The sequence below is a fragment of the Dipodomys spectabilis genome, unplaced genomic scaffold (assembly GCF_019054845.1).
Source record: "Dipodomys spectabilis isolate Male_0828 unplaced genomic scaffold, ASM1905484v1 ptg000085l, whole genome shotgun sequence".
Lineage (NCBI taxonomy): Eukaryota > Metazoa > Chordata > Mammalia > Rodentia > Heteromyidae > Dipodomys > Dipodomys spectabilis.
This window is the reverse complement of record NW_024870762.1, coordinates 8486768-8547715: the sequence shown is the minus strand read 5'-3', so window position 1 is coordinate 8547715 and position 60948 is coordinate 8486768. Positions and strand designations below refer to the sequence as shown.

At 37.1% G+C, this 60948-nt stretch overlaps 5 protein-coding genes across 5 annotated transcripts; 1 reads left to right on the top strand and 4 right to left on the bottom strand.

Moving 5' to 3' along the window:
• Nucleotides 1-1601: 1601 nt before the first annotated feature.
• LOC122111264 (putative vomeronasal receptor-like protein 4) lies at nt 1602-3049 on the bottom strand. The gene is made up of 2 exons (XM_042683983.1): nt 3009-3049; nt 1602-2556 (listed from the first exon to the last, which is right to left on the bottom strand). Exons 1-2 carry the CDS (start codon nt 3047-3049, stop codon nt 1602-1604), a joined length of 996 nt encoding a protein of 331 aa, XP_042539917.1.
• Nucleotides 3050-12541: 9492 nt separating this feature from the next.
• On the bottom strand, nt 12542-25824 carry LOC122111263 (putative vomeronasal receptor-like protein 4). The gene is made up of 2 exons (XM_042683982.1): nt 25789-25824; nt 12542-13498 (listed from the first exon to the last, which is right to left on the bottom strand). The coding sequence occupies exons 1-2, from the start codon at nt 25822-25824 to the stop codon at nt 12542-12544; spliced, it is 993 nt and encodes a 330-aa protein (XP_042539916.1).
• Nucleotides 25825-28314: 2490 nt separating this feature from the next.
• Nucleotides 28315-29097, bottom strand: LOC122111525 (vomeronasal type-1 receptor 3-like). The gene has a single exon (XM_042684391.1). It carries the CDS (start codon nt 29095-29097, stop codon nt 28315-28317), a length of 783 nt encoding a protein of 260 aa, XP_042540325.1.
• Nucleotides 29098-37074: 7977 nt separating this feature from the next.
• On the bottom strand, nt 37075-38019 carry LOC122111262 (vomeronasal type-1 receptor 4-like). Its single transcript, XM_042683980.1, has one exon. The coding sequence runs from the start codon at nt 38017-38019 to the stop codon at nt 37075-37077; it is 945 nt and encodes a 314-aa protein (XP_042539914.1).
• A 10588-nt stretch (nt 38020-48607) lies between these two features.
• On the top strand, nt 48608-49507 carry LOC122111261 (putative vomeronasal receptor-like protein 4). Its single transcript, XM_042683979.1, has one exon. The coding sequence runs from the start codon at nt 48608-48610 to the stop codon at nt 49505-49507; it is 900 nt and encodes a 299-aa protein (XP_042539913.1).
• Nucleotides 49508-60948: the final 11441 nt, after the last annotated feature.

Below are 60948 nucleotides of genomic sequence, written 5' to 3'. Positions count from 1 at the left end.
TGGGAACCAACTTGGGCCAATCAATTGCCCCCTGAATCTCTTGTACTATAGTGAATTACTTTCTCTCATTAATCATCTTTACTTTGTCTTAAAAGCCAATCTCAGAAAAAGGATATCTCTGGACAGTCTTTTTTTATTTTTATTTTGCTCTTAGATTTTTGTTCTTAGTTTTATTATTCTTTGGAGAGCTCAATGAACACATGTAGCATATACTAATTAATTTCCCATAGAAAATGAGCAGTATAATCTATTTTAAGGAATACACAGGGGTAAATAGTAAGGGGCTCTGGCTTGATTAAGATTTCTTGTTTAAGTTATGGAAAGAGCCTGGTTGCCCTATATTAGATGAGGGGATCAAAAAATGTGGTATCTATATACAATAAAATTTTACACAGCTATTAGAAAGAATAATACTATGTCATTTGCCGGAAAATGGGTGGACCTAGAACAAATCATGATAAGCAAAGTAGGCCAAACCCAGACACAATCAGCACATGCTTTCTCTCATATACAGAAGCTAGATCTAAAATCCAGTGAGGCATGATAAGTTATACAAGACTCTAAGCAGTCACACATAGTAAGACCAAAGGAGGATACTCATAGGGGAGAAACACAAAGGCATGAAGCCTATGTGCATCTGATCATATACAATAGTATTTATCAAAATGAGCTGCAGGAAATAGAAACAAGATTTTTTATTTGTTGTTGTTTTTGTTTTCTTTTTGTCTTTAGAAGGGTAAGGGGGCACAGAAATGGGGGGACAAAGGATAAACAAATGCAGCCATGGAACTCAATAGATACTATGTTGAAAATGAACTCTACAACTTGTGTGTGGAGACTGGAGGGTAAAATTGGAAAAGAGATGGAAAGGGTGGCATTGTCCACAAAGATATGTGGACATATTTAACTATAACCAGATCTTAGTACATCACCTTTATAATAACAATAAAAAAAGCAATCAAGAAAAAAAAGAAAAAGAAGGCATTATCAGGTAACCAGAAACTGCTCTCACTAGATGTATAACTTGCCAGCACCTTGATTGTGGATTTCCTATGCTACAGAACAATCAAAAGTAAATATTTATTGTTTATAAGCTAAAAAGTTCTGACTTAAGGAAACAATAAAATACTAATAATTGGAAAGTTTTTTTTTCTATTTTTTCCCCAGTGTAAACAAGAAGCTAGGCAAGATACTGATTTTTCCAATTAATAAATTACTAGGCAGGCACTGGTGGCTCACATCTTAGCTACTCAGGAGGCTGAGATCTGAAGATCGTGGTTCAAAGCTAGCCCAGGCAGGAAAGTCCATGACTCTTATCTCCAATTAACCACCAGAAAACCTGAAGTGGAACTGTGGTTCAAGTGGTAGAGCACTAGCCTTGAGCTGAAGAGTTGAGGGACAGTGCCCAACCCCAGAGTTCAAGCTGCAAGACCAGAAAAAAAAAGAACTGCTAGACCAGATTTAGATTGCTTAAGAAATGATTAATGAAAAAGATTGATCTGTTGTTTTAAACCTTGATTAATGTTTTGAGATACTAGAACAACAGGGCATAGAAATTCCTAATACATGCACCTTGAATTTATCGAAGAATGAGTGTAACATTAGAAGCATATATTTCTGTACTTCTCAGTGACCCTCCAGGATTTAGCAATATGGACATGCCGGTTGATCAGGACCAAGGGACTGAGAATAGCATATCCAAGTTCTAGAAATGTTTTAATGTTTAGTGTTATGAAATCACTTCTCAAGGTAGAACCTGCATATAAGGAGAACATGAAATCTGCCCAATAAAAGACAAGGAAACAGGTCATAAGAATGAGAGTACTTAGAGTGGCTCTGATTTCTGGGCTGGAATTTTTTGCAAACTTGGAGCTATGAAGGTAGAGGACTCGCTTGTGATGTTTATACAGATGGAAAGCCATGTACCCACTGCTCCAGCCCATGAGACTCTGAAAGATCACATCCCGGAGAGTCATGAGGGAGAGGAAAAGCCATCTATCCTCTTGTCTAGATGGTAGCATATAACAATACCCAATGTACATTCCAAACCCAGATCCATTCATGTTATTGACTGCTGTGATGTAGTGTAGCAGGTTTGAGCTTATCAGAGAATTAGAGATCCAAAAGAGGAGGAGATAGGGAAGAACTTGCCATGCAGTCTGTGGTTTGAGTTTTCTCCACAGGGTGGTCCTGGGACTGATGGTGATGGCCTGGACCACACTGAGGAGACAGGTGGTGCAGATGGAGAGCCCCCGAGCCATCCTCCTCAGATAAACCATATGTTTACAACTATGATCATCTAGCAAATTTCTGAAATAAGCAATGATTGCTATTTCTCTTATGCCTATGCTACAAATAATTATCATATTTGAAAAAGCCAAGTGGACAAGTATAAGATTTATGGTTTTTTTGTCAGGTTCCATGACAAAAGTACATACATGTAACACAAATATAAAGATGTTCCCCACCATTCCAGGTCCGGTGAGAGAAAAGAAGACTATTTTCTGGATGACTTTATTCCAAACCTCTTCAGACTTCATCTTCAGAACTAGAAAATTCAGTTTAACCAACACAAATATCAATTTCATATTTCAGAGGATGTATTTCTCCATCGATAAGGAAAAGAATAGTTTCTAAAATATCTAAATATATATAGTTCTTTCTCAGCACATCTCATTGTTTTCCTTTTTTACTCTTTTACCTGCTTTCTCTAACACAGAAGTGATGATAAATACAGTTTGGAAATATATTCCATGGTCATATATTCACTTACCTTTATAAAAGTCCTTCTTTGTATCCTGCATGTTTACAATATAGATGACTACTTTCTTACAGACAGAAGCTAAACAAAGGACAACATCACTCAATTACTAATCCAAGTGATTAGCTTAGATGAGTCATTCCTTTTTATTATTTACAGACAATAAACCACCTTATGTTATTGTATTGTATTGGGGTTCCACTGGGAGTCTCATTACTACTTTCCCTAAACTTCTGCATGGATCTTAACTGTGTCTGAAACACAAGGGACAATAGAAGGGCCCGACATACTAGCCTTAGGGTCGGACTAGCACTGTATATTCCCATTATTCTGCATGGTAGAATCATTGAAATGATTTTCTCCATTACTTTGTTTCTAATCCAGGAGAAGCTATCAAAATGTCAGAAAAACAGTTTACTTCTGTAGCTGTTGTGCTGTGGATTCCAACTGAAGAAAGACACTAGCTCTGTGTTTTAGAGCTTGTCAAATCAAATTATTTTTCTCCATCAAAAATGTCCCCTCCCAGTGAATTACAATGCGAGTGATGAAGACTATCTTTAGAGATTACTCTTAAGTTATGGTTAATTTTCTTTTGCCACATCTCTCTACTGATTTATTTATGGTTAGGTTATCTTTTCAGTAGACCTGTCTTTTCAAATAATCTATGAACAGATTTTGGGATAAGGAACATGTCCCATCTTCTCTAATGAGTGTTGTTCCTGGATTGAAAAGCATACACTATATCTACTCTGGGAGGTACTTGCAGAAAACATTTATGTTTGTATTTGAACAAGATTCCACCTTCGCAAAGATAACCAAAATGCAGTGTTTGTGAATCATGTAGCAATGTTCAATGTAAATTGTTGGGGGTGGGGGTAGAGCATATATATGCCTAAGAAATATCACTAACTTGAGAAGTATAAAGTTCAGGATTTCTAAGAGGAAGTTTTGCAAACAACCACTCTAGATTACATATATTGGCTTTCTAAATCCTTATATGTATGAGTTTGAACATGTTAGATCACTTGTCTAAGACCCAGTCATTTGTACAATCCAGGTGAATTGTGTGGATTCAATGAGCTGAGATATATAGTGCTTATATTAGTGAGAAGTATTAAAGAATCATTTTTCAGCCAGGTGCCAGTGGCTCATGCCTGTAATCTAAGCTACTCAGGAGGCTGAGATCTGAGGATCACCGTTCAAAGCCGGCCTGGGCAGGAAAAGTCTGTGAGACTCTTATCTCCAATAAACCACTCAGAAAACTGGAAGTGGCGCTGTGGCTCAAGTGGTAGAGCTAATTAGCCTGGAGCTGAAGAGCTGAGGGACAGCACCCAGGCCCAGTGTTCAAGCTCCATGACTGACCAAAAAAAAAAAAGGGAATAATTTTCTAAAAGTAATTGTTAGTGTTATTATGTGTCCTCATAGCTATCTATCCCTTCAAAAACCTGTAATTATACATAGTTATATTTTGGACTAAGATAAGGGGAATTCAGAATAAATAAAATCATCATAAAGAAGCCAAGAATGCTGCAAGTTGAAAAGTCTAAACAACACCAGAAATATGATACAAGCTTAAGTAAAAATTTCACTTAATTGAAGGAAAAATGAATAAAGACTGAGGGGGGTGGATTGTAGAGAATATGTCTTTAAAATGCTATTGGGCCTCAGTGTCTCCATACTCCTTGACCTGTGTTAAAAGAACAGTTTTATTCACAGTACATGTATGCATGTGTTACATTTCTGAACAAGTCTGCCCTCATAGACCAAAAAAACAGGTTTCTGGATGGTGTTATAACATCAAATTAAATATGTTCCACTCCATTTTAAGCCCCTTTACTGTGTTGTTGCTTCTGGTTGATTAAAATGAAACCTTTTATGTCATTCCAAATGAACTGAAATTGAACTTACTTGTTTGTTTGTTTGTTTATTTGCCAGACCATGGGCTTGAACTCAGGACCTGCACACTGTTCCTGAGCTTCTTTGTGCTCAAGGCTAGTGCTCTATCACTTGGGCCACAGCACCGTTTCCAGCTTTTTCTGAGTAGTTTATTGGAGATAAGAGTCTCACAGTTTTTTCTGCCCACATTTTAGCGACATTTCAGCTTCTGCTTCATCTTAAATTCTGTTCACTTTTCCTTTCTATGTTTCCTTTTGAAGAATAACCATTTTCAGGTTTGGCTTTTACTTTCAATTTTCGTAAATTTCTTACCTAATCTTAATATTTCTGAGATATAGTTGAAGTTCAACTGATTCTGTAATTTAAGATGGCATATTGTAGGCCACAATATCAAGTTATATAAGGTAGTCATTCTAGTTAGGTTCCAACAATTAGACTTGAATCATTGCAAGATACTCAGGAAGATGACTCCAGTATGAAACATAGGGAGAATTAAATGGTTTCAGTCAGAGAAGGTGCTTTAGAGGAAACTTGGAATATTTCCTAGGAAGTGTGGGGAGAGGCCTGAATATTAATTGAGTAATCTCAGGGGCATTTGAGGGAAACCAAAAACAGTTATACATATAAAGACACTTTTAAAAGTTGATTAGGAGAGGGAGAATGACTAGGTGTAGGTTCTGTTACAAGATGAGGGAAGTTTATCAAGTATGAAGAAGGAATTGGCAGTAATAGTTTTCTGGAAGAAAGTAGATTGGAGCATCATTGATATGAAAAGAGATCTTTCAAGTGTTGTATATTTTGGAGAGAATCAATGATTTCTGATAAAATTTCAGCCTGTTTTACTGTTTCTTCCCCTTCTCCCCCGGCCTAATTAACAGTGGGGTTACTGTGATCTTTTACTAATCTGAGCTTATTTTGTGGCTGCAGGCCTGAATAGGATTTTACTCTTTCATATCCAGGAGTTCCAATCATGTATCTCACCTAAAAATTTAAGTTAAGCAGGGCGCCAGTGGCTCATGCCTGTAATCTTAGCCGGAGGCTAAGGAGGCTGAAATTTGAGGATCATAATTCAAAGCTTGTCCAGGCAGGAGAGTCCATGAAACTCCTCTCTCCAATTAACCACCAAGAAGCCAGAAGTGGTGCTGTGGCTCAAAGGGCTAGAGCACTCGCCTTGAGCTGGAGAGTGGAGTGACAGTGCCCAGGCCCAGAGTTCAAGCCCCACAGCTGAGAACTTTGTTACACTACGGACAGTTTTTCCTCAATAAATGAAACTTCCCCAGAATGTGCATATAGTCTGCATGCTTCTAATGCAATTCTACAAACCTGTCTCCTCTACATGGGTAAGCATGTATGCTGGTTCTGGGGCTCAAACTCAGGTCCTGGGAGCTGTCTCTGAGGGTTTTTGCTCAAGGCTATGTAACCTTGAACTGCAGCTACAACACTTCAGGGTTTTTTTTTTTTTTTTTTTTTTTTTACTGATTAATTGGAGATAAGAGTCTCACAGACTTTTCTGCCTGGGACTAGCTTTGAACTACAATACTCAGATCTCAGCCTCCTGAGTACCTAGGATTACTGGTGTAAGCCTGTAATCTGGCTTCCTCTACTTTCTACTAATTATTAAATGTTTGCTTTAGACCTCTCTAGTTCTTGTCTACATAACTATGTGAATATAGGATTATATGCAGGTTTACCAAGAAGCATTATGTATGACTTTAGGAATATCAGATAGTGCCTTTCAACATGTGCTTCCTCCCCTTACATATGAAATTAATGAATGCCTTAAAAGTGTTAAAAGGCGACACATACAATCCTAAATGTCTGCTATAAATGGATTATGCTACAAGCTTTAATGATGAGTATAGCAATGTTAATTAATAAAGCATGAATACAAAGTGATCCAGCTTTTTGTCAGAGGTTGGAAGCTCTTAAGAATGACTGTTCTTGGGCTGGTGTATGGCTCAAGTGGTAGAATACTTGTCTACCAATACAACGACCTGAGTCTAAAACTCAAGTGTCATTAAATAACTGAACAAAAGTGAGTGTACTTACAGAGCATGGGGTGACATGCTTTTATTCTCAGTACTTGGGAGGCAGGACAATCATGAATGGTGCCATCCTAGATTAGATTAGATTTTTGTATCAAATTTTGTATCATAATTAGATTTTTGTATCAAATAAATAAATAAAACAATGAAAACAAACAAAAATGACTATAAGCCCAAACAAATACCGTGATAGACTTTCATAAAAGAATCAAGAACTAGAGAAACCTAATGTATGAACCTGATAATACAGTGACCTAATGCTAGCAGGTGAAATTGAAGGTTGATGAGTATTTCCTAACTTCTGGAAGAGTATAATGTGAGACCTTTTGGAAAACTCAACCTACAGCTCTGTGATAACATCACACTACAGACAGAGATGTTCAAGTGCTTTTAGAGAGACATCTGCTGGACTGGTGACCTCTCTCCTTCAAGGTATATTCCTCCAGATATTAGAAAAATGACATAGACCTTCTCATCAAACCCCTGGTTTAGTCAAAGAGAGATGAGTGTTTATCTCTCTATGAGAATTTTATGAAAACATGTGAGTAAATCAAAGAATTATCAGGTCTGGTTACCTTGGTAGCTGTGGTGTAGTCCAACTCTGGGTTAATTCTGTTCAGATGAGGCTTTTCAAGCCAGATTTATACCTTCAGCAATTGTGAGTCTCTTGGTTCCCACCCAGTGTAAGGATGATTTCAGTTTTCACAGTTGTCTCATTGTCAGGGAGAAGGAAACTTTTGCAGAATCTCAGTCCCTGAAGTACAACTTTCCCTCTCCCTACACAATTATCATGTAAGATGGACTCAGAAGTAGCTCAGGCTTAATTAGGGTTTATTTCTAGAAGACTGTGAAATGAGAAAGTGAACAACAAACCAAAGTTCTGTAGGTAGTTTTTATTATCCATTAGCTACCAGTTTTACTAGCTAATAAGTAGACCTATATTCTCCTTCTCAAAGTTGCAAGTTGTGAAGTAGCATGGAGGTGAGCTCTGATGCAGAGATTGTCACTTTAATTCTCGTCTTACTTTAGACAATGAAACACAATAAATGATAGCCAATCACAGAAACTCTGCTTTATGTGCAACTAAATACTTGAACAGAACTATCACTACCTTGATGTATCTGTGCCCAGTGGTACTAAAAGTTCTTTATCATAAGTAATTATATTCCTTGCTTAAACAAATGGTGCTGAGAAACCTGGATATTGGTAGAACTGATCCTCTCCATCTTTCTAGTTCCAGATATCTAAAGGTCCAGGTCATAAGCTCCTTTCAGTAGGTCCTAAGGATCAGAGATGCTCTATGTCTTCCTTTGACTAATCACAGAAAGATTAACACTTATTCTTCTCAGGAAATTACATGATACATGCGAAGCGCATCAAAGAATTCGCAAGTTTACTCACCTTGATAGCTGTGGTGCAGGCAAGATCTGGGTTAGTTCTTCTGTCAAGAAGAGACTTTCCAGGTCATATTTGTACCTTCAGGATTTGTAGCACCCTTGGCTCTCAAAAAGTACCAAGGAGACGTCAATTTCCACAGATGTCACCTGTCAGGGTTATGAATCCCTGAAGTAAAACTTTCCCTCTGCCCTCACAATTACTACATGAATTTGACTCAGAAGTTATCTCAGACTCAATTAGGGTTTAATTAGTAGAAGGATGTGAAGTGAGAAAGTGAACAACAAAGCCGGTTTCCACATGTAGAGTTTCCCATGTCTCCAGACTTGTCTTTGCCTTTCCAGAGTTCCAAGCTATGAATTATCATGGAGATCAGACTCTGAAATACCGAGTAAGATTTATCATGGAAGCATATCATCTTTTTGGTCTTATGTCACAATGTAGTTGACCTAGGTCCTACTCAAGTGTCTTCTACTATCACAGTAGTTCATATCATTGATGATTGTATGATGAAATGGGTGAAATCTAACCATTAGATAGGAGGATAATAGGGGAAGAATGACTTGGTATTCCCCATTTGACCCTTATTCTGACATTCAGTTTAGTGAGGGCCTCATTTTTGATATGTTAGGAATTCATTCTGTGTGTCAAAGTCTCTTGGGGGTTTCCTGTTCTGTTTGTTTCTGTATATGTTTATTTTTGGCCTGTTTGAGACTTGAATTGAAGGCTTGGGTGCTGCTCATTAGCTTTTTCACTGAGCTAGCATTTTACCACTTGAGCTAGAGCTCCACTTCTGGCTTATTGGTGATTAATTAGAAATAAGCCTCATGGATTTTGCTGTCTGGGCTTTGAATCACAATCCTCAGATCTTACCCTTTTGAGCAGCTAAGATTACAGGCCTGAGCCACTGGTACCAAGATCTTTCAAGCTTCCTTGGGATATGAGTAACCTAAGGCCTAAGATTATGCCTGAGTGGCACATGGAAGCTCAAGTAGAACAGCATGAATTTGTGATAGAATTGCATTATTTTAAGAGCGTTGCTCTTTATTCCCATGGTCGTATTGCATAATTTAAGCACTCAACAATAATTATCAATTTGTTAATATGGAGATTCTATACAACTGGGTGGTTTTTCCAATGCAGTATCTTTTATGAGTTTTGAATATTCTCTTTAACTTTCTTGATGATAGCTGATAAATGCCCTTCTATGTGTGATAATAGAAGCCCATTATAATGTTTTAATACTGTTACTTTCAGAAATACTATAAAATCACTATGCTGATGATGTTATGGTTTGGAAAAGTAATATGACACTAAATAAAATAAGAAGAAAATTTTCTCCCTTCACATATTTTGATAATGGTTTAAAAAAAAACAAAACAGGGCATTTTTGGAAATTTCATCAATCTCACTATATTTACCTGAAAGTTGTCACACATTTTGAGATTTGATGATAATTTTTTAACAATAGATTAAAGTTGCTGAATTTTCTTCTTCTTACTTGTTATGTGTTTACTTATGAGTTCTGTCTGTTGTTCTATATGTGTATTAATGAACAAAATAAAATTAATGTTTGATGTTCTCTATTTTTAGTCTCTCTCACTTTCAACTTGTGTTTCATCGAAACTATTACATATTGTAATTTCATAGTATAATTGATATGTTTTATATATATATATATACACATAGTTTTCCTTATACTTCCCTTTTACAGAGCATTTGACATTTTCTTCAATAAGTTCTGTAGAAATCTGCTTTGAGATAAGTGCTTACTCTCAAAATACTTATTTCAATATGTGTATGTAGTACTGAGATTTGAACTCAGGGACTCTTCTTTGCTAGGCAAACACTGTCATACTGAACCTTGTCCTCAGCCATTTTAGGCTTTAGTTATTTTTCAGACTGGGTATTACGTTGTTTGCCTGGGGCCTTGTCTTATACTATGATCCTTGTATACCTATTGTGTCTTTTTTCTTTTGACCCATCCTAGAGCTTGAACTCAGAAACTGGGCACTTTCTCCAAGCTTTTTTCTCTTTTCTTTTTGTCGGTCATGAGGCTTGAACTCTGGGTTTGGGTGCTGTCCTTGTGCTTTTCAGATCAAGGTGAGCATTCTAGCACTTGATCCATAGCACCACTTCTGGTTTTCTAGTGGTTTATTGGAGATAAGAGTCTCATGGACTTTCCTGCCTGGGCTGGCTTTGAACCATGATCTTTAGATCTGAACCTCTTGAGAAGCTAGGATTCCAGGCAAAAGCCACCGGTGCCCAGCTCCCCTGAGCTTTTTTGCTTGAGTAGTACTTTACCACTTGAACCACAGCTCCACTTCAAGTTTTTTGTTGGTGGATGGGAGAAAAGAATCTCATGAAGTTTCCTGCCCCGGCTGGCTTTGAACTGTGATCCTCAGATCTCAGGTGCCTGATTAGCTAAGATTATAGGTGTCAGCCATCAACTCCCAGCTCTACTTGTGCTTTTTGTGTAACTGGGATTACAGATTCAATACACATCCAACTTTTATATTGAAACGAGACTTAGCTATGTAAAACTTTCTTTTTCCTGTACTGGTCTTGAACCATGATCCTTCTCATTGATTATTGTCTCCCACTGAGCTGAGATTAGAGGCATATACCATCACATTTTGGCCCCTTTTCAAATGTCCTAAAGTACTGTCTTTTAAATATCACCTAAGAAAATGATTGGGGTTGGAGGCATAGCTCAGATCGGTAGAGCACCCAATGATTGAAAGTGTCAAATCAAGAGTTTGAGTCCTAGTATCGAACAAAAAAAATTATTTCAAGAAGCATCCTTTTAGCACAGGTAGTTGTCTCTAAATTCTGTGAAGACTGGCAGCCTTGCTTACAGAGGTTCTTTTATTTCCCTGTGGAGAAAGGCAATACGGGCTGAGAGCTACTCCGGTTTCCTCGTTTATGTGTGCAGCTTTAGAAATAGATATTAGTCTTTCAGTAAAGCTTGAGTTGATTTCAAAGTTTCTGTTTCTGAGAGAGATGTTTCATCAACTCAATTCATTTCTTTTCATGTTTATTTAAATGACACCAAGTGATACATAGTTAATGGTATCATTTGCTGTTTTGACATAGGTACTCATTTTATCATGGTCACATTAAGAGAAACACATGTATCAATTCCAGGAATTACCATGTCTCTATGATAAAAACATTCAAAATATTTTTTCCCAACATTTTGGAAATATATACTATATTATCCTTGTTTATACTCATCCAACAGTAATATAGCATACCCCAAACCCTTACTCAGGCCGAATTTTAACTTAGTGTACCTTGATCAACATTCCCCATCCTTTTCTCTCCAGTGGTCTACTGGAGCCTCTGCTATCTACCACCCCACTCAACAACTTCTTTGACATCACTTCTTCACGGTTCACATATGAATGAGATTGTGTGGTGCTTGTCCTTAAGTTCCTGGCTTAGTTTGCTTAATGTGATCATCTTTATGTTGAACAGTGTTATGTTATATATCATGATTTTTTTTAAATCCATGCATCAGTGGATGGGCATTCAAATGGTTTCCATTTCTTTGCTATTTTGAGTTGTAATGCAGTGAGCACTGAATACAGATGTCTCCTCTATGTAGAGCCTCATTTTCAAACCAAGGAGAAACTTTTTAAAGAAAGCTTTCTAAAGAAAGTGTTTGGGATGGGCTGGGAAGGTGGCTCAGTGGTAGAGCGCTTGCCTTGCATGCATGAGGCCCTGGGTTCAATTCCTCAGCACCAGATAAGCAGAAAAAAAAAGCCGGAAGTGGCAATGTGGCTCAAGTGGTAGTGTGCTAGTCTTGAGCTGAAGAGCTGAGAGCTGAAGAGCCGAGGGACAGTGCCCAGGCTCAGGGTTCAGGCCCCACGACGGGACCCCCCCCCTAAAAAAAAAAAGTGTTTGGAGGTGGATTCTATTGTCTATTCTTACCAGTTTCCTTAAGGATTTTGAATCTAGTAACAGAAAGCAATTGTCAGCTGAATCCATTTTGTGTTAGTGTTAGAGCCTCTCATTGATCATGTCTGCTTTGCCCTAAAAGCCAACTTCACATAAATATTTTCTGACACCTTTCTTCCTCATTTGCTATTAGACTATTGAAGGAAGGTCTCTGGCACATAGTAAGTATGAGCTGAAATGGTAAGGATTGAGCCTGTTTGAGGGAACACAAAAGTGGCAAATGGTTTGGAATTCTTGGTAGATTAAAAAAAATGACTTGAGGGGAAAAAATACTGGTTTCTGGCAACGGTGTTACCTCCAGCATTTTTCCCAGTGAAAAGAGAAGCTGAAAGTCACATATTTGATAGAGATGGGAGGCTGGCAAGAATCTGTCTAACTTTCTAGAATTGTTGAAAAAAATGTGCAATTTTCCTTTTATTAGACTTGGGCAATTCCTAATGTACACACCTATAGTTCATGGAGGAATTAATTTTTGCACCTATCAGTGAGCCCTCCAGGATTTAGCACCCCAAATATCTCGACCGATTAGGACCAAAGGGCTGAAAACAGCATATCCATGTGCTAGAAAGACTTTAATGTTTAATACTATGAAATGATTTCTCAAGGTGGAACCCATGTAGAAGGAAAACATGAAATCAGCCCAATAAAAGACAAGGAAACAGGCCATGAGAATGAGAGTACTTGTAGTAGCTCTGATTTCTGGGCTGGAATTGTGTGTGAACCTGGAGCTATGAAGGTAGAGGACTCGCTTGTGATGGTTATACAGATGGAAAGCCATGTACCCACTGCTCCAACCCATGAGACTCTGAAAGATCACATCCCGGAGAGCCATGAAGGAGAGGAAAAGCCATCTTACTGTTTGCCTAGATGGTAGCATATAACAATATCCAACATCCACTCTAACTTCAGATCTGTTCATGCTACTGACTGCTGTGATAAAATGGAGCAAATTGCAGCTGATCAGAGAATTGAAGAACCAAAAGAGGAGGAGATAGGGGAGAACTTGCCATGCGGTCTTAGGTTTGAGCTTTCTCCACTGGGTGGTCCTGGGACTGATGGTGATGGCCTGGACCATGCTGAGCAAACAGGTGGTGCAGATGGAAAGCCCTCGAGCCACTCTTTCCAGATAAACTACAAGTTTACAACCCACATCACCTAGAAAATTCCTGAAATAAAAAACAGTGGCTATCTCTCTTACCGCTGTGTTACAAATAATGATTGCATTAGAAAAGGCCAAGTGGATAAGGATAAGGTCTATGGTTTTTTTCTCAGGACTCATGACAAAAGTATACATGTGTTTCTTTAGTAAAAAGGTATTCCCCACCATTCCAGGTCCATTAAGAGAGAGGAAGATGATTCTCTGGATGGACTTAGTCCATACATCTTCTGACTTCATGAACATTTTTAGAACCAACAAAAAGTAACAGGAAATTTTTTCCTACTTACTTTAATGAAAAGTTTCCTGAAATACATTAAATTTCCTAACACATATGTGACCTCATTTTTTGAATATTTTTGTTAAGCAGTTGTACAAAGGAATTGCCATTCCACAAAGCAGTTTATGAATACAGTGCATCTTGATCAATGAAATCTCACTTTTTTTGATGCTTTTTCTTTTTGCTTCTACTCACATGGAGATAATGATTGTTATAATTTGGACACAAATCCCATGCTAATTCAGTCTTTGAAAATGTCCATTTTCATATTCCTCATCTTTAAAATTATTTATACGATTTTCTTCCTAGACAAATTAAAAAAAAAAGGTAATATTCAATTTCTGAGCCATGATCTTGATAATCAGTTCAGATGCTTTCTTCCTTTCACTCTTTCCCCAAGAACTCCTTCCCCCTTCAGCCTAGCAAATTGTACTGGGGCTTCTCTCTAGACCCTCTTTAGCATCTCATAAACACTCTTCCCTCACATAAGCAATAAAGAGAAAGCTAAAATACAAGTGTTGCTTCTCTAAAGAACTGCATAAGGGTAAAATGATGTAACTTCTAACAGAAGTCCAAAACTCACGAGTATCAAAATATAAGGAACACAGTAGTTAGAAGGTAGGAGAGCAGAAAAGTCTAGCCAGCCTTCTTTTCTCAAGGTTGACCTCATAACATGGGAAAGTTTATACCACCAAATGGGATCAGAAGGGTACTGAATTCTTTTTTTCTTCCTATATATCCTGTTATTATTTTCTATCTTTTCTAAGAACTTCCTCTTACCCTAAAAGGACATCAGGAAAACAATTTTCATGTCAGGCTCTGATACCATGGATCCTAGGTAAGTGGAACATCTTACTAATTCTGTTATTTGAGATTTGTCTAATCTAGTGATTTTCTCCATAGAAATAACTGACCTAGCAAGTCGATACTCTAATATCTCACCTTGTGATTTGCATAACTACTTTATAAATTGTATACTTTTTTCTTTTATCTTCTATTATAGTCAAAACGAACTTTTGAAATGGAAATCTAGCCTTTTGCTTTATTTCTCATAATTGCATAGACTATCAGATGGCAACGTTAGTTCTGTTTGTCTTTATCCATCCTTTAAGAGGTTTTTCAATTATCCTTAATTCTCACTTGTCCTATCTCTGCATTGACCTGCTGCTGCTGAGATTATTTTTCAAACATTCTCCAAATATTCATCACTGAGATAGCAATAACAGCTTTTAGAACAAGGAGCATATCTTCGCTTACTTGAAGAGTATCACATGTGGGTTAGAAAATCTACACACTTATTACAAATCTGGAGACTGTAGAGATCAGAAATTTATATGAATATTTTAAGAAGCATTCACAAGTTTCTTACCTTAGATACAAGGATCAACAAAATGCAGGCTGTGTGAATCAAGTCAAATTAAGGTTTCTGTAGCTAATAGTGTGTGGAAGGGGGTTGAGGGGGTGGGTGAGGTGGAGTATTCATTTCTCAGATGTTGGAATATCAAAGATATCATTAAACTTGAGAAGAATAAAATTCAAGATTTTTAACAAACGTTGCAGTCAACTACTCTAAAATTCACATGCTGTTTTTCCCAATTATTACAATGCATGAACACATGAACTTGATCACATTTTGAGTGCGCGCACGCATGCATGCACATGTGTATATGTGTGTGTGTGTGTGTGTGTGTGTAAGACCAATGTTCTCATTTATAAAGCAGAGACAAAGAAAGCATATAGAATGAAGTATATTTTGAGCTGAGGCTTGGTACTTAGCAAAGTGACCAGCAAGGAACTAAGATTAATTTTCTAAAAGTAATTTAATATCATTATGTGTTCTCAAGTGTGTTTTTCTTTCCCTCATTTTCCCCCTCAATACTATATAATGTGATATTTCTGGATCTAGGAAACAGAAAATTCAGAATAAATAAAATTTTAATAAAGAGGGCAAAGGTATTTTACTATATGAAATCTGAAGGACTCAAGAAATAAGACAGAAGACTGGTGTTGGTGGCTCACACCTGTAGTCCTAGTAACTCAGGAGCCTGAGATCTGGGGATCGTGGTTCAAAGCTAGCCCTGGCAGGAAAGGCCATGAGACTCTTTATCTCCAATAAAGTACTCAATAAAATCTGGATGTGGTACTGTGGCTCATGTGGTAGAGTGCTAGCCTTGAGTATAAAGAGGTTCAGGGCAGCACTCAGGCCCTAAGTTCAAGCCCCAGGACCAGCAAGAAAAAAAAAAGAAAAAAAAAGAGAAAGAAGTCACAGCTTTAAAAAAATCCCTACTATTGTGAGGCAAAAATACACCAGGTCGGACTGGGAATGTGGCTTAGTGGTGAGTGCTTGCCTACCATGAATGAAACACTGGATTCAATTCCTCAGTATCACATAAACAGAAAAAGCTGGAGGTGGTGCTGTGGCTCAAGTGGTAGAATGCTAGCCTAGAGAAAAAGCTCAGGGACAGTGTGCAGGGCCAGAGTTCAAGCCTCAGGACTGGCAAAAAAAAGTCTTCAGGGAAAACACAGAGCATAAGTGTGTACACACATCCAGGCTGACATGCCATTGAGGCCCAGTGTTTCGGTATCTCCTTGGCCTGGATATAAAACAGCGGCATTGAATATAATGTATCAAACACAGTGGCCTCCATAGCTCACTGAAACAGAAGCAGTGGCAGTTTGGAAACAATTAGGAAAATAACAATTATGTTCTGTCTCCTTCCCTCTTCTCTAAAGGACAGGGGAGTTGAGAATCTTCTCATTCCCTGACCTTGACCAGCCCTATCACAGCAGCTTCCTTTACAAAGCCAAAGACATCCCCAATCTCCAGCAATCAGCAGCACTTACCTATGGTGTCTCAAGGTCATGTTTAAGGTGGGCACTCTGATAAAGCAGCAACAACCAGGCTCTACTTATCCTTCTCAGAGTCCCAATGGTCATGCCCTATTCCCAGTGTTGTCAAGATGTAAGTGGCTTTACCCATGCACTTCCTTCTCCAACTTTGCCTTTTGGCTGCTGCACCTTAATTTGTTGAGTCCTGAGACTTGCTCCGTCTAATTATAGTGAACATTCAGTAATCAACAGGAGGCACTCTAATGATGACCTGGGCCCTGATGGGTCCAGCTGTTCCCCTATTTCCACAGCTGGGGCTATAAAACAAAGTAGAGAAAGCTGAAAATATAGGTCCTTTATACTTAGGATGTGACATACTTTTTGTTATAATCTCATTCAATTCCCTCTATTCACCACTAAAGCCAGACAATTTGGAAGAAACAACTGAAATCTCAAGATGGTCACTTTCTGAATATTTTGCAAGTGTATTAGAGGATCAGCAAGTGCCAGAATCAGGAGTTATCCAAGGGTGTAGTATCAATGACATAGCCAGGGGACATCCCAGAAGGTGATTTTCTGTTTCTTGATTTGGGTACTGACTAAGCATAAGACTCAGTATACCTGAGTATAAGACTCAGTATACCTCAGTATACCAACTTAAAGTGTTGTTTATGATTTCTCCATTTATTTATATATTTCATTAATTTTTTCCTTTGTGACTGTTTAAATAAATATTGATTGTACAAAATAGAAATAGCAAGATCATCAATATGATTATGAATTATAAAACATTAATGATACAAGAAAATTTTACAAGATAAATGATTTGAGTTGGCAAAACATGCAAGACATAACTTACATTGGGGCGCTAAAATGATTTTTTTTCTTTTTTTTAAATTGTGAAAATAACATACAGAAGGGTTACAATTACATGGGCAAGGTAATGAGTACATTTCTTATCAAGCATTGTTGTCTCCTCCTTTGTTTCCCCTTCCCATCCCTTCCCATCTTCCCCCGACCCCCCCCCCCCCCCCCGCCTACACACCCCATCCTCCCATACAGTTGTAAAGTTCATTTTTCGACATAACGATTTGTACATCTCATTGTTGCAATGGATCCACCTGTATCCTTATTTAAACGATTTGTTTTTTCCCTTCCCCTCCACAAATTATACCAACACCAAATACAGTGAAAGCAGGGGTTATACCGTGGGGAAGGGACATACAAAGCACCAAAGAAATATCTTATAAATATGTTACAAACAATTGCATGAAAGCAAAACCATTTGAATCCTTATCTTGGGGTTCATTTCACCTAACATCAACTTATCTGACCTTTTCTGCTTATCTCAGACATATACTAGTTATTGCAAATAAGGGAAACCATGGGACCTATGTTTCTTTGGTCCTGGCTTCCTTCACTCAATATAATTTTTTCCAAGTCTTTCCATTTCCTAACAAAATGGGACAATGTCATTCTTTCTAATGGAGGCATAGAATTCCATTGTATATATATACACCACATTTTCTTGATCCATTCATCTATGGAGGGGCATCTGGGTTGGTTCCATATTTTAGCTATGGTAAATAATACTGCAATAAACATAGTTGTGCTGGTAGCTTTAGAATGGTCTAGTTTGTGATCATTTGGGTAAATGCCTAAAAGTGGGATTGCTGGGTCATAGGGAGCTCTATGTGGAGTCTTTTGAGAAACCTCCATACTACTTTCCAAAGTGGTTGAACAAGTTTACACTCCCACCAACAATGCAGTAAGGTTCCCTTCTGTCCACATCCCCTCCAGCATCTGTTGTTATTAGAGTTCTTGATTATAGCCATTCTAACTGGGGTGAGGTGGTATCTCAATATTCTTTTGATTTGCATTTCTTTTATGGCTAGAGAGGTTGAGCATTTCTCCATGTGTCTATTGGCCATCCTTCTTTCTTCTTCAGAGAAGTTTCTCTTTAAGTCTTTAGCCTTTCTTTATTGGGTTGTTGTTTCTTTGAGGATTTGTTGTTGGGGGATTTAATTTTTTGAGTTCCAGGTATATTTTAGATATGAGACCCTTGTCCGTTGTATGGCTAGTGAAGATCTTCTCCCAATACGTGGGCTTTCTACTGATCAAATAAAATGATTTATTAAAAGTATAAACCATAATGTTGATTTTACTTTGTCAGCACTCAATTATTTGGTGGTTACAGATGCTGGAGTATAACAGAAATAAACTTATCTAGAATGGCTGCCACCTCTTCTTCCTCCTCCTCCTTATCTGGGAGCAGTTTTTTTCTTTTCTTTTGGTCGTGGGGCTTGAACTCTGGGCCTACGCGCTGTCCCTCAGCTCTTCAGCTCAAGGCTAGCACTCTACCACTTGTGCCACAGCACCACTTCTGGTTTTCTGGTGGTTTATTGGACATGAGTCTCACGAACTTGCCTGCCCAGGCTGGCTTTGAACCGCAATCCTCAGATCTCAGCCTCCTGAGTGAGTCACCAAGGCCTGGCTTCCATGAGCATTTTTGCTTAAAGCTAGCATCTTACCACTTGAGCCACAGCAGCATTTTGACTTTTTCTGTGTATCTGGTACTGAGGAATTGAACCCAGGGCTTCATGCATGCTAGGTGAGCACTCTACCACTGAGGTACATTTCCAGCCCTCTTTTTCTTTTTTAAAATAGAAGCATAATTTTCTTCTTAGGAAATTTTCTTATGGCATACACAGTTTAATTTTTTGTATTGTGTGAATTTACTTTAGAAAGATTATCATCTAAGCCAAGTATAGTGGCATACACTATACTTACAGTCCACCCTCTCCCAGCAGATTAATCCCTTCCTTCAAATTCCTTGAGCAGGCAGTAAGGTTTGTGGTTTATGTGTTTTTCCTGCAGCTGAATACAGAGATGCATCAGCAGGACTGTCTGATCTTATCTGGTATTGCTGTCTTTCTGTTTCCTTGCTTCCAGCCAGAGGAGCCAGGTGCAGCTTCAAATTCCTTGCTATTTTTCTTCTGCTTTGACTGCATTTCTGTAATTTCCTAGATCCACATGAACTCATTGTAGTTTTTCCTTTTTTTCCTCAAAATCTTTTGTGTCATTGTTTTCTTCTCAGTCAAGGAATAGAAATATTAAATACTCTTTACCCAATATCTTTCTCCAACTACCTTATTTTTCAATAAATATTCTTCTGTGTATCATCTAGAAAGTACCAGTCCTTAAGGCACAATGATGACTTCAGATAAAAAAATATTAAGGTAACTCTAGGTAGGATACACTCCACCCCAAACATCCATACCAAGACATCAAAAGAACAAATGTTTAAAATCATGAATAAAAACAGTGAGTGTGTTCTGAGAGAACAAAGTCATTATCTATTAAGATTAATTATGTGATCCATTAATTTGTAAATGAGAAGAGTATTGATAATAAAGGTCATAATATAATATGAATATTAAAAGAGAGGAAGAACATTGAGAATCAAGAAAAAATGTGTGAGGCCGGGCGCTGGTGGCTCACGCCTGTAATCCTAGCTACTTAGGAGGCTGAGATCTGAGGATCGCGGTTCAAAGCCAGCCCGGGCAAGAGAGACCGTGAGACTCCTATCTCCAATAAACCACCAGAAAACCAGCTCAAGTGGTAGAGCGCTCTCCTTGAGCTGAAGAGCTGAGGGACAGCGCCCAGGCCCAGAGTTCAAGCCCCACGACCGACAAAAAAAAAAAAGTCCAGGTATGGTTCAAGTGGGAGATTTCCAGCCTTGGGGAAAAAAGTCAAGTGAGAGAGCCAGTTCAGAAGGTCCTGAGTTTGTGAGGCCCTGAGTTGTCCCCAGGTCCCAGAAGTAGCACCAAAACCAGAAAATTCATAGGGTAACAGAAAGACTGTGCAGAGAAAAAGGCAGAATAGTCTAAAGGTCCAATCTAGTCTCCTTACTAGATTGGAAGAAGCCAATAAAGTTGACAAAATAAGGTAAACCAAGGTTGTGGTGACAACAGATTAGTTGTCAAAAACCTCAATTCTCAAAAGCCTTTAATTTAGTGGAGGGTTTTAATGCTACAGTGATCCAGCTCGAATGGCAGGCTAATATCGTTTTCTGTAACTCGAATTGCTAGAGCCTAGAGCCATCTTGAAAAAAGTTTATTAATGAGAATGAAATACTGTGGATCTATGAAAAATCTCAAGGAAGGGATCCTGACGACACTCTTCTACAGTGTCTGGGTGGGAAATGGCCACAGAGACAGTTATGAAGCAAGAAGGGGTTTAATCTGGACCTGCTGAGGAATTTAGTCATGAGTGAGCTCAGGTTGTTGAGTATGTGGTAGTAAGCAGGGAGCAAGCTTCATTACCTGTGGATTCCTGCAAAGACTATGGGCTCCGAGTCTCTGGTCAGAAATTTCTTGTCTTCTGGAGCTGTCTGCTTACTGAGTGTGATTTACTACCAGGGGGGACTGATTCAGAGGATCACTGGGCTTCCCCATCCTCTGCTCTCCTGAAGGATGGTTTTCTGCTGGGAGACAACTGTTTGACTGAGTGCCTAGTTCCCTTGAGTTTTGTCTTCTAGGGAAGAAGAATTCACTCCCTGAATTTGATACTCTGAGGGACATTGTTCAGGTTGGATATTGTGGCTACTCCTTCATGTGCAAATGAAAGTCTTCAGAAGTAAGTGGGAACCTGTCAAGCTCATAGGCCTTAAAGTTCATGTGGCCAGTGAAAGTTCTCAGTATGCCCTGAAGCTGACAGCTGACCCTTGACTTGCTTGGCACTCAGACCACGAACAGTAGCACTGGAACAATAAAAAGGAAAATAATGTTGAGGTCCATCTCCCTGTAACCCCACAGGGCAGATTCCAATATTACAGGATGCAGAAGAAGCTTTTCCAATTCTTTGTCTTTCATTAAACATTTCATTTTTAAACTATATGTATATTTATACTTGCTTTTACTTTTTTTTTTTAGTCTGGTCGTGGGACCTGAACTCTGGGCCTGGGCCACAGCACCACTTCCAGCTTTTTTCTTTTTGCCTATGTGGTGGTGAGGAACTGAACGTAGGGCCTCAGGCATGCAAGGCAAGCAGTCTACCACTGAGCCACCTTCCCAGCCCCTTGCTTTTACTTTCAAAATGTTTTATGAGCTTAGTGCTGGTAACTCACCAGTTTGAAACCAGCCTAGGCAGGAAAGTCTGGTAGATTCTTTTTTCCAATTAACCAGCACAAAACCAGAAATTGAGATATGGTGCTTCTCAAGTCGTAGTGAAAAAAGCTAAGGGACATCATGTAGGCCCTAAATTCAAGGCCTGGGATGGGATCCAGAGAAAAAACATTTTATTTTATTTTTTTGTCGGCCATGGGGCTTGAACTCTGGGCCTGGGCACTGTCTCTCAGCTCTTTAGCTCAAGGCAAGTGCTCTACCACTTGAGCTACAGCGCCACTTCCAGTTTTCTGGTGGTTTTTATTGGAGATAGGAGTCTCACGGTCTCTCCTGCCCAGGCTGGCTTTGAACCGTGATCCTCAGATCTCAGCCTCCTGAGTAGCTAGGATTACAAGCGTGAGCCAGCAGCGCCTGGCGAGAAAAAATATTTTAAATGCTTTGTTGTTTATTCCTCTTCTTATTTTTATTTTCTTGAGATATTTTCCTTCATTTTGCAATCCAATTTTTATATTTTATTCCTTATATTTTTAGCCTTTTGTTGTACCTCTTCTTTTTTATTTTTATTTTTGGCCATGAAACTTGAACTTGGGGCCTGGGCACTGTCCCTGAGCTCTTTTTCTCAAGGCTAGCCTACTACTTTGAGCTAGAGCTCCCCTTGTAATTTTTGAGTGGCTAATTGGAGCACGAATCTCAAGGGGACTTTTCTGCCTGGGCTGGCTTGGAACCGTGATCCTCAAATCTTAGTCTCCTTAGTAGCTAGGATGATAGGTGCTTTTGTTCTACTTGTTGGATATTGCTTTATATTACCCTAGATAAATAATTAGGTTGGTCATGATTCTTTGAAATGTGATGTTTCAGAGTTTTCTGGGATGTATCAGTGGGTACAATTTCTACCTCCAATAGCTTCAAGTTTGCAAAAATTCCAGCCCAGAAACCAGCTACTCTCATTTCTGTTTTCATCTCATGGTATAAATATCATCTCCACCCCCTACACAAATTTCATTGAATTGTAAGTTCAACACTCCAGAAAAAGGGTTAGGAAATCGTACAAAAAAAAAAAAAAGGCAGGGCTGGGAAGGTGGCTCAGTGGTAGAGCATTTGCCTTGCATGCATGAGCCCCTGGGTTCAATTCCTCAGCACCACATAAGCAAAAAGAAAAAAAGCCGGAAGTGGCACTGTGGCTCAAGTGGTAGAGCGCTAGCCTTGAGCTGAAGAGGTGAGGGACAGTGCCCAGGCCCAGAGTTCAGGCGCCACGACCCGACCCCCCCAAAAAAAATAGGCAAAAAGACTGGATGTGGATTAAATGCTAGGGCAATTGTAGAGTATGTATTAAAATCTGTACACACACACACACACACACACACACACACACACACACATACACTAAACAACCAAAATGAAGTATTCACTCATCATTGTAAATGAGAGCCATTTAAGACAAAATGTTCAGGTACTATACTAAAATTTGGGTTGAAATATTCTTCAAAAAAAGCAGTACAGTAGGCTGGGAAGGTGGCTCAGTGGTAGAGAGCTTGCCTTGCATGCATGAGGCCCTGGGTTCAATTTCTCAGCACCATATAAGCAGAAAAAGTCAGAAGTGGCGCTGTGGCTCAAGTGGTAGAGCGCTAGCCTTGAGTTGAAGAGCTAGCTCATAGACAGCGCCTAGACCCAGAGGTCAGGCCCCATGACTGACAAACAAAAACAAGCAAAACCCAACATAGCTCTTTTACTTACTATTTAATTAGGCGATGTTTAAGAAATAATTAACACTTCATTACATAATATTTTATGATTTTTAATTATCAAGTAAATATATTTAAAGCTTATTTCCCAAAATGGATATCCTAAACCAAAAAGAACTGATGCACTAGTAACTTTTCCATAATATAAAAACCTTTAATTTATCTAATATTAAACAATTTTAAAGTAGTCAATCTAAGAACAACAGTTCCCTGTTTACAGTTTAAATCTGACCCTAAAAGCACTCACACTGTACATAGCACTATTTGAGTTAAAATAAAAGGGAATCTGGAAAAACATGGTATCCTGTTAGAAGGAGGAAAACCAGTCCCTTGAGCAACTTCAAAATCATTTCATATTCCATAGGCAGAGAAACTCAGATCGACCAGCCACCTTTTGAAGTATGCATCAGTAATGATCATATCTAAATCTGCAAAAGAAGAAAAATTTCACATCATATAACTCTTCTGATATATATAGGACAGTCATGATACACGTAAATCTGTAGAGTTTGCTCAAAGGACTCTATTTCTTTTTCTGTGGAACTCTTCATAGATTAGGTTACAAATGCCATTTTCATCTCCAGGATGCAAAGAACTAAGATTTCTATCCTCAAATTAGCAAACACAATCTAATTCTATCTCATATTAGGAGAACCAATCTAAGGGTTCAAATTATTATATCTTATATATACCAGCTAAATTCTTTCTCATCATGGTTTAATTGAACTTCAAGTTTTCCCAAATACAGTTTCAGCTATTTAAACATTCATTCTATAACGTTTACACTCCAAAATTTTGTGAACCATGCTTAACCTATTTGTCTCCTTCATATGCCATGTACAGATACACATAATCTACAGTCTTCCATTTCTTTCATATCTCTCATTTGTCTACCTCTTAACTTCCCGAGTATCTTATTTTGTTCACTATTTTAGTTTATCTCACAATCTGATAAGTATAAAAAGATCCAATTCTATTTTGGGGATCCAAGTTTTATGTATTTGATGGTTACCTTGATAATGCAATGATGGATTTCATTTTTTTAAACTTTTTTGTAAAGGTAATGTACAGAGGGTTTATAGTTACATATGTCAGATAATGAGTACATTTCTTTTTGAACAGTGTCACCTCCCTCCCTCATTTTTCTCCAGTTTCCCTCCTCCTGACCCTCCTCCCCTCAAGTTATAGCATTCATTTCCAACATAGTGTCTAGAAAGTATCACTGCTGAATTGGTTCCCCCTTTGTTCCACCATTTCTGTGCTTCCCTTTTCCTCCCCAATTCAGATAAACTTATATACAAGACAAAGCATACAGAAATAAAAAACAAAACAGCAGCAAAAGGAAATAAACCAAAGGAAGGAAGGAAGGAAGAAAGCAAACAAGAGAAAGAAAAAGAAAGAAAGAGAGCTATAAACAGTGCAATAAAAAGGCTTATTTCCATTTCTTGGAGTTTATTTGCTTAAGTATCATTTTATATGATTGTATGCACATAGCTATTGAGCCCTTGTGATCCTCTCCTAATAATATCTTCCTTTGTTCTCATTGTGTGAATGCTTAGAGTGTTGTTTAATTATGTTCAAATGTAATTATTTGTTTTTTTTTTTTTTTTTTTACTATCTATTGAGTTTACTTGTAGATTTATTGGCACATTCTAATTATTACAAATGAGGTAAATCATGTTCAACATCTCTGGCCGTAAAAGAAATGCATCACAAAACAACACTGAGGTTCCACCTCACTCCAGTCAGAATGGCCATTGTCAAGAAAACTAACAATAACAGATTCTGGCAAAGATGTAGCCAAAAGGGAACACTTCTACACTGTTGGTGGGAATGTAAATGTGTTCAACCATGCTGGAAAGCAGTATGGAGGTTCCTTAAATGAATCTTGAACAAATTCATGACTTCTTTTAATATATCATTTGTTATTGTCTTCATATTGCTTAATGCTCTCAGCTTCTATCTTTAAAGATCCACAAAATATTCTAGTTCTTAAACATATTTGCTTTTTAATTTTTCTTAAATTGAACCAAAATACATATTCATGTAGAAGGCATAGTTTTGCAATATGTGTTTGATCAAGTAATTTTTTTTTTTTTGGTCCGGTTGTGGGGCCTGAACTCTGGGCCTGGGCACTGTCCCTCAGCTCTTCAGCTCAAGGCTAGTGCTCTACCACTTGAGCCACAGCGCCACTTCCGGCTTTTTTCTTTTTGCTTATGTGGTGCTGAGGAATCGAACCCAGGGCTTCATGCATTGCAAGGCAAGCGCTCTACCACTGAGCCACCTTCCCAGCCCCTAATTTTTTAAAGTAATTGGGTTTGAACTGAGGAACTGATGTTTGCTATGCGAGTATTGTATCATGTTTGCAATGTTTTAGCCCTTATTACCTTTAGTGTTTTTGAAATAATGGGTCTGGCATTTGCCAGGGTTGACTATGGACTGTGGTCCTCCTATATTCACATTCTGAGTAGCTCAGATTACAGGTTTACATAATCATTCCTGGCTTGTTTTTGAGAGAGAGTCCCAGACTTTTTCCAGGGGGCGGGGGGAGTCTGGATTAACTTGAACCAAAATACTCTGTATCTATCTACTTACCTCCACATTATTAGAAACACAAGGATGACATATCATGCTCCATTTTTAGTTGTGTGCCAATCCTGGAGCTTGCACTAGGACCTGGATACTGTCTTTGAGTTTTTTTTTGGTTGTTGTTCAAGGCTAGTAGTCTACATGTTGAGCTCTAATTCCATTTCTGGTTTTCTTGGTAGTTAATCGAAGATAAAAGTTTCTTGGACTTTCCTGCTCAGGCTGGCTTCAAATCATGATCAGCCTCTTGAGTGGCTAGGCTTACAGGTGTGAGCCACTGGCACCTGGCATCACGCCTCACTTCTGATAGTTATGGAGGTCTCACTAATTTTTTTCATTGGCCTCAAATCATAATCTTTTTGATTTATAACTCTGAGTAGCTAGGATTACAAGTGTGAGCCACTGCACTCAGTCTTAAAATTTCCATGTTATAATGTTTTACTGTAACTTGTTTAAGAGCTTAACTTCCTAATACAGATGTGCCTTGTCTTAATGCAAGGAATAAATTATCTAAGTCTCACAGCTTTAATTCGAAACCTTGTTCCTATCATCCACCATAAAAACAAGACAAAGCATGCACTTTCTGCATTTCTCATTAGATTTTGACTTGGATGTAAGTGTTATAAAAACTTGGAAATGAAATTGAGTAGGGTGGACCCATTAACTCTGAAAGAAGAAGGGCTTATTGAGTGTTTAGAATAAATAGGAGTTCATTAAGTCATGGAACTGTATGACTAAGTGTGGTCTGGAATTTGTCCCAAATCAATTGTTTTTTTTTCTGGCTTCTCTGTGAAAAAATCAGAATTCAGTTGAGAAAAATATAATTCGAAGTATTGAGCAGGAGATAACTAAAAATAAGTAATTACACTACCAAAAGCTTTGTAAATTTAAATGAATAAGAAACAGGGAAGACCATCAGAAAGTATGGATTTTCAGAGCCCAAGAGTGGCTTTTTTTATTTATTTTTATTTTTTTAATTGTGAAAATACTGTACAGAGAGGTTACTTATCAAGCATTGTAGCCTCCTCCTTTGTTTCCCCAAGAGTGTCTTAACTGTCTTTCACCTCCTCAATTTTCATAGTTTTAGTACCAGAGATATAGAAATAGGCACATATGCTTTGCATTGATTTTTGTCAATGAAATATTACCAGCAATTTTAATAAGATATGACTCAAATCATTTCCAATTTGGTGACTACAGATCAAAATGTTAAGGTAACCCCAGGTGGAATATAGTCTACCTTAAATATCCATACCAAGACATAATAAGAACAAACTTCTGAAATTTAAAACAATGAAAGACAATAGTGATTGTGTTTGGAGACAACCAAGTCATTTCCTATAGATGAACAAAGATTCTCAAGTAACAGTAGATTTCTCAAAAGAAAACAGACACCTGAGACCAACCTCTACTGATCACCTTCCCTGTGCTAATTGGAGGTACACAGTTACACTGGAGCATTATTGTGGATTCAGACCCAGCAGCCATTCCTTTCTGAAAAGCCCAAATACATTTCCTTCTTCCAGATCTGAAGGATTCCGAAAATTTGGTATGTATATTAACACTATACATTTTTGGTAGCATAACTGAAATGGGAATCTGGCTTCACCTTCCTTAAAGCACATATAACATTGAACATTGACTTACTGTCAGAGAATTGACTGGTGATCTTTGCTAGTGATCAAACCCTATTTCTGTTTACTAGATCTTCCCTGTGGATTTTCTCTTTATGAAGATCAAGGAAGTCTCTGGTAAATGTTACTTAATTTTTCTACAATTCTGCAGATAGCAGACCACACAACCAGTCAACAATACAATTCTTTGTGACCCAGAGTATTCTTATTACCACCAGGCTATGGTGATTAATGTCCACCTTTTCCCTATACCCTGATGTCAAATTATGTCATAGTGTTTATTATTTTAACAGTGAAGACCTATCACAGGTTTGTTCTATGTTGTTGGGACTATGTATCATCATAAAATTACTGCCACAGCGATGACAGGCCCTGTTACATACATTAAAATCACTGATGAACAGATTTTTCATGGTAAATCATATAAAGCATACCAATTTTCCAAAGGCTCTGGCATATTTCCCTTAGGATATAATATGAATGTTCTTATATTTCGTCTTCATTTACTGCAGAAAATTTTGGTTCAACCAGAATAAAGTTAATATGATGCACTTAGTAGCTTCAAATAATTTTGTCTATTTGTTGTCATCCTTGTTACTGCAAAATGGGCCATAAAACACTAGGCTCACAAATATTAGCAATAAAGCTACTTTATAAAGGTTGCAGAGAATGAGATTTCTGTTTCCTGCTAGATGTGTATGAAATCTAAGCCCACTTAGACAAACAGGGCAAACAGATCATTGTCTGAGAAGAGATAATTATGGGATAAATTGTTTTATATGGTTTGGTTTGTCAACTAGAATAACAGAACTGAGAAATCTTTAAACTAGCTAAAAGAATGAATCAAATACAGATATCGTTAGTATTTTTCCCTTCAACGAGCCCGCCAACATTCATTCAGCTATCCATTTCTGTGAATCAGTAAAAATGGACTGAGAAATGCAAAACCAAGGGTTACAAATTCTTGAACATGTGCTAGTATGAAAACAGGGTCTGTGGCGACAATTAAATATACAGACAGCCAGCAATCTGTCAGATAAAAGAAAAGGAAACAAAACATTAGTTGGAGAACCCTTTGAGCAGCTTTCATCTCAGGAGGAGTTTTGTAGAGAAGCTTGGAGTTTTGAAGATATAAAACATGCTGGTGGTGTTTGTAGAGATGAAATACCATGTAGCCACTGGCCACAGCCATGATCCCTAGAGACACAGCATCTCTCACAGACATGAAAGTGAGAAAAATATTGTTTATTTTCTGACTTCTTGGTAAAGTAAAACAATAGAGGTCTGTCTTAATAAAGTAAGATGTATTCATGCTGGTTATTATGATAACATTTAACAAGCTCATGCTAATGAAGGAATTGAGTATCCAAAAGAAGAGCAACACGGGAAGGATGTGCCATGCTGACCTTGGCTTGAGCCTCCTCCACACAGAACTTCTGGGGCTGATGGTGCTGGCCTGGACCAGTGTGAGGAGACTGCTGGTGCAAATGGACAGACCCCGAGACAACCTCTCCAGGTAAACGGTAATTGTACAGGCTAAAACACCTAGAAAAGTTTTCAATCCCAAAGCTGCTATTGTCCATGGCAATCCTTTGGACAGCAGCAGTATAATGTTTGTCAAAACCACAGAGATGAGGATCAATTGTACAGACTTCTTCTCATTACCTCCCCCTAAACTGCGCATATAGTTCACAAAAACAGAGATATTCCCTAAAATTCCAAGTCCTGTTAGAAGAAGGGAAAGCAGTGGCCTGAGAAGCTTCCAAACCATGTCTTAGAAATGTTAGCTGAAAATTAGGATTAATTAAATAAATCAGATATTGAAATCTTTAAAATGAAGGCACTGAAATATCTTTGACCTGTGATGGATTATATAATGCTTTTCAATTTTTTTTGTCTTCCTAAAGATCCCAGTTTTTCCCAGCCCTCCTTTTACCTTTGATCTTATCAATTTCTGATGCATATCTGGAAATTTTCTTTGAGATACTTTAGAATCACCTACAAAAATTAAATGACAAATGTCAGATCAAGGAAGTGACAATACTCCCAGCTAGTTTGAGAAGCAATATAGTATACAATCTTAAAAGATAGGCTTGGAAGTGGTGCTGTGGCTCCAAGTGATAGAGTGTTTGCCTTGAGCTGAAGACCTGAGGGATTGTGCCTAGGCCCAGAGTTCAAGCCACATGACCAACAATAACAACAAGAAAGATGGCTTAATTAGATGTGTAAGTACATTTATCACAGACTTAGTTTTCTTCAGTTATGGAAGAATACCATTGACTTTGTTGTATAAACATATAAAATAAAACTGAATTGTTTGTATTTATAATAATTTATAGCATGAACAAGTTATAATTTGAATTACTATAAGAAAAATCATATATTTTCATTATTGCCAAGAGGTTTTCTACCAAGCAGGCATATGAAAAATGAAGTTTGTCTATATGATATTATAATAAAATGTTTAAATACAGAAACCTTGAATATAAATGCAGAAAGAATGCTTCATATTAAATATATATGTCTGTATGCATCTAAGGAGACAGCTACATAACAAATAAAACAATTGTCTATTTGCAAACAGAAAATGTATCAAAAGTGAAGTGAGCCTATTATATGAAAGTTAATAATGATAATAAGTTTAATGCCAATGAAACTAATATCTTTAAGGGGAAAAAAGCAGCCAGGAGATGTTGGCTCACACCTGTAATCCTAGATACTCAGGAGACTGAGATCTGAGGATCCTGGTTCAAAGCCACCTCAGGCAGGAATGTATGTGAGGCTTATCTCCAATATACTACTCAAAAAAAGCCATAGTGACAATATAGCTCAAGTGGTAGATTGCTAGCCTTGAGCAAAACAAGCTCCGTGATGGAGAGAGCACAGTCCCAGAGTTCCAGCCCCAAGACTGGGAAAAAGCTAAAGAAAAACAAAAGCAAAGCTCATATATCTGTCTAACTTTTGGAAGAACAGAAGGTGAAAACTTTATACAAAGACCCAGCTTGAGCACAAGGACAAGTATTCTCAAGTATTTTGCCATGAAATCTACTAGAATCATCCAACTCATCTTTTTTTTATCCATATTGTGATATTAGAAGAGTATATTCTTTAAAGCTTATAGAAACTTTCACTAACTTACTTGCATGCCAAAAAAGAAATAAGATTAATATTCATAAGAAAATGCTACATGGACACATAAGTAAACCAAAGCGTATCAGTTCAACTTACCTTGGTAGTTTGTTGCTACCACTGGGTTAGTGTTTCTGTCAGAAAGAGGCTTCCCAAGTGTTATTTGTAACTTTCACATTTGCAGAGTTCTTGGCTAGCTAAAATACCAAAAAAGCTTCAATTGTCACAATTATCCTGTCAGGAAAAAGAAGCCCTTACAGAATTTTAATCCCTAAAGTAAAACTTGCTTTTCCCTCCATAATTATTATATTTGTTTGGCTTAGAAGTTGTCTTAGGGTAATTAAGTTTTAATTATACTGGCTGGAAGACTGAATTGAGAAAGTCAACCATTAGCAATGTGTCTCACTTCCTAGGACTGTCTTTACAGCTTAAAGATGTGAATTAGCTTACGGACCAGAATCTGAGACACAGAATAAGTCATTTCATTTTTTTCCCCTCAAGCCCCTTTTCAAACTCAGGAATGTAAATGATGATTAATATAAATACTGTGATTTCTCAGCAACCTGCATATCTAGACTTGAAGGAGACAAGTTATTTTGACGTACTTAGCCTGTTTGGAAGGTCAAAGTCTTTGCCATGTTTATTTATTCTGTTTATTAAATAGCAAGGTCAATAAATGCATCCATGCATAAAGCACCAAGAGCACTTTTCTAGTTCAAATATACCAAACAACAGTCTTTCTCTCTATTACTCACCCTACTCTCAAAGAGGAACTCTGTAGTCCCTGATCTAACGGAATGGCAAAATATATGCACACAGGTCTGAGAGCAGAAGTAGGAACAGCACCATTTTCTAAAAGTGTGAGCAGTGTTTGGCTGGCTCTGAGGCAGTCTCCTTCCTAGTCAGCAGTCTGATATTGTTTTTTTATGTGACGATATTTTCTTATCTACGAATGAACTTTGCGTAGAAAAGTATTATAGTATACTTATGCCATAGATGAAAATGGCATTTTAAGATAAATATGTTTGACCCTTGTCTTCAATAAGGCAATCAAGGTTCAGAGGCAGTTAGTATTTGGAAAATGATATAAGTAAGAGTAAATGCAAATTGAAAGGTTAAATAATTATGTAAAATAATAAAATTTTCTGATACAATAGAGTGCTTTCCTTTTCAAATTTTATTAGATTATATTGCTTTGAAAGTTCTTTGTAGACACAAATGCATTCATATATTTATATAAATATATACGTATAAAATGTATACATGTTATATAGAAATATGTATATATCTGTACCTAAATATTTGCATACACATATCCATATATACTTATAATGGCACATATATGTGGGTACTAGACACACAAATATATGTTGTGCACTATATATTTAAAAATATCTTTCTTTTTTAATGTGTTTTATTGGGAAAATACTGTACAGAGGGGTTACAGTTACATGAGCAAGGTAATGAGTAGATTTCTTATCAAGCATTGTTGCCTCCTCCTTTGTTTTTCCACTAAAATATATTTCTATGCACAAATACACATGCACACATACATATGTGCAGCACATGTACACACATGCACATATTTTGATGTGCACATGTATGTGCACTTACATATGTTCATGTATATTTATTCATTTACTTATTTTTTATTTTATTATTTACTTATTTTTAATTGTAAAGGTAAACAGAGAGGTTACAGTCATGTAAGTAAGATAATGAATATATTTCTTTTGGACAGTGTTATCCCTTCCCACATTCCTACCTCCCCCCGCTTTCTTTCCTTCCCCCTTCCTTACCAATTCTTGTCCCCTCCAAGTTGTAAAGTGTATTTCCAGCATAGTATCTAGTGAGTACCTCTATTGCATTGGTTCACCCATTGTCCCACTGTTTCTGTGATTCCCCTCCTCTTCCCAGATCAGATAAATTTATATGAAAAACAAAGGTTACCGAAATAAAAAAGGGACCACAAGGAATACACAAGAAAGGAAAATGAAAGAAAAAAAGAAATAACTGCCAACAGTATACTAAAACAACAACAAGAAAAAAACAACAAAAAACCCTCTTGTTTCCATATCTTGGAGCTCATTTTGATTAGTATTATTTTATGTGATCCTATAAATAGCTATGTCCTATTGTGATCCTCTGTTAGGCCTATGCTAGGTGTATACTAATTTCTACAAATGAGGGAAACCATGGAACCTGTTTCTTTGGGTCTGGCTTACTTCAGTTAATATGATTTTTTCTAACTTTCCGTTTCCTTATGAATGTTTTCTGATAGAAGCATAGAATTCCATTTGTGTGTGTGTGTGTGTGTGTGTGTGTGTATGTATATATCTTACATTTTTTAATCCATTTATCTACTGAGGGCCATCAGGGTTGATTTCCATATCTTAGCTATGGTAAATAATGCTTCAATGAACATAGTTGTGCTGGTAACTTTAGTGTGGCCTTGTTTGTGGTCCTTTGATTGAATGCCCAGGAGTGGGGCTGGAAAGGTGGCTCAGTGGTAGAGTGCTTGCCTTGCATGCCTGAGGACCTGGGTTTGATTCCTCAGCACCACATAAGCAAAAAGAAAAAAGCTGGAAGTGGCGCTGTGGCTCAAGTGGTAGAGCGCTAGCCTTGAGCTGAAGAGCTGAGGGACAGCGCCCAGGCCCAGAGTTCAGGCCCCACGATCGGACCCAAAATAAAAAAAAAAAAGAATGAATGCCAAGAAGTGGGATTGCTGGGTCTTAGGGGAGTTCTATGTTTAGTCTTTTGAGGAACCTTCATATTGCTTTCCAAAGTAAAACTATATAATGCACTCATTAGTTTGACAACTGGTTTGTTTTTCCCAAGACCACAGAGCCTTATTTACAAACATAATCCTCAAGGAAAGTACTTCCTTATTTCCTCCATTCACACTTTTTGCTTGAATTTGTGAGAGAATGAGCAAGTTCAAAGTTTTGATATGTAATGAATCCACAAAGAATATAACTAATACATATTAGTTATAATTAATGTATAAAGTATTATGTTATTTATAGTAAATATTATTCATGTTAGTTAATCATATATTATTTACTTATTCTTTTTTATTGTTACTTATTTATATATATAGAATATTTATATTATCTTTAAATAGTTGTACAAAGGAGTTGTCATTCACCAAAGCAGTTTTACTAATACTCTTTAAAAAGCAAAATTTAAAAGAGAAGGAAGACTAATAGTATTTAAAGCAGAATGTAATAATATATTTATTTGGATGTTCTGTACATTATGAAACTGAAAGATTACTAAAAAATTTGTTGAATAGTTGCTGCCTTCCAAAGTACCTGTTTATTGGAAGCATTTGTCTTTATATATTCTGATGTGTTATGGATTTAAATAAATTCTGTAAATAAAATTAATTTTAAACACAATTCATGGCTCCTTTCTCATATCATTTTTTAATTTTTGTTTTTTAAAATTGTTATTCTATAGATGGTGTACAGAGGGGTTATAGTTACATGAATCAGGTAATGAGTACATTTCTTTACCCTTGCTTTTGTTCTTTCCCTCCTGACCTCCCCCTCCAGCCAAATTGTATAATTCATTTTAGCATAGTGTCTAGTGAGTATCACTACTGCATTTATTCACACTTTCCCCCACCATTCCTGTGCTGCCTCTCCCTCTTACTCTACCTGAAACAGATAATCTTACATGAAAGACAAAAGGTACAGAAAACAAAAACAATGAAAAAGGAGAAAGAACACACAATAACAAAAAACCTCTTGTTTCCATTTCTTAGAGTTCATTTAGATAAATATAATTTTATATGTACATAGCTGTTGAGCACTTGTAATCCTCTCCTAAGCATATCCTCCTTTGGTGTGAATGTCTACAATTTAGGATGTCCAGTATAATTTATGATGTCCATGTGTAGTTTTTTTGTCTTTTACCATCCAGCAAGTTTACTTGTAGATTTATAGGCTCATTGTAGTTACAGAAAATGAGGGAAACCTTGCAACCTATGTTTCATTGGTCTGGCTTACTTTGCTTAATATAATTTTTCCAAGTCTTTCAATTTGTTTACAAATGGTCAATATCATTCTTGGTATGGTAACCATAGCTGAACATATATAATTTACAAGCAACCAAAATGAAAATTTTCCCTACTTCTTGAGTGTGGTTTTATATTACCCTAGGTAAATAAATAATTGGTTAGGTCATTCGGTGTGTCATCTTTCAGTTTTCTGGCCTGTGGCAGCGGGTTCTTGTTTTTCCATCTGTATAAACATCACAACCAGTTCTCTCTACCTTCAGAGCTTAAGGTTTGCAAACAATTCCAGCCTGCCAAAATAGAGCGACTCTCATTCTCATGACTTATTTTCATCTCAGGATACTAATATTATTTTCCCCCCTCTACACAGATTTCACTGAACTGTGAGTTCAAGGTCAGGACAGAATGAAGTTATGAGAAGCTACCTCAAAAAGAAAAGGAAAAAATATATAATCAAAAAGCCAGGGAAGGATTAAATGGTAGAGAACTTGAATGGCATATGTAAAAGGTATGTATATAAAGCACAAACAGAATGAAGTAATCATTCATCCTTGTTAAGTAGAATTGTTTAAGTCCAAATATTCAGGCATAATAATGAAATCTGCTAGAAGACTTCTTTGAAGAATATAGTGTAAACCTATTTGTATCAAGGCAAAGATTTTGTGTTCTTAGCCTCTTATAACAAGTGAAATATCATAAACAGCTTTTCAAAATGTTCTCAACTGATATTTAATTGCTAAAACGACATATTCAACCCAAGTGTTTTATCATAAGAACTCAAGGATTAAATTTCTCATTTAAATTAAGAAATAATCATATTAATTTTCATAGACTCTCTCTCTCTCTTTTTTGTTAGACATGGAGTCTGAGCTCAGGGTCGAGACTCTGTCCCTGAGCTCCTTTGCTCAGGGCTACCACTCTACACAGTGCCACTTTTTGTTTTCTGATCGTCTATTGGAGATAAGAGTCTTACAGGCTTACCTGCTCTGGCTGATTTTGAACTGTGATCCTCAGATCTCAGTCTTCCTAAGTATTCTAGGACTACAGGCATGAGCCACTGGCAGTCAGCCTCACAGAGTCTTTTATGATATAAAAAAGATTGACAGCATTGTATTGCTGAGAACACCAAGACACTAATAAGTGATATCCAGAAAGAAGCCACAAATGATTTACAAACATAATTTATTCTTTTTTTAAAAAAAATTCACATTTTTTAACAGCTTAGATAATATGCAATAATAAAACAAACTTTTTATTTTGTCGGTAGTGGGGCCTGAACTCTGGGACTGGGAGCTGTCCCTCAGCTCTTCAGCTCAAGTTGAACACTCTACCATTTGAGCCACAGCACCACTTCTGGCTTTTTCTGCTTATGTGGTGTTGAGGAATCAAATCCAGGGCCTCATGCATGCAAGGCAAAAACTCTACCACTGAGCCAACTTACCAGCCCTAAAACTTTTTCTACTGTGTGTTCATTTATATTTTTATACAAAAAGTACAGTTTTTTCTATTTCTCAGAGTTTCCTCATTTATTTAACATCAAATTAAACATATTACACTCCAGTTTGAATTCCATTGGTCTTGCATTTATCTCCAATTTTTCCATAATATAAAAAGGCTTTAATTCATCAAATGTCTTTCTCTCCACATGTTTTCATCAAATGTTGTCAGAAACAAATTTAAACTAATTGTTTCAATCTAAACACACTATTTACCAGTTTACAGTAAAAAACAATAAACAAACCCCAATAACTGATTCTGTGTATAGCACTATTCTAGGTGCAATAAAAAGGAATCTTAATCTATGTCAGGTGTTGATGGCTCATGCTTGTAATCCTAGCTACTCAGGGAAGCTGAGAGCTGTGGCTCTCAGTTCAAAACTGGCCTGGGCAAGAAATCTGAGACTCTTTAAAAAATTTAAATATATATTTTTTATTGTAAAGATACAGAGAGGTTACAAGTACATGAGCAAGGTAATGAGTCCATTTCCTATTGAGCATTGTTACCCCCTCCTCAGAGACAGCATTCAGACCCCGATTTCAAGCCCCACAATTGGCAGAACCACAATAAAAAAGAATCTTAACCTAGAAATATGTTTCACTTAATCAAATTACATTATCTCCTGTCACAAAGACTAAAAATAAAAATCGCTCCTTCTTATAATCTGGTCCATAGTCTCTTCTGGCTCACAGAAAGTTGATTTCTGGGGAAAAGTGTTTTAAGGTGATGCATGAGTAATTAGGACAAAACTTGTCAATTTGTTTTCTTCTTTCCTATTACTGGAACAGTGGCCATAAAAGCCTAGGCTCAGAAATACTAACAGGAAAGCCGCTTCATGAAAATTGCAGAGAATAAGATTTCTATTTCATTCTAGATACCTATATAAGCTCTGAATCAGCTCAGACAAGCAGGTCAAAAAGATTGCCGCCTGAGAAAATAAAAGATTATATGTTAACCTGTTTGGTTTGGTTTTATTTCTCAGACAGACTAACACAATGGAAAGGTTTTTACAGACTAGCTAAATAATGAATGAAACTCAGATATTTTGTGTTTAAAATCTCTGCACTGAACTTGGCACCATTCAGCCAGATGTCCATCTCTGTGAATCAGAACAAATGGACTGAAAATTGCATAACCAAGGGTCAGAAATTCTTGAACATTTATTAGTATGGAAATATGTTCGAAGGAGATAGTTAAATATAAAGAAATCACTAAATCTATCAAATAAAAGGAAAGAAAAGAAAGCATCAGAAGAAGAACACTTTGAGCAGCTTTCATTTCGGGAGGAGTTTTGTAGACAAACTGGGAGTTTTGTAGGTATAGAACATGCTGGTGATGCTTGTAGAGAAGAAATATCATGTAGACACTGGCCCCACCCATAGTACTCTGGGACACAGCATCTCTCATAGCCATGAAAGTGAGGAAAATGCTGTTGATTTTCTGACTTCCTAGCATAGTATAACAATAGAACTCACTACCACCAAATTGAGATTTGACTAAGCTGGTATTTCTAATGGAATTTAACAAGTTCATGCTGATAAAAGAATTGAGTATCCAAAAGAAGAGCAACAAAGGAAGGATGCGCCATGCAGACCTTGGCTTGAGCCTCCTCCACACAGAACCTCTGGGGCTGATGGTGCTGGCCTGGACCAGTGTGAGGAGACTGCTGGTGCAGATGGACAGACCCCGAGACACCCTCTCCAGATAAATGATAATTTTACAGCCTATAACACCTAGAAAAGTTCTAAACCCCAAAGCTGCTATTGTCCATGGCAATCCTTTGGAAAGAAGTATTATGATATTTGTGAGAACCACATGGATGAGAATCAATTGTATAGATTTCTTCTTAGTTCCTCCCCATAAACTGCACATATAATTCACAAGTACAGAGATGTTTCCTATAATCCCAAGTCCTGTTAGAAGGATGAAAGTCAGTGCCTTAAGTGGCTTCAAAACCATTTATTACTTCATAGGCAGATCCAATCCTTTTAAAAGAATGCATCAGAAATGATCATTTTCATATCTTCAAAGTATTTTACACTATAACATTTTCATGATATGCTTTTAGCACTCATGATGTGTGTGTGTGTGTGTATGTGTGTGCAGAGTACATAGAGCTCGTTTCTTTTCTTGTGGCATTTTTTGTACTTTTTACAGTTTCTTGATGCCTACTTGGCAAAAATTAAAATTCTTCCCTCAGATTAGTAAAACCAATCTAGTGTTCACATCATTATGCATTATGTATCCCATCTAAGTTCAATCTCAACATGGCTGTACTGAACCCCAATTATTTTCCATCATAATTTCTTCATTTTAAAATTTTTTATTGTGTCATGTTAATATCACCAAATTCCCCAAGTGTACATTCCATGCTTAACCTGGGTTTTTTCCATATATAACTTGGATAAACATATATAATCCTGTTGCTAAAACTTCTTCCATATTTCAAATTTATATACGTTTTAATTTGCACTATTTTATTTTGCTCAATATTCCACTCTATCTCACTTTTTTAAAAAAAACCAATCCTGAGGCTTAAACCCTGGGCCTGAGCACTGTCCCTGAGATTCTTTTGCTTAAGGCTAGCACTCAACTACTTGAGCCACAGCACCATTTCTGGCTTTTTTCTGTTTATGTGGTGTTGACGAATCGAATCCAGGGCTTCATGCATGCTAGGCAAACACTCTACCACTAAGACACATTCCCAGCCCTATCTCTCACTTTCTTTTTTTTAAATGCCAGTATTGAAGTTAGGACCAGGGTCTTCTTTCTTAGCTTCTTATTTAAGGCTGGCACTCTATTACTTTAACTATACTTCCACTTCAGGTCCTTTGCCAATAATTGGAGATAAGAATATCTGGACTTGCTCTTCCAGGGCTGGAATCCTAATCCCTAGATCTCAACCTCTTGAGTAACTTGGATTACAGGCATGAGCCACCAGCTTCCAGTTCTTTATCACATTTTGATGAATATGAGACTCTAGGATTCAGGTTTTATGTTTATATTAATATTATCAGAGATGTGTGTGTGTGTGTGTGTGTGTGTGTGTGTGTGTGTGTGTGTGTGTGTGTGTGTTGTCTTGGGGCTTGAACTCAGGGCTTACACACTGTCCTTGAGCTTTTGTGCTGAAGGCTAGCACTCTATCACTTGAGCCACAGTTCCACTTCCAAAAGCTTTTTGGTGGTTAACTAGAGATACAAGTCTCATAGACTTTCCTGTTCAGGCTGGCTTCAAACCACGATCCTGGTATCAGGTTTTTTAAAAAAAATTATTTTATTTTATTTTTTTAATGAGATGAGCTGACTCCTAGGGCTTGAACTGAGGACCTGGACACCGTCCTTGAACCTTTTGCTTCAAGCTAGTGCTCTACCACTTTGAACCAAAATGCCATTTCTCACTTTTTTTGGTAAGTTAATTGGACACAAAAGTCCAATTGCAAATGTTCAGTGATTTTGTTTTATTTTTATTTTTTTAATGTCAAGTTAAACTTTAAGCATAATGAACCAAAGACATTCAGGATCAAGTGCTTTGTCTGAAAAGTTTATATGGTCAACTGGCTGCAGCCAAGGAAGTGCTCTTCAGGAACCTTAGAATTTTATTTGGCATCAGAAGGCCTATCAGAAGGCTCCACACTGGACTGGGAAGGTGGCTCAGTGGTAGAGTGCTTGCCTTGCATGCATGAGACCTTGGGTTTGATTCCTCAGCACCACATAAGCAGAAAAAGCCAAAAGTGGCACTATGGCTCAAGTACTAGCCTTGAGCTGAAGAGTTAAGGAACAGTGCCCAGGGCCCAGAGTTCAGGCCCATGTCCGACAAACAAAAATAAATAACAAATAAAAAGAAGGTTCCACACTTCCCTGGTTTCCCTGGTTTCTTTTTTTTTTTTCTTTTTGTCAGTGTGGGGCTTGAACTCTGGGCCTGAGCTCTTCAGCTCAAAGCCAGCACTCTGCCACTTGAGCAACAGTGCCACTTCTGGAACCTTAGAAACCTAAAAGTGTTTCAAGATATTTAAGTTCCTTTCAGTGACCTCAGATGACTAAAATAACTTTCATCAGTTTGTATGTGTTGATAATTATTAAAATGGATTAGAGGAAGAGTATTTCGTATCAGCTGTCATGAGAAAAAAGGAATTTAATAATCTATAATAGTCTCTTGTAGGTAAGTAAATTGGGCATCATTACTGTGAACTGAGGTCATACAAACAGGAATCATGATGGCATTTGACCGCTGCTATATGACCTTGTGAAAAACAATAATTTCTGTTTAATTAACAGCCTGTTTTACTTGTGAGTTTTGCTTTTTTTTTTTTTTTTAACATAATTAGTATTAGTTCTATTGTGATTGTTAACTCTAAGTTTCTGATATTCAGACTTTAGGCCTGGATAGGATTCTTTTTATTTCTTTCCTTTTTTTGCTGCCAGTTGTGGGGCTTGAACTCAGGGCCTGGGCACTCTGTCCCTGAGCTTCTTTTTTGCTCAAGGCTAGCACTCTACCTCTTGAGCCATAGTGCTACTTCCGGCTTTTTTTGTTTATGTGGTACTGAGGAATGGAACCCAGGGCTTCATGCATGCTAGGCAAGCACTCTACCAGTAAGCCACATTCCCAGCCCGGATACTTTTTCTTCACATCGAAAATCTCCAGCCTCATGGGGTTGGGAAGGTGGCTCAGTGGTAGAGTGCTTGCCTTGCATGTATGAGGCCCTGGGTTCGATTCCCCAGCACCACATAAACAAAACAAAAAGCCGTGGCTCAAGTGGTAGATTGCTAGCCTTGAGCTGAAGAGTTGAGGGACAGTGCCCAGGCCTAGAGTTCAGGCCCCATGACCGGACCCCCACCCCAAAAAATCTCCAGCCTCATATTATTTCAAACTATGGACAGTATATCCAGGTAAAAGAAGCCAGAATGATTGGCTCAAGCCTCATGATTTGTGTATATTTAATATACTTGAGAGGCAATTATCAAGACTTCTCTCTCTGTTTCTTCATTAAACATCAAAGGTTTTATTTACATTTCCCTGTTCAAAAGATCCATGGCAGCAAGAACTGTGAATATAGGTGCTTATCTGGGTTTGGCACCTATATGACTGTAGGAATGTCAGTTAGTGCCTTTAACTCTGTTTCCTCCCAGAAATATACAGATAATAAAGATTGCCTCAATGTATTTAAGGAAGCAAATCATAATCTTAAATATATAACATATGTAGAAAGAATATATTCATATTAAATACAAATTTATAGGAAATAGGCAGCATAAAAGAAAAATAATGGTCTATGTTTTTTATGGTTGTGGGGCCTGAACTCTGGGCCTGGGTGCTATTTCTCAGCTCTTTAGCTCAAGGCTAGCACCCTACCACTTGAACCACAGCACCACTTCTGGCTTTTTCTGCTTATTTGGTGCTGAGGAATTGAACCCAGGGCCTCATGTATGTGAGGCAAGCACTCTACCACTGAACCAACTTCCCATCCCTTGATGGTCTATTTTGAAATACAGAAATGTAACAAAAGTGAAGTAAGCATGTTTTATGAAAGCTAATAATTATGACAAGTGTAATAATGATCAAGTTGTAATCTAAAAACAAGCACAAAGCTCTTCTATCATTTAACTTTTTAAAGAACACAGTGAAAATCTTACACAAAGACTCACCTTGAACATAGGAACAAAGAGGCTCAAACATTTCTGCAATAACATCTGCTAAAAGCATCCCACTCATACTTTAATTATACATACCGAGCTATTAGAAGAGCGGAGTCCTTCTGGGTTATAGACCCTTTCATTAATTTACATACTAAAAGAGAAATTAAGATTATCCTTGTAAATAAATCTTACAAAGGACACACACACACACACACACACACACACACATATATATATAAATGTATCTTACTTTTATATATAAGTAAAATATTATCAGCTCTACTCACATGTGTGATACTGACAAACCCTGGGTTGGTGCTTCTGGGAAGAAGAAGCTTCCAGGTGTTAGTGGTAATTCTGGATTTGTAGAGCTGTTGGTTGTTTTTAAGTACCATGAAGGCTTCCATTTTCACAATAGTCAGTTTTCAGCTTGTCAGAGGAAGGTAGCCCTGCAGAATCTTAATCCCTAAAGTAAAACTTTCCTCTCCCTCCACAACTATTACAATTGTTTGTCTCAGTTATTGTCTTAGTGTAATGAGGGTCTAATTATAGTGACAGGAAGACTGAGTTGAGAAAGTGAACAACTAGCCAAGTCTCTTTAGCTAGACTTTCCCATTTCCTAGATGTGTTTTGACTGTCACAGTTTCAAGCTGTCCCTCTGCTTGGGGATCACAGTCAGAGACACAGAATAAGTCATTTGTGCTTTTTTTCCCCCTCTCAAGTTCTTTTCTAAACTCACAAATATAAAATGATGATAAATACGAAGGGCTGTGATTTCTCAGCAAGCTGCAAACACAGACTTGGAGGAGACAAAAGTTATCTTATTCTGTCTAGGCCCATGAGAAGTTCATGGTGTTTCCCATAAGTGGTTATTTATTCCTTCTTTATGAGGAACAAGTAGTACTCAAAAACCACGTGAAAGCCAGGCGCCAGTGGCTCAGGCCTGTAATTCTAGCTACTCAGAAGGCTGAGATCTGAGGATCTCGGATCAAAGCCAGCCTGGGCAGGAACGTCCATGAGACTCTTATCTCCAATAAAAACCAAGAGTAAATCGGAAGTGGCGCTGTGGCTCAAGCTGTAGAGCGCTTGCCTTGAGCTGAAGAGCCCAGGGATGGTGCCCAAGCCCAGAGTTCAAGCCCTACGTTGGACCAAAAACAAAACAAAACAAACCAAAAAAACAAAAAAAACACATGAGCCCACATCTTGCATGAATCCACTTACCTTGCATAAGGCAACAGACATATTTGTAGTTCAAATATACTTGAGAATAGTCTATCATTCTAATCATTCTACTGTCAAAGAGGAACTCTGTCCCTGACAGAAAGGAATGGCAAAATATGTACACCCAGGGCTGAGATTAGAATTGAGAATAGCATTATTTCCCAGAAGTGTGACTAGCACTTTGATGGCTTGTGAAGTAAGTTCCTGGTGCAGTGTTCTGACTTTCATATGACTTGATTCTCTTTACTTAGAAGTGAACTTGGCATAAAAAAGAGGTTGAAAACACTTGTGCCATAAATATCTACCAGAAAGAAGAAAAGTAAGCAGGTTCATTGGTAATTGATTCAAAATAAAAGAATTCAAATCCCGGAAATGTTCTAGAGAATAATGTCAAAAAATCATGAGGAAGAGGAGATAGAACATTAATATATACAGTTATCTAGAAGAGTACATTTTGTGACTGTTGCCAGAATAAATACATAAATAAATAAGTTACCTCAAGCTTAGCTTCCCTGTTACTCTATTTTCCCTTAAAAAGTCAGAATTGCTTAAAAAACATAAATCACATCTGGAATCAAGAGTAAAAAAATTGTCAGGAAGCTGGGTGCTGGTGGCTCATGCCTGTAATCCTAGCTACTCAGGTGGCTGAAAACTGAGGATCACAGTTCAAAGCCAGTTCAAGCAGAAAAGTCTGACTCTTATCTCCAGTTAAGTACCAGAAAAACCAGATGTAGAACTATAGCTCAAAGTGGTAGAGTGCTAGCCTTGAGCAAAAAAGCTGAGGGATATATAGTTATATATTATATATTTATATATATATTTAAGACAGAATGATATGATTAAAATTGTTACACATTTATTGCAGTAAAAAGTACTAAAAATTCTGGTTATGAGGACAGACTGACATGGCTTGTTGCAGAGATATCAAAACAAGTGCCAGATGAGAAAAAACCAAAATGATTCTTCCTTGATTCTTCCTCTAACTCTTTTACCTAAGCCTGGACTTTCCTCTTAATAAGTTTAATCATCCTAATATCCTCAATGGAAAGGACCAGTGTAATACATTGTAGAACACCAATGCAATCATGGTCCATGCCAACTAAATTAGGACAAGGCTCTGATATACTTACTCCAAGGAAGAACAAGGCGTTGGCTGGCCTTGCCAACAAAAACAGATTTCTTTGTTTTCTTCTAGAAAGGTATAGAGAAAAAGATATTTATGAGATTCAAAGCTGCATTAATACCAGGTACCTGTAGAAGTGTTAATGCAGAAAATCAATGTTATCATTTCTTCTAGCACAGCTGCAATTGTTGTCACCACCTGAATTATTTTATGATGATTCCCCTGTCATTCAAGGTCATTTTGATCTGCTATCGAGGCAAAATAGAATGGTGAAACTGGTATGTAATATGCATCACCCCACTTACATCTTTCAAGACCTTGGCAGTAATCCACAGTAATTCCTTCCAGGAGTTTGGTCTTACTTGTGATTCACTATTCTTCTAGATAAAGGCAGCTCTTTCTATAGATTTTTTTTGTCCAAGTCCATATGGGGAAAATAGATGAAAAATTATGATATTTTATTGCATTCATTCACTAATACTTATATACAACCCTTTTATATGCATAATCCTTCATTGCATTCCAAAGACAGACATTTATAGGCAGAGAGAATCAATATTTATTATTATTATTATTATGAAAATACCTTACAGGGGAGTTACAATTACATGGGCAAGTTAATTAGTACATTTCTTTTTTTTAATTTTTATTTTTTTATTGTGAAAATACTGTACAGAAAGGTTACAATTACATGGGCAAGATAATGAGTACATTTCTTATCAAGCATTGTTGCTTCTGTCAGAATTTGTGAGATTAAGCAATATTTCTTGTTGACTTGCTAGAATCCATTTGAGGGGAATTGACTAAGATGGAGCAAAAATCAAGCAAATTTTTTTGTAGGAGCTCATCTCTGAAAGTGGAGACTCACCAAAGTACTAGGGTTCTAAAGGTGATTTTTAATATCAAATAAAAAGATGTTTAATTTACCTGATGCTTCTGTGTCTGGATTCCTCCACTAAAATCAAGGTATAGAAATCATACTTATCTCAAAAGGTATATCACTGACAGCCTACATGGTTTTTAATTTTTTTTTTTTGTTGGTCATGGGGCCTGAACTCTAGGCCTGGGCGCTGTCCCTCAGCTCTTCAGCTCAAGAATAGCACTCTACCATGTCAGCCACAGCACCACTTCTGGCTTTTTCTGCTTATGTGGTGCTGAGGAATCATTACTTTGTAGTGCTCTACCATTGAACCTCATCCTCAGCTCCCACCAGTTTTTTAACTCACATTTGTTATTTAATGAACAAGAAATAAAACAACCATTTAATCCAAGTGCCTGTAATCTTAGTTACTCAGGAGTCTAAGACCTAGAGGATTGTTGTATGAAGCAAGTCCATTCAGCCAAGTTCATAGACCCCCATCCCCAAAATAACCAATAAGAAGCTGGCTAGACCTGTGGCTGAAGTGGTAGAAGACCAGCCAAGCAAGCAAGTATGAAAGGTTTTGATTTCAAATTCTGGCACCGTTTTTTTTTTTTTTTTCTTGTCCTGTTCAGATTCCTGGTTGTGACTTTCTCTGAAAGCAAAGCCCCCAATAATGACCAGCATTTATTAAGTTCTTGTGTTTAAAAAATGACTTGAGAAAGAAAGAAAGAAATAGACACATTGTGTTTCTGAAACCGTTCTCCATGATGGTTCATAGCTTAGAACTTTGGGCAGATGAAGTTGAACTTGCTTTGCTATTCACTTTCCTACTTCACATCATTCTATTAAAATAATGAATCCCTAATTAAGTCTGAGATAATTTCGAGCCAAACAAATGTAGTTAATTGTAGAGGGAGAAGAAAAGTTTTATTTCATTGACTGAGATTCTACAGAGGGTTTCCTTCTCTCTGACATGGTAATAACTGTGAAAATTAAAGTCTTTATGATATTTCATAAGAGACAAGAACTCTACAAATTCTGAGTTACAAATATGACATGGGAAACTTCATCTAACCCAATGCTTGTCTAGCCCATAGCTACGAGGTAAGTAAACCTAACAGTAATCTGATTTTTTCACATGTGCCATGCAAGTTTCACTCGGAAGTATAAATGCTAATGTTTATGCTTTATATATTTGACTAAGTCTATAAAGACTTAATGAGAAGACCTATGATTTTAGTATTTTCTTTTGTATTATCTAAAGCTATATACCAGATAAAACTAAGGGCATAGTCCTGACCATTTCTCTGTAGAAATGCTTGAACATCTTTGACTTTATGTTTAGCATCTGGCATCATCAGAGTTATAGGGTAGGTTTTCCACAAAGTTCTTTTCCTTGTAGTCTTCAAAAAGGTAAAAAGATACAAGGAGTTTTCAGGTTATTAGCAAAAACTGTTTTCATTAGCCTCCAGTTTCACGAGTGTATATTATGACATCAGCAGGTTCATAATATTTTAAACTTAATATCTGGTTCATTTCTATATTTTTCTCTATAAGGCTATTTTATCTTTTAGAGGAGGTTTAGACACTTTAGAAAGATAAAGTGAGTGCTGGAAAAGAATGAGGAATATATACCCACATAAAAATAAAAAATGTGCATATATATATATATACCATATATATTTGTGTATATGTGTATATATAGATACATATGCTATATACAGATATACTTGCCATATTTAAATGTGAGTGTGTGTATGATTTCTCTTGGTAGTCTTTAGTTTCTGAGCTGAGTGAATGGGCTTCTCAGTTTAGTAACTCCTAGTCCTTAGACAATTGTTTTGAGTGGGTAAGGTGAGTGAGACCTACCCAAAACACAGGTAACCTTCAGGACATCCTTTTGTCCTTCATTCTTTCTGTCTCTACACATTCACGAAGGTTTGACAGATTTTACCATTTCAGAGTAAGACAGAGCTAGATAGTCTCCCCTATATTTTAATCATTTTGTATTATTTAGCTATATTTAGTACTGCTAATAACAGTTCTTAGCTGGTGTAGGCCTCCCTGAGAGCTCAAATATGACATAAAAACATATGCTCCGGTGCAATGAAAGAAGGAGAAAAATGAGGAAGGAAGCAACAAGTTAGACAAGAAATATATTCACTACCTTACTTATATAACTGTAACCCCTCTGCACATCACCCTGACAATAAAATAAAAAAAATCATCTACCCTTTATTCCTCCAAACCTAGCTCACTTTGCTTAATACACTGGAGCTGGAGATTATAAATTATTTTTGAGCACTTATTATCTGGAGATGTTAAGAATCGTAGATACTAGAAGGAAAGACCGTATCACTCAGGTATTCTCAATGGAGATACACAAGTAACATAGCCTGACCTGATAAGTTCAGGAATGTTTATGGAGCCAGATTCTAGGCTGACTTATGAAGGATGGACAGAAGTTAGACACATAGTATGCTAGTTGAGTTAGATTAATCTAGGATCATTATGGATACTCATATGGCAAGGTAAGTGCCAATGTTATATTTGTTTCTGGGAATTATAATAAATTCATACATATTTTTGGTAAGGAGAGGGTTCCGAGTTGAAGAGAACAAATGTTAAGATTGTCTTTATATGTTTTGCAAGAAGTGAAGCAAAAAGAGCAGATTATTCAATTCAAAAATTCATTTGGAATAGAGAATATTTATAAAGTAGTTACACAATGTACAGTGTAAGCTGCTACTAGGGATTGACTTACAGGTAGGGAAACTCCTGACTCAGATAGACATTAGACTTGACAGTATATAAAATATAGAATCAGAAGTTGTGTCTTTAGTTAGAGTTCTTAGGACAAGAGCCTCAATATCAAAGTGGGTTTTTTTTAATGACATTTCATTAGGGGAGATCTCTCAGGAAATTGAAGAGCCAAACTAGGGTATGTGTGAGAACAAAGTCAGCTGCAATCTGGTTCTGCATATGTAGAAGATTGTGAGCACAAATTAATTATCTTACTCTTACCTTGAGGTAATGGGAACTGGGTTGTTCTCTGACACTAAACCACTTGTGTTGCATTTATGGCCAAGGCCTAAACTCAGTTGGGAGAAAGGGGACTTTGCATGATCTCCCTGCAAAGCTCTCAATTTGGCAAGGTATAATTTCTGGAGAAGCTACAAATTCCTTGTTTGAGAAATGAATGTGCTTTTTTTGAAGAATGAACGTGAATAGCATGGGAAAACATCCTGGATAGAGAACCAACAAAATCCACGAGAGTCAGATAATTTATTAGGTATTCACTTTATATAGAGGGAGACATCTAAGCTGATTCTCAGGAAAATGGGTTAGAAATTAGTGAATGATGATGCTCTTTGTTTAGCTCTTGTCTATCAAGTCAATCATCATGTAAATTTTAGACATACATGATACAAAGAAGGGTGTTTGGGAAAGGCAGGTGGAGGTGCTCACATAGAATTTGTCCAAATTGTATTTATCATCATTTCCATATGAGAGGCAGCAAGAAAAGATGATGAAGAAAAGCAAACTATGATATCATGTGCCTGTTAGGAAATAAGTGTGCATATTCATGTATTTCAGAAACTGTTCTCACTAAACACAGAGAAAATCAATACACCCGAAGCATGCCTTTCCACTCATTTGTGTTTCTCAAAATGTATTTCCTAGTGCTGAGCATGAAGTCCAAAGAGGATGTGGAGTAACATCATTCAGAGGATAATCTTCCTTTCTCTTACTGGACCTGGAATTGTGAGCAACATCCTTGTATTTGTGAGACATGTGTACACTTTTTTCACAGGTCCTGACAAAAAGCCTATAGACCTCATCCTCATCCACTTGACTTTTTCTAATGGGATCATTATCTGTAGCACAGTTATCAGAGACATAGCCATACTTTTCCCTTTCAGAAGCTTTATAGGCAATACAGGTTGTAAACTTTTGATTTATCTGGGAAGAGTGGCTCGAGGCCTTTCCATCTGCACCACCTGTTTCCTCAGTGTGGTCCAGGCCATCACCATCAGTCCCAGGACCACCCAGTGGAGAAAGCTCAAACCACAGACGACATGGCAAGTTCTTCCCTATCTCCTCTTCTTCTGGATCTTTAATTCTCTGGTTAGTTTTAACTTGCTCCACTATATCAAAGCAGCCAGTAGCACAAACAGATCTGGAATTAAAAGGCATGCTCTGTATTGTTATATGCTACCATCTACGCAAATAGTTAGATGGCTTTTCCTCTCCCTCATGGCTCTCCGGGATGTGATCTTTCAGAGTCTCATGGCCTGGAGCAGTGGGTACATGGCTTTCCATCTGTATAAACATCACAAGCGAGTCCTCTACCTTCATAGCTCCAGGTTGGCTAACAATTCCAGTCCAGAAATCAGAGCAACTCTAAGTACTCTCATTCTCATGACCTGTTTTCTGGTTTTTTATTGGGCTGATTTCCTTTTGTCTTTTTATATAGGTTCCACTATTACAAATGACTTCAAAATACTAAATATCAAAATCGTTCTAGTACTTGGTTATGCCAGTTTCAGCCCCTTAGTCCTGATCCTTAGAGATAGTCATGCTGCTAAATATTCAGATTCTCACTAGGAAATGTAGTTGCTTTCTATACCCAGTATCACTCCCGCAAACCCAAAGTATATAAAGTAAGAACATCTTTCTACTATTGTTTTTTACTTTATCAAGATGTTAAAAATAAGGCTTACTTTAACAGTTACACCTTCATTTTTAAAATGTCTGGTACTAGGCAGTCTATGACTAGTTCAGAGTTTTCAGCAAGTTGAAAATACAGATTATTCCCAGGATTTTAGCTTCTCATTCCAATGGGACTTTGGCTTCTTGTTTGCATGGAGGGAAAATGCTGAAGATAACTTTCTTGCCAGAAATCAGTGTTATTTTTTCCAAAAGCTTTTGAATCAAACAGGAACATCCAAGTATTTTCTACCTTGTTTTTTTTTTCAAATAGATTTGAAATATCTCCTTAATTTAGCTACTCAGTACTCATGAAGTCTGTGCCAGGGGATACCCAAGAAACAATGAACAAAGTACAAAATAGTGATGTAGAGTATCAAGAAATGATGGTCAGTGAGAGACACTAGTTCACTGGAGTACAATGGATGTGGTTCACAGTTTCTTGGTGTTATTGTTTCCAAAGATCTAAGGAACTTGTAACATATATAAACATTGTGAGTCAATTCAAAATACACTGAAGATTGAAGTATGGTCAGCAAATGCATAGGAAAGCAGAGGGAAAGATTCTACTTCCAAGGATACAGTTTTGGATTCAAAAAGGATGCTCCTTGCCAGGCTCAAACTCACACCCTATGACATATACTTTGTGTAAGTACTGAAAACAACTTCTTCTTTGACCTCTATTTCTGGTAAAGTTCATTGCATGGCCTATCAAAAACATACAAAAGCTTTTGCTTGGAACCAAGGGGCCTAGGAATTTCGTGGTGCATGCTCATGGCTCATGTCTCTTTGATATGTCAAATGTGGCCTGGGTTCAGCTGTGGACTGCACTGGAACCACTTGTACTGAGGTAAAGACAATGCTCTGCTTGCTGAAACTGCGATAGACACTCCCTTCCAAAATGACCAGAAAACCTGTGGGCTCCCGTGGAACTCCTAATGATTCAGGCACCTTGAAGAAGATTCCCAATGGTGACCTTGTGGGTGGATGGCCATCTCGTGGCTGTATAGATAAGAAGCATTTTCCTTTCTTCTCTTCCTGGTGATTTTATTTGTTGGTTTGTTTATATTGGGAATGTGATGTACAGAGAGATTACAATTGCATAAGTCAAGTAATGAGTCCATTTCTTTTTGAACAGGGTCACTTGGTCTCTCCCTTTCTCCCATTTTTTTCCTCTCCCAACTCCCTTTGCCCACAAGTTGTATAGTTCATTTTCAACACAGTCTAATGAGCATCAAGCCGCATTTCTTCACCCTTTGTTCCACCATTTCTGTGCTCCACCTCACCTTCCCCTAAGTTATTTTGCTTTATTCTTTTCTCCTTTGGCGCTGTTTTTTTTTTTATTTTTTATTTCTGTATCTTTTGTGTTAAAGGTAAGTTTTTCCTGGTGATTTTTTTCTGTGCCACAGTAAGATTCTTGTTGTAGAAAGCCTATTGGGTGTCATCGTAGGAGGAACTACTCCAAGCCCCTTCAGATGTTTACTAAAGCCACTGCTGCCAGCTTGCTCACATTCTCCCTCCCTCCCAATACACATGCTAGAAAAATAAAGAGGAGGTATTGAACGGAGTGGTGCTGCATTTTCTGTGACTAAGTTGTCTACCAAGTAATGAATACACTGAGGGCTAACAAACTCTTTGTCTTGAATTGAAATTTCTAGAGAACACAACTGCAAAGGGGTATGAAATGGGTCTCTGAAACTTTGGAAGTTTCTAGGTTAAAATTAAACTAGGGTATTATTTTGGTGGTGGTGGTGGTGGTGTGTTTGTGTGTGTGTGTGCACATGTATGAATATGTGTATATATGTGTGTGCTTACATGGTCTATAACTGATAACTGTTTTCTGCCATGTTGTTTCAATTATAGATTGGCTTCTTTGTTATACAGAAGCTTTTTATTTACATATAAACCTGTATGTTTATAGAGTTATTGCTTCAGTGTTTTCAAAATTCTTATTGCCGAGGACAATTTCAAGGAGCGCTTCCCATTTTTTTCTAGGAGTTTTATGGTTCCAGGTCTTATGCTTCAATATTTATAGCAATTTTAGTTGATTTTCCTATGTGGTTTGCAATAAAAATCAAATTTCACTCTCTGTGAACACTCAATTTTGAAACATCATTTACTAAAGAGACATACTTGAATTTTCTTCGTTGTGTATTCCTGGTGTCTTGTAAAATCAATTGACTGTATATGTTTGAGGTATTTCTGGGCTTATTCTGATTCATTAATCTATATAGCAGTTCTATAATATTTTGATTATTGTAGCCTTTTACAAGTACTTGACTGTGCTGGCCACTTTACATTCCCCAAAGTTAGTTTGTATTATTCTTTCCTCCATTGTCACTGCTTTAAACAAATTTCTGTACCTTTTGTCTTATACTCAAGTATTGTGATAACTCAATAGTTTAATTCTCAAAATTGGTTTGGTCTTTTGTGTTTCCATATTTATTTGAAAAATTGTTTACTGTGGAAAGCATCATTGGAATTTTGAGAGGTACTGTGTTTAATCTGTATAATTCTTTGAATAGATTTCCTTGGATGTGTTAGTGCTATATATTATTTCAATTCATAACTCTCTTTCCTTCTGCCAATCATTATTGCTTTTTTGGGGTTAAAACAACTTTTGATGAAAGCATGTCTAATTCTGTGTCCGTATGCTGGTTTACAATTTACAACTTTGGGCAGGTGTAGTTAAAAACTTGCTTTGTAGTTCACATACTCAGATCAAAATCTCACATTAAACCAATTAATCCTTAATTAAGTATGAGATAATTTCTGAGACAAACAAATATTGTAATTTGGGGAGGGAGTTGTACTTTAGGGACTGAGATTCTGCAGAGTTTTCTTTTTCCTGGCAGGGTGATAACTATGAAAACTGAAGTCTTCATGATATATTATGGGCATCAAGAGTTCTATAAGTGTAACATGAAAAGTCTCATCTTAGCAAAAGAATTAATCCAGAGCTTGTCTACAGCACAGCTCAGGTAGGTAGATGTGATTTTTTTGTTGTTGCTATTCACAGATGCCATTTGAGTAGAAATGTTAATCTGTCTTTGACTAATGCAGAAAATCTATAAGAGGGCCTATGAATCTTAGATACTACTTTCCTTTTCTAATATCTAAAGTATCAATTGTGAGCAAGAAAGTGGAAGGAACTATTCCAGCAGCTATTCCTCTAGAAATGCTTGGACATCTCTGACCTGAGGTTTAAGATCTGGAAAAAAGCTCTTCAGTGGGTTTTCCATAAGATTCCTACTTTGTGTTTTCCCCAGTGTGAAGATAGGAGGGATTTATAAGTTATTAGGAAAACTGTTTTTCTTAGCATCCAATTTTGCCTGCCAATATTATTACTACCAGCCTGGTTAGAATCCATAAAATTTATCTAATATTTGATTCATTTCTGTTATTTTGCTGAAGATTTTGACATTGTAAAACAGTGAAGCGATTGATGGAAAATATTGGGACTCTATAGAAAGATATCAGTACAAAAACTTATTTTAAGTTCATTATGAGTTCTATACTTTTTAAGGACACTCATATTTTTGTTTGGTTGGTAGAGGGACTCACTCTGCAGCTCAGACTGGCTTCCAACTATCAAACTTCCTGTCTCAGCCTCCTGTGTGCTGGAAGTCTAGTCATATAGCACCATGTCCAGCAAGTGCAATAATTTTTAAGAGCTCCTGATATCAGACTAAATACTAACCACTTACTATTCCAGCCATACTAAGCAAATCCTTTGTTCTTATAGAAACTTTGGCATAAGTCACTACATGGTAGACATTTGGGATTATGTTCTGCTTTCTTTAATGCATCTAAGAATCCTGTTTTAAGATTTTTTTATTATCTTTAAGTAGCTATATAAAGAGGTTTCAATTCAATATGCTCGTTTATGAGTACAATGCATCTTGTCAGGAATTCTTTTTTTAATTTTGAGAATACCGTACAGAGTAGTTACAATTACATGGGCAAGATAACAAGTACATTGCTTATCAAGCATTGTTGCCTCCTCTTTTTTCCTCTTCCCACCCCTTCCATACTCCCTCCCCCACCTGATCCTTCCCCAGCCCCCACCAAAGTTGTAAAGTTCATTTTTCAACATAATGACTTGTACATGCCATTGTTGTAATGGGTCCACCTGTATCCCTAGTTTCTTCCCTTCCCCACCACAAATTATACCAACATCAAATACAGTGAAAGCATGGGTTATACCGTGGGGAAGGGACATACAAAGCAATAAAGCAATAAAGAAATCATCTTATAAATATGTCAGAAACAATTTGTCAGGAATTCTTTAATCACTCAAATTTAGGGGATGAAGCAGAGGCTAATAGAAAATAGCTGTTATTGTTAAAGTCAGCTGATACAAACCCAGGTACAAGTCTATGTTCTTACAATCCATATTTCCAAGTGAGAAAAAGAAGAGAAATATAATAAATGCATTTATATGTGATAGAGGAAGAGGAGAGGGAAATATAATAAACCCATTTATATGTGATAGGGAGTCGAAGTGGACTGCTTACAGAATTGCATTCTATGCATAGAGAATAAATACAAATACTATGAGTGGACTGTATGTACTGAGTTCTTTTATTCTTTTAAACTCTCCATAGTTTGGTTAAGTTTGTAGATGAGATATGAATTTGGAACTCTAAGATTTTATCCAGTCTTCAAGTCTGAAAATCAGCTTGAGCTGATAAAGACCAAAGAGTCCTCATTTTCTATCAGGTCACTTTTAATCAAAGTAATCAAGCTGAAATTTTAACTGTTTTTTTTTTTTAATAGTTTCTCTCACAGAGTTATGCAGCACCTCTAAAATACTACCATGGCCCACTATATGAGCAATCTCCTTTCAGAACAATTATGCTATTAAAGCTATTATCACAGATTCCTACATCTTATGAAAACATATTAACACACACTCCCTTCTAACAGCCTGGATGAACATAAACATGTCTCAAACCCATTCAGCAGTCTGAAACAGGTCCCAGATATAAGTCAATGCAAAATCAAATCTTTCTCTAAAGAGCTCCTAGGTAGCATTCCAATCTGTCAGGTATCATTCCTGGCTGTAGCCAATCAATTATCTGATTTTTTTTTTCAGATGGATACTTGGTGCTTGTCTTTGGCTGACTCAGTTTTAACTATTGAATCCTAAATGAAAAGGCTACAGAATATTTGTAAGTAAATCACAGAATCAGTTTGGGGTTCAAATTTATCTCTGTAAATATTAAGATTAGCAAAAAAAGAATTATAAAATGTGGAAGCAAAAACCAAACATGGAAATTATACTCATGAAAAGTAGAGAAAGGAAAATTGAAAAAAAAAGTAAAAGACAGAATTGAAGTTGAACTGTGGCTAAAATTAAGAAATATTAAAGAAGTTGAAGTGCCAGAATTCTACATATGTCTCTGTACAGCATGTTAGGAAATCAGAAGGTTAAGCATGAACCCCAGGCATTTGGAAGTAGATATTGGAAACATGACAGAATAAAATAAGAAAAAAGAGGAAAATATCCTGGCCCAAAAATTGGGGCATTTATCTTAACCATGCTGAAATTGAAAGTAGATACAATATATTAGGATTTAAGCAAATTGAGTCCCTGGTTACTATGGACCTCAAAGGAAAATTTGGGTACAGAATTTACACTATTGAATATTAGTTTTCAGGATGACATTTGAGACCAGAACCAATGACCCACGAAGAATGAAAAAAAAGAATTCAGAGTTACTGAACAAAAAGTTGATAATATATAAACTAGACAATATCTATCTATCTATCTATCTATCTATCTATCTATCTATCTATCTATCTATCTATCTATCCATCTATCTATATATAGAGAGAGTTTTCCCCTATATGCCAGGAAATAGCTGTAGGATGAAGTGTTTTTTATGCAGATACATTCAATTACTACTGATGCTTTTCTTCAAAACAGGGTTTGCTGCATCTTTTTTCTCCCTATGAAGACAACAATGGCTTAGAACATTGCTAAGGCAAAAACTTCTTTATTACTGGACTTGGTATTGTGGATGAACCTTTCTGCTTTTGTAATTAATATGCTCAGTTTGGTGGGAAGCACAGAGAGGAAATCTAAGCAATTTCGTTTAATTCGCTGGGCTTTTACAAAGACACTAATGCTGCTTTCCAAAGGAATTCTAAAGACAATAATAGCTTTTGGTTTGATAAAAGTACTAGGTGCCATAAGCTGTCAGAGTGTTGTTTACGTGGACAGAATGGCCCAGGGCCTTTCAGTTGATATCAGCATTCTCCTAATGGTGGTCCAGACCATCACCAGCAGTCCCAGAGCTTCCCAGTGGGAGAGAATCAAGCTGGGGTCTCCATGGCACAATTCCATGCTAGTCTTCTTTTGGATTCTCAATTCATTGATAAGCATGACTTTATCCATTCCAACCAAAAACTAGCATAAAGGCACCTAAAATTAGCAAAAGTGACAACTTTTGCTATTTTCCACCAGAAAGTCAGAACATGAAATGCATTTTTCTCACTCTTATGGTTCTATGCGATGCCGTGTTTCAGATTGTCATGGCTAAGGCCAGGGCATTTCTTCTCCACATGGCACCATCTTAGAACTCCGTGCTCTTTACCTTCAGAGCTCCATAGTTCTTTGCAAACCTCAACCCGAGATGAATGCTGACCCTTCTGATGCTTTGTTTTCCTTTCCTTTTTATTGGACAGCTTATATCTTATGTTCATATTTAACATTCTCCTTAGAGAAAGATGTTTTAGCAATGAATGTTTAAGGATCTGTGACCGGTTGTTTGCCAGGTCATTTGTGCTAATTCAAAGAGGTGAACTTTGGCTGAAAGTTGGCATCTTAGTGGGTGAGAAAAATATTAGAACTTTTGTTTCATTCAGCTTTTAGTATGAAAGCTTCAAGGTACTCTTTGTTCAGGTATTCTCTGTGTAAAACAAAATCACATCAAGTAGCATAAATATAAACATATTTATAGTTGAACAACAATCCTAGTAATCTCCAGCTAAGGCTGACACAGAAACTAGAGACAAGTAGAATGACCTAGAAATCTCATTTTTACTCTGCTACTCTTATTCCTTTCAAACTGGCTTTTATCATTTATGTGGGGGAGGAGAATCATTGTTACTGCTTCACACATGTCTATAATTTCAAGTCCTGAGACTAGTCTTTCACTACCCCTATTCTCATAATAGGGCTCCCAAAGACAATTTTGTAAATTTTAATCAACATTATTAGATCAGAACTAATCATACAGAAAGTTTTGTGCTTTAAGAACTGTGTTATGGAAAATTTATACATTGTAGTGTTCCTTCTCTTGTAACACAGCTATCATAAATACTAAGAAAAGGATCTTTTGTGGCTAATTGAAAGCATTTGGTAACCCTAGTATTTTCTGCATCGAATGGGATTGTAACTTAGAAAATAATAGTAAGTTCAGCATGTATTCATGTGGAATGACATAAACTTGTAATTTTACTAAGTAGGTAATACTTGCCCTAGTAAAGGCATCCAAAAGGGAGTGAATTTGATGTTAGATCACCGTTCAGAAACCTCTGTTATTTGGTCTGTGATGGAGTCCTTGTGCACAAATGTGTTTACTGCACTGAAGACGCTCTTTTCAAATAAGTCAGAGGTGTATAGGAGCATGGGTGTAAGGACGCATTTATCCCATGAAATCTCTCCATAACATTTGTGCTTTTTTCCCCCATCAACCAGATGACATTTTTATTTAAGCTTTTTTTCTTATTGATAGAGTTCCTCAGTCTGTTAAGGATATTATATTCTATCTTTATTAAAATATTTAGTATGTATTTTCCCTTTCCTGGATCCAATATATAATCTAATCTCTAATTATATGGAAATAGACATGAGGATCCATAATAACACTACCAATCAACTTAAGAAAATTATTATTTAGGGTCTCAGAAGGTGGCTCAGTGGTAGAGCCCTTGCCTTGCATGCATGAGGCCCTGGGTTCGATTCCTCAGCACCACATAAGCAGAAAAAAATACGGCCAGAAGTGTCACTGCGGATCAAGTGGTAGAGTGCTAGCCTTGAGCTGAAGAGCTGAGGGACAGCGCCCAGGCCCAGAGTTCAGGCCACGACTGGATCTCCCCCCCCAAAAAAAGAAAATTATCATTTAATATTTGCTTCTCACTTTAATAAGCACTAGATGCTTCAGTTCATTGAGTCAGCACAGTACATCTGGGTAGTACAAAGCACCATAGCTAGTGTGTAGCTGAGAACATTGGATCTGAGAAGCCATCTCCTTTGTTTTTAAAAGTCATTCATTTAGGAGATGGGAAGGAAATCCAGAGTGTGGAATCTAGAGTGGCTAATGGGAAACCTTCTAGTGAACCACAAACATCATACTTCTCAAGTTTAATGATAGCTCTCCATCATCTAGAATACGTGCATCCTCAACACAACTTGTTGCACAAAACTGTGACTTAACTAGATTCACAAAATCTGTATTTGGTTGATTCTTACATGCTTGGAAAAAACTGATGCAATCTTTTTAAATTATTAAACGTAAGTATCTTTTCCCAGCAGCCTGCAGAGGAGTTGTAGCTGCATAGCTTTTCCAGCCCATATGTAACACTATTCAGGAAAAGAAAAACAACATCTTTATTCCAAAATACATTGATATCTTAACAAAGTGATGTATATCTGAAAAAAAGTTCAGTCCTAACTCAGTAGAAGACACCGTTACTGAAATGTAACCATGATTTCTAAGTCTCTTTATGGATAACCTATGTCATTCATGGATTATCTGGATGTGTAAGTATAGAAACTCACCTTTTTACCTAGGAGAAAACACTAAAATCCTGACTAAATATTTCATCTAAAGAAGATTATTTTATATAGGCATTTAGATGAATATTCATGAAAATACACAGACCAACTCACATGTCTCCCAGACAGGTTTATTAGCTCAACTCTGATTTAATGATAAACTTTAGTAGGAAGTGTTTAGTATTTAATAGCAGGTGCTATGTTAGATAAGTTAGATGCTAGGATGGAAGCATACGCATAGGAAACTAGTTTGGTAAGCTTGGGAAAAGTGTATGAGATCAAATTTTAGGCTCATTTGTGATGAATATGGGGCAGTAAGCTATGAAGTGTGATGGTTGGGCTAAAGATTGACTTGTGGACATTATGATATTCTAAGTGTCAATGTCATATTTGTTTTGTGGGACTTTAAATTAATTTGGAAGTAACTATGACAAGAAGGAATTTTCCAACTGTGGAAGAAAAATATGGTTTGTTCTAAAATGCCATTTTGTTTATAAAAGGAGAAGAAATAAAAAAGGGCTTGATTTATATAAAGTTGATATATAAATCACAGTGTGAATGATGAGAAGATATTGACCTACAGTATCTGTTGTTATTAGAGTTCTTGATTATAGCCATTCTAACTGGGTTGAGGTGGTATCTCAATATTGTTTTGATTTGCATTTCTTTTATGGCTAAGGAAGGTTGAGCATTTCTTCATGTGTCTATTGGCCATCTTTCTTTCTTCTTCTTCAGAGAAGTTTCTCTTTAAGTCTTTAGTCCACTTATTTATTGGGCAGTTGTTTCTTTAAGGATTTGTTGTTGGGGGATTTAATTTTTTGAGTTCCAGGTATATTTTAGATTTGAGACCCTTGTCTGTTGTATGGCTACTGAAGATCTCCCAATCTGTGGGCTTTCTATTGATCTTGCTAGCTATGTCCTTTGTCATGCAGAAGCTCTGCAATTTCATGCAGTCCCATTTGTCCAACCTTTTTTTGATTTGTTTTGTTTCTGGGTCTTTTTAAAGAAAATTTTGGCATATGCCAAGGAGACTTAGGGTTTTTCCTATTCCATCCTGTAATGTTTTCAGAGTGTCTGCTTTGACTCCGAGGTCTTTGATCCATTTGGAGTTGATTGGTGCAGGGTGATATATAAGGATCTAGCTTTAGTTTTCTACAAATGATTAACCAATTTTGTCAGTACCATTTACTGAAGAGGCTGCTCGAGGGGATGTGGACAGGAGGGAACTTTACTGCATTGTTGGTGGGAGTGTAAACTTGTTCCACCACTTTCGAAAGTAGTATGGAGGTTTCTCAAAGACTTCACCTAGAGCTCCCCTATGACCCAGCAATCCCACTTTTGTGTATTTACCCAAATGATAACAAACATGACCATACTAAAGGCACCAGCACAATTATGTTTATTGCAGCATTATTTATCATAGCTAAGATACGGAAACAATCCAGATGCCCTACAGTAGATGAATGGATCAAGAAAATGTGATATATATACACAATGGAATTCTATGTCTCCATTAGAAAGAATGACACTGCCCCATTTGTTAGGAAATGGAAAGACTTGGAAAAAATTATATTAAGTGAAGTAAGCCAGGTGCAAAAAAACATAGGTCCCATGGTTTCCCTTATTTGCAATAACTAGTTTAGGTCTGAGACAAGCAGAAATGATCAGATAAGTTGTTAAGTGAAATGAACCCCAAGTTAAGGACTCAAATGATTTTTCTTTCTTGCTATTGTGTTTAACATATTTATAATATATTTCTTTGTTGCTTTGTATGTTCCCTCCCCCACGGTATAACCCCTGTTTTCGTTGTATTTGATGTTAGTATAATTTCTGGAGGGGAAGGGAAAAAACAAATTGTTTTAATAGAGATACAGGTGGATCCATTCCAACAATGAGATGTACAAGCTGTTATGTTGAAAATGAACTTTACAACTTTGGCGCAGGGAGGAGTGAGGCAGGGGACAGGGGAAGGGATGGGAAGGGGAAACAAAGGAGGAGGCAACAATGCTTGATAAGAAATGCATTCATTACCATGCCCATGTAATTGTAACCCCTCTGTATGCTATTTTCGCAATAAAAAAAAATAAAAGAAATTGACCTACAGAGGAGGGACTTTCTGATTGAGAAAAATCACTTGATTTGACAGCATTTAAAACACAGAACCAGTTAAGTTGTACCTTTGGTTGAAGTCCATAGGACAAGAGCCTCCGTATATGAATGTTTTTCTGGTGTTTTATTAGAAGAGCACTCGGGAAAAATGAAAAATAAGGAGAAAAATCAACTTCAATGACCTCCAACACATATAGAGGTTTGGGAATTCACATTAAACAATCTTAGTCCTACTTTTAAGGAGGTCCTACCACTAGGTCTACCCATAGGGCTGAGGAAAAGGGCAGATGACTTCTCCAGGGAAGCTGCTCCATTTGATTAGACAAAATTTTCTAGAGCAATTACAATCCCTTATGCTTAATAATTCTTTGAGGAATAAATATGTATAGCATGGTAAACTAACCTGGGTGGAGCACCAACAAAACCCATGAGAGCCAGATAA

Coding starts and splice junctions, on each gene's coding strand:
- LOC122111264 (XM_042683983.1), bottom strand. CDS start 3,049: ATGTCGGGCCCTTCTATTGTCCCTTGTGTTTCAGACACAGT. Junction 2,557..3,008: donor CCTTGTGTTTCAGACACAGT/TAAGATCCATGC, acceptor GGTTAAACTGAA/TTTTCTAGTTCTGAAGATGA.
- LOC122111263 (XM_042683982.1), bottom strand. CDS start 25,824: ATGATATGTCATCCTTGTGTTTCTAATAATGTGGAG. Junction 13,499..25,788: donor GTGTTTCTAATAATGTGGAG/GTAAGTAGATAG, acceptor TAAAGTAAGTAG/GAAAAAATTTCCTGTTACTT.
- LOC122111525 (XM_042684391.1), bottom strand. CDS start 29,097: ATGCGCAGTTTAGGGGGAGGTAATGAGAAGAAGTCTGTACAATTGATC.
- LOC122111262 (XM_042683980.1), bottom strand. CDS start 38,019: ATGGTTTTGAAGCCACTTAAGGCACTGACTTTCATCCTTCTAACAGGA.
- LOC122111261 (XM_042683979.1), top strand. CDS start 48,608: ATGTGGAGTAACATCATTCAGAGGATAATCTTCCTTTCTCTTACTGGA.